Below are 72,089 nucleotides of genomic sequence, written 5' to 3'. Positions count from 1 at the left end.
AATGAATCAAGGAGCTAGGAATCAAACCAGAGACTCTGTGTCTAATAGAAGATAAAGTTGGCCCTAATCTTCATCAGGTGGGGGCAGGCCCCAAATTCATCAATAAGACATCTGTAGCACAAGAATTAAAACCAAGAATCAACAAATGGGACGAATTCAAACTAAAAAGTTTTTTTCTCAGTAAGAGAAATAATATATGAGGTGAATAGGGAGCCTACATCCTGGGAACAAATTTTTACCCCTCACACACATCAGATAGAGCTTTAATCTCTAGAGTATATAAAGAACTCAAAAAGTTAAACAACAAAAACAAAAAAAAAAAAAACAAATAACCCAGTCAACAAATGGGCCAAGGACCTGAACAGACATTTCTCAGAAGAGGATATACAATCAATCAACAAATACATGAAAAAAATGCTCACCATCTCTAGCAATCAGAGAAATGCAAATTAAAACTACTCTAAGATACCATCTCAATCCAATAAGAATGGAAGCCATTATGAAGTCAGACAACAATAAGTGCTGGCAAGGATGCGGGGGAAAAGGTACACTTGTACATTGCTGGTGGGACTGCATTGGTGCAGCCAATTTGGAAAGCAGTATGGAGACTCCTTGGAAAGCTAGGAATGGAACCATCATTTGACCCAGATATTCCCCTTCTTGGACTGTACCCAAAAGACCTAAAAAGAGCATACTACAGGGACACAGCCACATTAATGTTTATAGCAGCACAATTCACAATAGCTAGACTGTGGAACCAACCTAGATGCCCTTCAATAGATGAATGGATTAAAAATGTGGCATTTATACACAATGGAATATTACTCAGCACTAAAAAATAACAAAATCATGGCATTTGCAGGGAAATGGATGGCATTAGAGCAGATTATGCTAAGTGAAGTTAGCCAATCCCTAAAAAACAAATGCCAAATGTCTTATCTAATATAAGGGGGGGTGTCTCAAAATAGGATAGGGAGGAAGGGCATGAGAAGAAGATTACCACTAAATAGGGAAGAGAGGTGGGAGGGAAAAGAAGGGAGAATGGGAGTTGCATGGAAGATGGAAGGAGACCCTCATCATTATACAGAATACATGTATGATGTTATGAGGAGAAAAAGAAAAAAATGTGTCACATTAGATTGGATAGAGAGAAGTGATGGGAGAGGAGGGGAGGTGAAGGGGGGATAGGAAGAGCAGCAGAATACCATAGACATTATGATTGCTGTATGTATATAAGTGACTCTATGACCAATGTGATTCTGCAATCTGTACAATCAGAAAAATGAGAAATTATACCCCAATTGATTCAAATGTATGAATTGCCAAGATCATTGTAATGTCATGTGAAGCTAATAAAAAAAAGTACTGGCATTTGGAAGGAAGGTGAAAAAATACTTACTCTACAAGTAATAATATATGTTGGGAAGGATGTGGAGAGAAAAGTACACTCATACATTTTTGGGGAGACTGAAAATTGGTTCAACCACTCTGGAAAGCAATATGGAGATTCCTCAGAAAACTTGGAATGGAACCACCATTTGACTGTTATCCCACTTTTCAGCATATACCCAAAGGAATTAAAATCAGCATACCACAGTGACCTGGTCACATTAATGTTTATAGCAGCTCAATTCACAATACCAAAGATATGGAACAAACCTAGGTGCCCTTCAATGGGATGAAAGGATAAAGAAACTGTGGTATATATACACAAGGGAATATTACTCAGCCTTAAAGAGCAATGAAAATGTGGCATTTGCCTGTAAATGGATGAAACTGGAGGCTATCATGCTAAGTGAAATAATCCAAACCCAAAAACCAAAAGGCCAAACATTCTCCCTGATATGTGGCTAACACATAATGAGGGTGTGGGGGTTAGAAGTTCACTGGATTAGACAAAGAGGAATAAAGGGGAGGAGCATGGCAATAGGAAGACAGTATAATGAATTGTACATAACTTTCTTATATTTCAGATATGAATACATGAGCAGTATAGCAGCACATCATATACAACCACAATAATGGGAAGTTATATTCCATGAGTGTATAATATGTCAAAATATACTCTATTGTAATGTATATCTAAAAAGAACAAATAAAAAATACATTGTCATCAACAACAAAAATAGTGAGAGGGGCTGGGGTTGTGGCTCAATGGCAGAGTGCTTGCCTTGCGCATTTGAGACACTGAGTTCAATCCTCAGCACCATATAAAAATAAGTAAGCAAAATAAAAATATTGTGTCCATGTAAAAAAAACTTGCATGGTACTAGCACAAAAACAGGCATGTATAATGGAATAGACTATATGACACAGAGACATACACTGATAATTATTTGATTCTTGATAAAAGGGCCACAATAACAGTTTGGAGAAAAGACAGCATTTTAAACATATCATGCTGGAAAATCTGGATAGCTAAACATAGAAGAATGAAACATTATTCCTGCCTCTTAGTCTGCACTAAAGTCAACACCAAGTTAATCAATGACTTAAAAATAAGACTAGAAACTCTGCAACTGATAAAAGAAAAAAAGTTTCAAAGCTCCAACACATAGGTGCAGGCATCAACTTCCTCTAAAGACTCCTAAAGCTCAGGAAATAAACACCAGGAGTAATAAATGAGATAGCATGAAATTTAAAAGTTTCTTCACAGAAAAGGGGGAAAAAAGCATGAAGAGAGAATCTACACAATGGGAGAAAAATCTTTTCCAGTCAGATGTTTCACAAGGGATTAATATCCAAAATATAAAAAGAACTAAAAATAAAATGCCACCAGAAAACCATATAATCCATCAATATATGGACAAACTAAACAGACATTTTGCAAAAGAAGAAATACAAATAAGTGATCAAAAAATAAATGAAACTATGTTCAACATTGTTAGCAATCAGTGAAATGCAAATCAAAAGTACACTGAAATTTCATCTCACTCCACTTAGAATGATAATCATTAAGATTACAAGAACTAATACTGATGAGGATACATAGACACAAAAGGAAACTTATTCAATATTGATGGAACTTTAAATTAATATAAGCATTATAAAAGTCAATATGGAAGTTCTTTGTAAGGAAAATAAAAGGAGACACAGAGACAAGATGCAGAGGCAGGAAAGGAAGGTGGCAGGGTGGCAGAAGGGCCAAGCTGCCAAGTATTATTTATGTCAATTGGATACTTTAGGTCATTGGCATCATTAGTACATATTGCTCATTGTATTAATAGGCAGCTTATAGAGTTAGCAACATTATGCAGCTTATTGCTCTGTGACATACTAAGTTGCAATTTGCAATGTTAAGAGGCTTGTGTATCTATCAAGAAAGTCCACTGTATAAAGTTCCTGTTATGTGGACAAATTTAAGTTGTGAAACATTGTGGTTTTCTAACAAGAGAGACCCTGTATTCCCAGAAGATGTGTGCCTGAGATTAAAGTTCAGGCTGATAGGACTCTAACATGGAACTTCATCATGAAGGACTTTGCTACAGCAGTCAGGCATCCTGTGTCTTTGCACAGAAGTTTTTCCAGCAGCCAGGGATTCTGTGTCTTCCACAGAAACTTCCTAGCATCCAGGCATTCTGGGTCTTTGCAAAAACCTTCCTAGCCACCAGGCATGCCACAGTCATGAAGCTATCAGAGACCTCAATCCCAAACACAGAACCCCTACACTTCCTCAAAATATTAGAAATGAAACCACTGTGTAAGCCAGCTATACTACTTGATATTTATCCAGAAAAACTAAAGTTAGAATATTATAGTGATATTTGAATACTTATGTTTTAGTAGCACAATTCAAAAAACCAAATACCATAGCTTGGGATTGAGGCACAGTCCACCTCAACACTGATACAATGCCTACATATGATTTTCATTTCAGATAAAGGTGGGCCTTTAAAATTAATTTTAGTAGATGTCCACTTACCAAGCAAACTACTAATGGATATGATAGTCAAGGCCAAAAATTCTGCCATAAAGAATAGAGAGCAGTAAATGTGAAGTGTGGAAATAAAGGTCTCAGTGATGTCCAGATGGAGAAAACACCTTTTAGTCATCAATTTCTGCCTATTTCTAAGAAACAAGCAAACACAGTAATTTTTGTAATATTCAACCTGTTCTTCCTTCTGTCTCTCTTACTCTTTATTATCAATAAAGCTGCCAGAGTAATGCTTAAAAAATTACATCATAAACTTTGCAGCAGAAATCTTTTGGCTTTCCAGTCTGCTTAGAATACAACTTGGACTCTTTATGCCCTACAATATCTTAGTATTCATGCATCTGGCCTCTCCATTCAATTGTCTCATCATCTCCTCTTTCCCTCTCCTCTGATCACACTTTCCCTTTCTGCTTCCATCATGAAGCTGGTCCTTTCCTTGGAGAATTTCCATCTGCTGTTTCCTTTGCCCCTTGGAGAATGTCCATCTGCTGTTTCCATTGCCCCTTGTTGTTTTAACCTATAAAGTTAGTAGCACTTAGGAAATCAATGTTGAATTTAGTGGTGGGAATGCTGTTATAAAAAATTCCTAAAAAATGTGAAGATGTAATTGGAGTCCAGTAAGAAATAGAGGATATAAGAGTTTTGAGGTTTAGAGTAGAAAAATTCTAGATTCTCTGGGAGAAAAACAAAGATATTAAATTTGGTCTTGATGAAGGCTAAAATAGATGTAAAGAGAACAAAGAAAGCTTCCGTCACCATAACCAGAATGTTGGTATCTAGAAATATGAATAGTAAAGCTTCTGCTTGGTGAGATTTCTTCTTTATTTGGTCAGTCATGCAGTGATCCTACTGGTAAAATTATCAAAAACCTTCTTAGGTCTCTAAGTGTCAAGGAGTGACATATCATTAGACATTATCCATAGACACGGTTTGGATAATGCCATTTCTATTTCTGTATTCTGATGAATGTCTAATGGATCCATTAATCACACATTAATGCTGAAATACTACAAGGTAATCATTTTTATAAAGTGTTAGAAAATTTGGCCAAGTTGAGTTCTACTGTTGGGGTCAAAGTAGAATTTGTAAGGGATGGACTTGGATATTTAGCAGATGAAATTCCCATGCTATGAGAAATTTGTTTTGTTTTTGCTACTTAAGGCAAAATGTGAGAAGAAAGAGGCAAATCAAGGATTGACCTTTTAGATCCAACATGGCGGCGGGCACTGAGAAATCAATTCTGTGACCTCTTCAAATATGCAGGCAAAGGGAGTCTTAAACTGATTGAATGTTGTTTGCTCAGGATCACTTGGCAATGCTGGGCTGAAGTGGACCTAAGGCGAGCAGTTTGCAACCCTCAGAGCCCACACTGAGCCTGGAGCAGGTGAATTCAGGCTCCCTGTATGCAGTTTCTGGCTGATTGTCTGCATCTAGCTGCTGTGACTCAGTCCTACAGACCCTCCTGCAGAATAGAGAAACAAGTCTTCTGTTCCTCCATGATCCTTTTGAGGTGATACAGCAGGCCCAGAATTGAGCTGGGACCTGGGAGAGTCAGACCAGACCCACCCTTCACATTGAACACCCAGCAAAGAGAACGAATGGCCACCCTTCGCATTGGACATCTTCATGGCGGAGAACTGAGGTCACCAGAATTCAGCGGAGAGGATACCTTCATCAAAACTGGCGCCTGAAGGTGTGTGACCCCGGGGCCTATCATCTCCACACAGCAGGGAAATATCAAGGGCCACCCCCCCAGCTCTCCCATGAGGGCGATTGTGAGACCAAGGGAGTCAGGAGTGGCACCTGACCCCCGGCTACTGCTCTCACCAGCGCTGACAACCAAGGTCTCTTCACCAGCTCCCAGGGGTGTGGCTACCTGAGGGCAGGCAGAACAAGCTGATGGTTCCCAGCTCTGTGGTCCACAACTTTAGGGTCTGGGGGAATGGCAAACAGAGATAGTGTGCCCATTTGTTCAAGAAAATAGGGCTCCTGGGAGTGGCAGACCTGGCGTGTAGCCAGTTTTGTGGTGAACATCACCAGAGAGTGTGGCCTGGCTGGAGGAAAAGCAGGGAAGTGACTGGAGACCAGGAAAGGCCCTGGGCGCCCAGGATTAGAGCGCCACCCAGTGGGGGAGGAGGAGCCACCTCACAGGGATTGGTTCCTGCATATTGAGGGGAGAAGCGTGGCCCAGTGGGCATAGCTCCACCTACAGGAAGAGAAGTTAATTGAACTCTAAGACTGCATTTTTAAATTTTTAAAAAATTTTATTTTATTTTATTTTTTATATTTTTTATTTTTTGTCTTTCATTTCTTTTCAATTTCCCTATTCCCCTTTTCTTGAATTCTACCTATTTACTCTCATTCTCTTTAGTGACTTCTTCCCTCCCTTCTAATACCTTTCCTCCCAAGCATTATGATGCTGTTTATGTGTAATTTACTAAATGTGTTTAGGTAAATGTTCTGAGGCATTATATAGTGCTACCAATTCCATAGCTACCCCCAAATACTCTCGACCATTCTCCTGTTAATATCCCTCGTCAGTAGAGCAATCTTCCAAGGTTGCCAAGATACATACCATCATGTTGCTCGACCTAAACATAAGTCCCTCTATACCATCACATCACTCGACCTAAACATAAGTCCCAAGACCAAACTGCAGATCCCTATATGCCATCAGAATTCATACGCATTTTATGAAATGAATTAATCTGCTTTAAAGTACAATAAAATTCATCATCTCTAGTCATAGTCTCCCATCACAAAGGAGAGACCCTGGAGATACACAAAACCAAAATAAATTTATAAGAGTAAACAGTAACTCAGCAGTCAAACAGAACCAGAAGTAACATGAGCAGCATGAAAAAGCAAGGAAGAAAAGGAGTACAAACAATGCAGGACAGCCTAAATCTACAGGAGAACCCAGAGGCATCAGAAAAATGGTTGAAAAAAGAACTCAAGTAATACCTTATAGAGATGGAATGGAATCTTAAGAGGACATGAGACAGCAAATTCAAACAATGAAAGAACACATTGAAAATGAATTACATAAACAGATTCAAGAAGCAAATAAGCAACTTTACCAGGAGATAGAGATTATTAAAAAATCAAATAATCCTAGAAATGAAGGAAACTATAAACCAAATTAAAAACTTAAAAGAGAGTATCACTAGCAGAGTGGAGCCAGTAGAAGTCAGAACATCAGACAATGAAGACAAAATATATCATCTTGAAAAAAAGTCTAGCCAACTCAGAAATACTGGTAAGAAACCATGAGAAAAACATCTAAGAGATATGAGATAACATAAAAAAAAACAAACTTAAGACTCATGGTGATAGAAGAAGGTATAGAGGTCCAAACCAAGGGAATGAGCAATCTGTTGAATGAAATAATTTTAGAAAACTTTCCAGATATAATAAAGGAAACAGATTACAAATTCTAGATGCATATAGGACCCCGAGCATAAAAAATCACAGTAGACCAACGCCAAGACACATTGTTATGAAGATATCCAATATACGGAACAAAGAGAAAATATTAAAAGCTACAAGAGAAAGGAGGCAGATTACATTCAGGGGTAAACCAATAAGGTTAATGGCTGATTTTTCATCACAGACGCAAAAAGCAAGAAGATCCTGGAACAACGTATTTCAAACAATGAAAGACAATGGATGCCAAACAAGAATTTTGTTTACAGCAAAAATAAGCTTCAGGTATGACAACTAAATAAAAATCTTTCATGATAAACAAAAGTTAAAAGAATTCGCAGCCAGAAAACCAGCATTGCAAAGCATCTTGAGCAAAACACTACACGAGGAAGAAATAAAAACAACAACCAAAACCAACAGTGGGAAGTACCTCAGTAAAGAGAGAGTGGGGGAAAAACAAAAGCTAATAATGGAGAAACAAACCAAATTAAAAAAAGGATAAGTAATCAAACATGACTGAAAGTGCTAACCATATATCAATAGTAACCCTAAACGTTAATGGCTTAAATTCACCAATAAAGTGACATAGGATGGTAAGCTGGATTTAAAAAACAGATCCAACAATATGCTGCCTTCAGGAGACACATCTGATTGAAAAAGACATACTACAGGCTGAAGGTAAAGGATGGGAAAAATCATACCACACACAAGGTCCTTGGAAGCAAGCAGGGGTGGCCATCCTCATATAGAATAAAATCGACTTAAACACTAAGTTAATCCAAAGGGATAAGGAAGGACATTATATGTGGTGAGCCGTTCCTGCGGACTGTGGTCGCCATTACATGATGGCGCTGGCTCCGCTGTGGTCTGTGAAGGACAACTCCATATCAGAGAGAGTTGGCATATTGTCAACTCCTTATCAGAGAAAGTTGGCATGTCGTTCTCTAGCACCCTGTGAGAAGGGTCCACGTGGCAGCTTTGCATTGGGGTTCGCGGTGCTTTATTAAGGCTGGGAGGGGCATCCAATTATTATTCCGGGGATTAGAAGAATTATTAGAAGAATGTCAAGGGCCTGAATAAACTGCTGAAAGAAGATTCCTGAGTCGCGTCTTCCTTGCGGGCAAGGGGGTCGTGACAAGTGGTGCCGAGACCCGGGAGAAAAAAGAAAAAAAAAGAAAGAAAAAAAGAAAAACCCAGGAACCAGAACTTTCAGCAGTCAGGGAGGCGTGCCGGTAAGTCCCAGGTAAGGTGGGACCCGCTGTTAAAAAGCGGAGGCTCCTCTATACATAAAGAGGGAGCGTTAAAAGGTACCTGCTCCTCTGTAAATAAAGAGAGGGCGTTACATCTCATAGCAATTGCACTCTGTATTTTCGTTTTGTTTTCTGTGTATTTTCGTTTTGTTTTTGTGTACTTTCACTTTCAATTTCTGTGTTTTCTTGTGTTGCGTCATGGGTGCCGTGACTTCAAGTCCACTTCTTCTGGCCCTAGATGGCCTTTTACGTTCCAAGGGACTGGAGGTGAAACGCAGTACCTTAGAGAGATTTTTACAGAGGGTAGATACAGCTGCACCGTGGTTTGCATTTTCAGGCAGCCTCACTACACCCAGCTGGGATAAATTAGGCAAAGACCTTGATTTTGCTCGTGAGCAAGGCATGCTAGAGGGCGGGGTGATACCCCTCTGGAAGATGGTCCGTAGTTGCCTTACAGATGGCAGATGCCAGGAAGCGCTTGTTAAAGGGCAAGAAGTTTTAGAACAATTACATGAGGAAAAATCAGAAACAACAGAGAGCGAAGTGTCTCAGGAAGAGGGGAGTGTGCGGGGCGTGGAGAACGGGAGGAGACGACCATATCCAGATCTCAGTGTGCTGCGCACGCCCCCATGCGAAAGTGGGTCAGAGGCAGAAGACGCTGAGGAGGAGGAGTTAAAAACACTGTCCCGGCAGCTAGGGAGTCTAGCTAAAGGGAACAGAGATAAGCAAGGGTTCAAGACAAGACAACCTCCCGATCCGCCTCCGTATGGCGGGGGGGTTTCAGGACGAAGTTTCCACACCCAAACATGGAGGGCTGTTAACGTTGAGATGGGTCTTGCTTATCCAGTTTTTCAGGATGATAATAGGGGAAGATTTCATGAGCTTTTGGATTTCAAAATTGTAAAGACCCTGGCGGAGTCTGTGCGCACTTATGGGGTTGATGCCGCTTTTACACTAACTCAGGTAGAGAATCTGTCCAGATACTGCATGACTCCCTCTGATTGGGCTAGCCTCGTTCGGGCTTGCGTCTCCCCAGGCAAATATTTGGACTGGAGAGCATTTGTGGTAGAGGGCGTAGCAGAGCAGGCCGCCCAAAATCATGCAGCAGGACACCCCCATTCGGACAAAGAAATGCTTTCGCTGGGACTCAAATACCCATAACTTGGCTCACCGAGGAGCCTGTTTGGGTGCCTCAGTGGCCCCTTCCCTCGGCTAAATTGGCAGCAGCCCATGACCTAGTTAAAGAACAACTTGACTTGGGCCACATTCAGCATTCTACTTCTCCATGGAATACTCCCATATTTGTCATTAAGAAAAAATCAGGGAAGTGGCGCCTACTACATGATTTACGAGCAGTTAATGCTCAAATGCAACTTATGGGGCCCATTCAAAGAGGGCTGCCGCTGCTTTCCTCTGTTCCTCAGGGCTGGCATATCATTGCTATTGATATTAAAGACTGTTTCTTTTCTATTCCTTTGCATCCTAAAGACTCACAGCGTTTTGCCTTCACCCTTCCCTCGTGTAATCACGAGGAACCAGATCAAAGGTTTGAGTGGGTTGTTTTACCACAGGGAATGTCTAACAGTCCTACGATTTGTCAGATGTATGTAGGGAAGGCACTCGCACCTCTCAGACAAAAATATCCTTCCATCAAGATTATTCATTATATGGATGATGTATTATTGGCAGCCAAATTAGAGCAGTCAGTTAATGAGGCCTATAAAGACCTGGTGAAGTTGTTAGCTCAATATGATTACATATTGCACCTGAAAAGGTTCAAACAGGGGATTCTATTCAGTATTTGGGAGCGACGATTGGATATGACATATTAAAACCACAAAAAGTTACTATAAGAACTCAAGATCTCCAAACTCTAAATGATTTTCAAAAACTGTTAGGAGATATTAATTGGATAAGAGCTTATTTACATATTCCTAATATCGTGCTCCAGCCTTTGTATGCTATTCTTAAGGGTGATCCAGATCTTACTTCCCCTCGTACCCTCACTAAAGAGGCCAGAGCGGCCCTTATAAAAGTAGAAGAAGCTATACAACATGCTACTCTATGCAGGCTCCAGAGTGATAAACCTTTCCAATTATGTGTGCTTGCCACTATGCGGCAGCCTACTGGAGTACTGTGGCAAGATGGGCCTTTACTATGGATCCACCCACATGTATCCCCAGGAAAATCTTTAGAATACTATCCTGATGCTGTTGCAGCGTTAGCACTTAGAGGGATTCAACAGAGCATTCAATTTTTCGGACAAGCACCTTCTTCTCTTATCATACCCTATTCTAAAGTTCAAATTAATGTTTTGTGTGCTACTCTGGACAACTGGGCCATTCTATGTTGCTCGTTTCAAGGGGATATTGATAATCATTACCCTTCTCATCCATTACTCCATTTTGTTAAAAAACATCCTATCATTTTCCCTAAAGTAACTTCACCCACTCCAATTCCGGGGGCTGTTAACATTTTTACTGATGGCTCTAAGTCTGGAATGGGAGCTTATGTGATTAATGACTCTTCCCCTGTCCAGTATCAATTTGCTCCTGGAAATCCACAATGGGTAGAACTACAAATTGTCATTAAAGTTTTTAAACAGTGTTCTTTTCCTTTCAATCTCATTTCGAACTCCATCTATGTGGTGCAGGCGCTCAAAATTCTGGAGGCTGTAGGAGCTATTAGTGACACCCATAATGTATCTACTTACTTTAATCAGCTTCAACGGCTTATCCGTAGCCGTACTGCCCCTTTCTATCCAATGCACATTCAGGCTCACACCTCTCTTCCTGGCCCGTTATCACAGGGTAATGCCTGTGCTGACTCGGCAACTAAAAGCCAGTTGGTATGCTTGGCCTCCTCCTTAGAAGAAGCTAAATTGTTTCATCACAACTTTCATGTCAATGCTATGACACTGCGCAGACGTTTTTCCATCTCAAGAGCAGATGCTCGTCAGATAGTGTTACAATGTCCCCATTGTGTCACATTTCTTCATCCTCCTACTTATGGTGTAAACCCACGAGGATTGAAGCCATTGGTTGTCTGGCAAATGGACGTAACTCACGTGCCTGACTTTGGTAACCTCAAATATGTACATGTTTCTATTGGCACATACTCTGGAATTATTCATGCTTCTGCTTTATCGGGAGAAAAGGCGCGTAATGTCATTACTCATTGCTTAGAGGCATGGGCAACATGGGGTGCACCTGCATCCCTTAAGACTGATAATGGACCTGCTTATACGGGCAGACAGTTTACATCTTTTTGTTCTACTATGGGAGTACACCTTGCTCATGGGTTGCCTTACAATCCTCAAGGGCAAGGCATTGTTGAACGTGCCCACCGCACCTTTAAAGAAACCTTAGAAAAACAAAAAGGGGGAATAGGAGTTGACCACACTCCTAAAGAACGCCTGTCCTTAGCTCTTTTTACCATTAATTTTTTGAATTTGGATATTCATGGCCGCTCTGCGGCCGATAGACATGTGTCCCCTCAGCCCTCTGTGACTGGCTATGTTAAGTGGAAGGATGTTCTTACGGGCCAATGGAATGGCCCTGACCCCGTGCTGACATGGGCACGAGGATCTGTATGTGTTTTTCCCCAGGATCGCACAGAGCCGCTGTGGATCCCTGAACGCCTGACAAGAAGAGTCTCGAGATCTACTAACCAGCAGCAGGAGGTGCCACAACAGTCCCATGATGAGGAGCTTCATTCTGATGAGTGCTCTGGCTCTGATGCTGGTGCCAATGGTACAGATGGCACCAATGCAGTGGTGGGCAGTGGCACAGGCATGGCCAATGCCAATGCCAGTTCATAGTAATTCTAGTGTCCTCCCCACTCTTTTTTCTACCTCATGTGAGATGTCTGCTCCTTGTACCTCTCCTAGAGGGGACATGGAAAATATTTTTAATCAGTCTCAAGTTAATCTCACAGGAGTTTTTTGTTTCAGCCTTGGGAACACTAATTGTATTAGCCTTAAGACCAAAAATTTGACTAACTGGGAGGACCCATTGCTGTCCAGTCGAGTCTCAGGGAGTATTCTCAGTGCTGTATTGAGCCAAGTAGTTTCAGGGAAGCAATCAGGCTCAGGGACCCCCGCAACTAGCTCTGTTTTAAACATAACTACTTTAGCTATTATCTCCAAGGTACTAATCCCAATGCCTCCTTCTTCTAATAGTACTTGCAATGCCACTCATTTCAAGGCCTCTCCTTACTGTACCCCTAATTTTGGTTTTCCCCCAACATTTACGCCTTGTCAGGATCATTCTTGGGAGAAACATCAAGTTGCTAAAGGTTTCTCCTTTTCCCCCCCTCTGAAGAGATATGTTTATAACTTTAACAACAATGCCAACTCCTCTACAGGAACAGGTTGGTCCTGGTTTCAATGGCTCATTTCCAATGAGAAGGGGGCTTCAGCCAATATTTCTGCATTGGCTCAATTACTAGGAGCCAAAAGTTGGCTGGCATTGAGCAGCATGTTCAGAGATGCAGCTCTGTGGCTGTATTCTGACTGGCAGCTGTCTCCAGAAAACAACTCCAGTTGCAATGTACCAAGATGGAGGCAACTGGGGGATCCCGACATTACTAGACGGGGATGGTGGCCAGATTTCCAGCCCATGGGCTGTGGCTAGGTGTCTTGCCTGGGTGCTAATGCAGGTGGTCCTACTCCATCACCAAGAAGTCCTCTGTAGACAAGTAGCTGGGAGTCCACTCTGACACTGAGGCCTAGAGACACTGTGCAACATGACAGGTGTAATTCCTCCCTAATTAGTTTTTTGACAAGACTAAACTATAACAATAATTGAGTATGAATTTTTGTATTAAAAGCCTGCCAATGAGAATTAAATTATTTTTGAGACATTTTATTTATTTGAATTCAAAGTTAGTGCTACCTCTCAAATTCATGTTACATATTCATGTTTTAATAATGATCCATAATGAACTTGTGCATATTTAATCTTTGCAATTGTCTTTTCACATAGGGAAGTAATACTAAAATCTGATATTAATTCATGAGCATATCTATTGCATGAAGTCACTTAAAGAATTCTATTAGAGTTTTCTCTAGATATTAAGTTACACAGAAGTTCCTGTATTGCAAAGCAGCATATTATTTGCATAAGAAAACACACATTGATCAGTGGAAGTAAAAAGAACTCAGAAATAAATTAATGCATTGACTGTCAACTGATCATTGTCAAATGTGACAAGAACACACATTAGTAAAAAATGAAATAAAAGAAAGAAAGAAAGAAAGAAAAGAAAAAGAAAAATTTCTTCAATAAATGCTGCTGAATTAGATGTCCACATGTAGAAGAACAAAACCAGATCTCTCTCTCCTATCACACAAAAATATCAACTCAAAATGAATTACAGACATAAATGTAATACCAAGTTTCTAGAGAAAAACATACATGAAATACTTAAATATGGGGTTGGGGTTCTAGCTCAGTGAAAGTGCTTGCCTAGCATGTATGAGGCTCTGGGTTCGATCCTTAGCATCACATAAAAATAAACAAATAAAATAAAGGCATTATGTCCATCTACAACTATGAAAAATTTAAGAAAGAAATATTTAAATATGGTGGACAGGACAAGAAGTTTTTTGGATATGATCCTCAAAGCACAGGCAACAAAAGCAAAACTAGACAAACAGCATTGCATCAAACTGTAAAGTTTTAGCACAGCAAATGGAACAATCAAAAGCCTGAAGACAACTTACCAAATGGGAGAAAGTCTTCCCAAACTATTCACTGGACAAGGGGCTGATGTCTATACCACACTAGGAACTCAAACAACTCAAGAGCAAAGCAAACAAACAAATAACACAAGCCTAAATAAAAACTGGTAGTAGATTTTATTATGGTTTGGGTGTTGTCTGTCTCCCCAGAGGTTCTTCTTTTAGGAACTTGGCTGTAGTATTGGGAGGTGGTGGACACTTTATGGAGTGAGGTCTAGTAGGAGGTCATTAGCTTACTGGGGAACTGTCCTTGGAAGGGAATATTGGTCTCCTTGAGTGAATTCTCACAAGAGTCAAAATTCCTTTTGTTGAGAATTTGTGTGGTACTAAGGTTCTTGCCTTTTGCATGAACATTAGACAGTACAGGAATTATATAAAGCAGCTGACATCACTTTTTATTCAAAAAATATTATTTGTCATCTGAGTGACTTTGGTGTATTATAAGGTTCACCCCTCAGTGATATTTTGACTTATAATTTTAGGCTGAACTCATAAAGAAACATTATAGAGTTAAAAGCACAGTCTAATTTCCAAGCCATTATGTGTATGACAATAGAGGATGGTTCTTTGCATTCAGATAAACATTAATCCTGCCTCTGACTTCAAAATAATTGTAGTAAAATTTACTATGGTTAATATTTGCATTTTAAAATTCTTAATGAAGACAAAAATCACTATGAAAGAAGTAGACAATATTAACAGCCTCATATATCTACTAAAAAAATAAAGTTTGTAGGTAAAACAATCTTATTTCTACCTTTAGAAAAAGACAAATGAAATAAAATTAAAAACTACAGTGGCAGATAGATTCACTGGTGAATTCTATGAAAAACAAACCCAAACATCATGTCCAAGTTTGTGTTATTGTAGAATTACAAGGGTGCTTCAACATTTGAAAAGTCATCACTGTACTTTTTCATACTTGGAAAGTAAAAAGAAAGAAAACATATCATCTCAATAGATCTGGCAAATTATAGCATCTGTTTTATAAAATATTAATTTTACTTTTTCTAATTGGTGTGTATTTATGTTCATTATGGTGTACAGTATTGTAACTATATATATGTATATATATACACACATACACACACTGTATAACAATCAAATCAGGTAGTTAGCATTTTCATGGCATTGAATATTGTCATATTTATGTATTGGAACCTTCAAATTCTTGTTCTCTAGCTATATTGGAATATGTACCTAATTGCCATAGACTGCATAGACTGTAGTTCTCCTATCACAGGATAAGATAATACAGGATATTAGAGCTACTCCCCCACTATAGTTCATAACTTAGGTGTTCCCCCACAGCTCATGTGTTGAAGGTTTGCACTCTAGAAGATGGAGGGGTGGAGAGGTGGCTATTGGGATGGTGGCTTTGGGAAGTAGAACCTAGTTGAAAGCTATTAGGTCACTGGGACTGTGCACCTAAAGAAGATTGGGATCCCAACTCATTTCTATCATTTTCTGCTTCCCAGTCACCAAGAGATGAGCAGCTTTGCTCTACCAAGCACTCCCTGCCACGGTGAACTGCCTTGCTGACAAAGCAACAGGAACAAGCAACCATGGTAAAATTGTGAGCCAAAATAGATATTTTACCCGCTTACATTTATTTTGTCAGATATGTTTTCACAGTGACAGAAAGATGAACAACTTCCTCCTTCCTAAACTTTAGTGACTTCTATACTCTCTACTGCTATGTGATTAACTATTTTTGGTTTTTGGTTTCCACAAATGAGTGAAAACATTCACAAGTTGTCTTTCTTATTCCAGTAATTGCCTGACTTATTTCACATAACATCATTTTCTCTACTTGCTGCAAATGACCAGAGTTCATTCTTTTTATAGCTGAATAATATTCCATTCTGTATATATACATCTTTTTCTCAAGTTTTTTTCCTTTTTATTTCCTTCTTTATTAAGAGTCATTACGCGATTTGGGGTTTTGATTGGTATATTATGGAAAACCTGAGGAAAAAAACAAAATGGAACTTCCCACCAATGCCAGTACCTATCTTTTTAGGGTTATAACTAAGGAAGTTATTATTTTTTATCTGCTTTTCTTTAGAACATAAATCAAAGCCATTAACTTGAATTTGAGGTGTATACATAATACATACACAATAATATGTGAAGTACTTTATATATAAATAGTTTCTACATTTTCAAGTACTGGAAACAATATATGTCCTAAGTTTTATTTTGACTGAATGGAACAAGAAGAGATCAATCTTCAACTACAGAGGGTTATACTGATAAGAAAACTCTTAATGTAAAAAATATATTCCTTTCAATTTTTATTTGCTGCAGGCTACACCATATCCTGAATAAATTCATTATGGGGAAACTGTCAATCACAGCTTTACTATCTTACTTTGAAAGAAAATAAGAGAAAATAAATTGGAAAGTAAGACTTTATCTTTGTTTTCATATAAGTGATGTTGATTTTTCTTCCTATCAAAAAATTTAAATCAACTTATAATAAATATATCCACCAAAAAATTCAGATCAGTTTATGATAAATACATCTGAACCATTAGATAAATATATTTAATTTTGTTTATTGGTGGGGATTGAACCCAAGGCCTTGTGCATGTGGGGAAAGAACTCTACCAACTGAGCTATATCCTCAGCCTAGATAAATGCATCTAAGCCTTTCATCTATATATATTTATCAACTTCTAATAAGAGTCCCCATTGACATGATGATTCTTGAATGGATGATATCACATACAAAGATGATAAGTTCTCTAGTGTCCTATTTCCAAAAACTTTTTTGTGTGGTGCTGGGTATTGAGTCCAGATCCTTGTGCATGCAAGGTAAGCACTCTACCAGCTAAGTTATATACCCAGTTCTTTTCATAGACTCTTTATCAATAAAAGAGTGGGCTTTACCAAAGGGCTGCAAAAGTTAATGGTTTAGATATATTTATCATAAACTGATCTAAAACTTTTCAAAAGCAAGAAAATTTAACCTCACTTATTTCAAAAAGTGAGAGATTTCTGCTAAAGCCATGAATTCTTTACCATCTTGATTGTTAACAAAATTAATAATCCTAGTTATTTTTAGGTTCTGATGCACTGAACATTTTTATGGAGTTCTTCTCTAGTTATAGAAGTCCTCTTTATGTCCACAACAGCTATTACAAACTCTATGTTAGCGTAATAAGTTCTCCAGGGAAAATGAATTGATCATCTGGTCATCAATATCCAACATTGGTAATGTGTATTTTTCACCATCCTCTCTTCTACATTACCTTTTATGGTACTATTTACAACTTAACTCACAGAAAATTTGTAAAGAATGTTGGTTTTCCCTGCAATAGCCAACTCAACAATGATAACTGTGCTCCTGGCAATTAAATTATTTCCATGTCGGAGTGAATAGAATTCCCATTCTTGGGCAGTGGACTCCTCTCCAGCCACCCTAGTTGCCTGTCTTCCTTTGGCCCAGGCTGAGGTTGGGGAGAGACACCTCTGGTTTTCTGCTTCAGTGCTGGGTGCCACCTGTTTCTAAGGAAGCAAAAGCCTAGGCCACCTTGCTTCTGGCTAGAACCCATCTGTGGCATCCATCTGACTCAGGGACATCACTGCTACATGGTTAGCAGTGAGCCTCATAGACCACCACACTCCCCCAGATCCCCTCATTTAAAATTCCATTCAAATGATTATCTTTGACATCTTGCTAAGTCCATAACTTGTCTATTGTGAATAGTGTTGTAGTAAACATAAGCATGCAGATATCTCATTGATAGAATGATATCCTTAGCTTTGGATATATATTCCTAGTGGTGAGATTACTGGATCATGGGATAATTTTACTTTTAGTTTTTTGAGCACTCACCATGCCATTTTTCACAATGGCTATACCATTTAATATTCCCATCAACAGTGTATGAAATTTAACCTTTCTCTGGATTTTGGCTAGCATTTGTAATTTTTGTCTTTTTGATAATATCCACTTTTAACTGGGATGAGATGATATCTTATTGTAGTTTTGATTTGCAGTTCCTTAATGACTAGTGTTCGCCATTTGAAAAACATCTATTCAGACCATTTGCCTATTTTGAAATCAGTTTTTTTGTTGTTATTGAGTGGTTATCACCCAATCATCACTGTTGGGTGTGTGGGAGACTCCCCACCAAAGTTAAGTTTCAGACTTGTGTAATCCCTTACCCCTCCCCTCTTCTCTGAAGGGTGCAAAGCCAAAGAGCAGTCAAATTGAAACATTTTCTCATCCAATCCCCATGAGACACAGTGTCTGCTAGCAGTTCCGGGGTCACCTTGCCAATCAGCACCCACCATGTCACCTATGCAACCCCTCTTAAGCCAAGGCTTGCAAGCTCACACTCCCTGGCCTCTTTCTCTTCTTTCTGTCCTCTCTTTACTCTCTTTCTCTGACTCTGCTCTCTTACTCTCTGCCTTCCTCCACTCCTTTCTCTGCTCTCTGCCTCTCCTTTTTCTTCCCCTTCAGACAGACCCCCCAATAAATCTCTTGGTTGACTCTCCGTCTCAGGTGAGTCACTCACCTTTCAATCACCACTTTTTTGATGAATAGTTTATAAATATTTTCTCCCATTCTGTAGGTTGCCTTGACTCTGTTGACTGATTCCTTTCCTGTGCAGAAACTTCTTGGTTTGATATTATCTTGTCTAGTTTTGCTTTCACTGTTGATGCATTGGGAGGATCTATCCAAAAATTGGGTTTTTTTTCAGTTTCAATGTTTTCAAGGGTTTTCCTTAAGACTTCTTTTAGTAGTTTCACAGTTTCAGCACTTACATTTAGATCCTTGATCCACTTTGAGTTGATTTTTGTGTGTAATGAGAAGTAGGGTGTAGTTTCATTCTTCTATATGTGTATATCCAGTTTTTCCAGCATGATTTGTTAAAGTGATGATCGTTTCTTCAAGGTATGTTCTTGGTGCCCTTGTAAAACATCAGATGTCTATAAATTTGGAAATTAATTTTTGGATTTTCTGTTCTGTTTCAATGCTGTGTGTGTCTGTTTTTATACCAGTACCATATTCTTTTGATCACTATGGCTTTGCAATTTGTATTGAGATAATGTGTTATATGAATTTTTATTTACTGTAGCAGAATAAATAATAGGATTAATAATTTTTGTTATTTTGGCAAGTGAAAGTTGGTATTTCATTTTAGTGCATATTTATTTGATCACAAATTTAGAAATATTTTCTTATACTTATTTTTATGTGGCTTTTTCCCTCTGAGAATTATTTGCTCTTGCTTTTGCCCACTTTTGCATTGAAGTATAGTTTTATTCCTAATTATATGTTAAACACATATACATATGTATATGTTGAATTCATCAATCATATCAATAGTGATTTAGTGTCTGATAATATTTATAATATTATAAAGTGATTCATATTAGTGGTTTAAATTGTGAAGCCAGAAAGAATCCAGGGGAAAAACAATAAAATATTATCACAAATAGAGTCATTGCAAATATTTTTGTAAATTTATTCCCAGATAGCTAATAAATACTATTTATTACAGAATATTTCAATTGATAAGTGTTTTTTTTGGTGCCAAAAATTTCATACATTAAGTGTTGATTTATACACGGTATGTTTTTTTGGAATTATTATGATTTGTGGTGACATTTACTATTACTTTTTGGATTCCTGTAATTTGATAAAATGTAGCACATGTTTCATGATATTTGAGCCAGCCTCTTTGTTATCCTTTTCCTTTTCTTGCTTTCAAATTTTATCTATTCAAAGTGACATACAAAATTATAAGTATTTATTTTGTACAACATGATGTTTTGCAGTACATGTGCATTGTGTAATGATTAAATGTAGCTTATTAACCCATGTTACCTCATTTCTTTGTGGCAATAGCACTCTGCCATCCTTTCAGCATTTTTCAAGAATACAATATGCTGTCATTAACTATAGTCAATATGTTGCACAATAGATCTTTTTTACTTACTTCTCCTACCTAATTGTAATTTTACATCTTTTGGACATCTTCCATTCACTCCCCCTACCCAAGTGCTCTAGTCTCTAGAAATCACCATCCTACTGTATTTTGAGATCAACATTTTCAGGTTTCATATATGAGTGAGTTATGTGGTATTTGTCATTCTCTGTTTGTACTTCCTATATCCCTTAACATAATCTCGTCCCTGTTCATTTGTGTTATTGCAAATGGCAGAATGTTCTTCATTTATATGGTTGAGTAGTGTTCCATTTCATGTAATATAATACACTTTATTAAAATAGTCATACTTTGAAGGACAATGAGGTGTGCTACAATTAACATGGAAGTGCAGGTATCTCTTTGGCATACAAACTCTATCTCTTTTGGATGTATACAAAGTAATTGCTGGATCATGAAAACAAGGCTTCTTTTTCTAGTAATAATTTAAAGATGAACTTCAAACTATTTGCAATACCTTCCTTCAAACCAACAATTGTTTGATGAGATTACAAAAAATCAAAAATTATTTTGAGAAAATTTGTATATTGAGTGATTTTAGGTGGCATTTGTCCATTATATTTTTGACTAGTTTTATTGGCATAAAGAAGAATCTTGACTTTTTACTTCTTATTTTATTCTTCTTTGGATCAACTCTTGGGAAGTTGTTAAAACTGTGTTACTTTTGTGGAAGTATCTTCCTGCTTTACTTTTCTTGAATATTTTGTGCTGGGAAGAATAAAAAAAGAAGCAAAGATGTAGAATAAGTGCACATATCCTCCATGCTAGATGATGAGCTTTGTAACAAGTTCTACTTGATATTGTTCCATCGCAATACTTCCTAGACACCATTGTGCTGGGAAAGGCCTTGATATCTGGGAATGCCTGGGAAGACAGTGTTGAGTATTGATACTCTTACCTTGTCAATTTATACATTTGGTTAATGACATTTTTGAGGAAAAAAGTCAAAGTGAAATTAAGAATTTCTGAGGAAAACATTTTTTCATTTTTCCTCATTTCAAATTCTGTCATCCCACTTTTTCAATTTCTCTATCCTTAAAATTTTCACTATACATGGCTTTAAATTGGATTAAATCTTAGAGGATCTACTTCCTTTAGATATATTATCATGTTTATAAGTAACATTGTTCTGTTTTAGTCCTATAATCCTTTCTGACTTAAGCAATAATCAGTATATGAGGCATGCTCACTTTCTCCCCATAATATATTGAGCACTCATTGGACTAATGCCTGATAATACCACAAGTATGAGAATTAAGTATTTGAGTCTTCACATATTTATGAGAAAACATAATCAGCGTGCTTTCCTTAAGGGCAGAGAGTGTGTGCCCTTCACAGTAGGACTAATTTTGACCTTTTCATTATTAAAGGACTGGTGTAAGATGGTCTGTGTGATCTAGTCTCAAGAGGAGTGATACAGCTTTGTGGGTAGAGGAGAGCTGCTACTGAATTAAAGACATGGTTCAAGCAGAAATAGCTCAGATCTGAGTCTATGTGTAGGACAGATGGCTGCAAATGGTCATTTACTTCTTCATCACAGAGATATAGAACATGGTCACTTCCTACTCAGGTGATGACCAGGGAATTTACTTACTTATTTTCCACATCCTGGATGGTGTTAGCAAGAGGCTGATTCCTGGTTTCTGGAAGGGGCAAGATAACAAGGCCAGCAAGGAGGGTGATGACTCCATAGATGATCCAGGGCAGACGGAGAGAATACCCCAGTAAGGTCATCAGGAGAGGAGCCACTATTGCCCCTATTCTGTGGAATCCTGAAATGATGCCCATCAGTATTGACCTTAGGATGAAAATAACAAAACAAAGAAAATCTTGTACAAATCTGTATATATGTTGTCACTTGTCAACTCCATTTCATTTGGGAAGACAAAACAGCAGAGTTATTGAACATATGGGCTTTGAAAACCAGCTCTTAATTGTGATATTGACCACTATTGATTTCTAATTAATCAGTTTCACCATAATTAAAACAAGAATATTCATAGCACCAGTCCTGTAGAGTGGCTCTTCAGATTAAGTGAAAAACTGCAGTAAAAGACTTGGCACATTGTGAGGCATAAAGTCTGTTTGAAATAATTATGGATTATTGGTTGCTTTTAAAATTTGTATTACAATTCCTGTCTTGGACACATAAGCAGCCTCATTTTTATTCCTGCATTAAGTGTAAATTAGTTCAGAAAGTCCTGTTTGGAAAGCAGACGTTTAGCTCTTGTACCTGAATACAGTGGGGAGGAGCTCAATTTGGTGAATAACATAACCAGTGATGGCAGCAGAAACAGATCCAATTCCCAAAGTTGCTAAAGACACACGCAGAGTCTGCATTTCTGGAGAGAAGAGACCAGGGAGAATAAAAAATCTTGGCTGAAGAAATCTGCTATCTCTAACTAATTGTGAGGTGATTCTGCTGTAGTTTTTGCAGGTGAGAAACAAATGACAGACAAAATGCAACTCCTCAGAGATGATGGAGAGGTTGATAAGCATCTGAACACTGGGCTGAAACACTAAACAAAAGGGTCTAAATCTCTTGCCTCAATTTTCTCTGCACATTTGAGTATTGCTTATAATGGTGGAAATAGAGAAATCAGGAAAGATTTATTTTATTAATTCTGTCAATATTTTTCAGGGCATTTTCTGAAGGGCCTAGAACTATGTGTGAACAAAAACTGAGGATTTTATGACCCGTGTCTTGAACAGCTTAGAACTAAGAGTATGGGAACAATGCATGATTTGGGGCAGGTCCTCCTCCACACAGTGACAAAGGGATTGGACATTCTAAAAAGAGGCAAGTTCTAGGCAATAATTCAGGATTTTAAAGGCCTGATATTAGAAAGTCTGTTCAGAAGTGAATAATGTTATCCTGGGTATTAATCACATACTTTTGAATTACAGAATTAACAGAGGTTAAACAGATTATTTTTAATTCACTAAAATAATCAAAATAGGACTTTAAAAGAACACAGATTGTTCTCCTGTATGGCAGGAAACTTCTTTTGGGGAGAAGAATGGAGGCTTCCAGTCTGAAATCTTACAAAATATTTTCCTGCTCTGGGAATATGGTAGAACATGGTGACCACAAAAATCCCACAATCATTAATGAGATGATTTGGGTAAGTTAGTAAAATAGGTTGGGTTAGATTCTTAATCTGTTTCTAGTGTTTTTACTAGTGTATTATTGCTATATATAATAATGGGGTTCATTGTGATACATTCATAAGTGCATATGACATAATTTGTTCCATTTCAACCCCTAGTACTTCCCCTTCACTCTCTTCCTCCATCTTCCTGATCCTCTATTCTACTGATCTTCCTTTCATTTATTTATTGTTTTTAATTGGTGTATTATAATTACATGTAAAAGTAGAAGTCATTATTCATTTCTTCTCTAAGGACAAATTACAAAACAGATTAGAAGACATATTAAGATTAAATGATTCCCTTACTCCTGCTGTGGTCTTGCTTTCTGTCTGAAGACAAAGGATTTTTATTTCACTGAATACAAGAAACCTCTGCTAATAATATATCGAGTTAGGGAGGCCTTAAAAATCAGGAAGAGTCTCAGGAAGAGTATCACATGCCCACTTGGAGATGCAGTTGCAAGGCCTACATCCTCCAGGATTGTTATGAAAATTGTCATTAGCCAGAGGCATGTTGTTAGCTCCTCTTCCAAAGACACTGTTTTGTACCATTGGAACTGCTGTTCAGGTTCATCTTGGATGTGGTCAGGGCAGCTTTGTGTCTGAAACATACCTTAAGGACATAGGCACAGTTGGAGCCTAAGTCCCTCCAAGAGCTTGCCATAATCCATTTCAAATCTTCATATTAACTACAAAGAATCCTTGGCTTTTAATGATATTCTTGTGCATCAGGCAAGTAAGATGATGTAATTCCTAAGGAATGAGGGAAACACTTTCTTTCCCCAAACCTTTGTCTCTCTCACCTTGGGGCAAAAATGTGTTGACCAGAATGAAAACTCCTGCCAGGAATGAGAACAATATCTGGTTTGTCCGACGACCCATGTAATTCAGAGTCCAAAGGGAAACAAAGCTGGCTGTGAGCATGATGGCTCCAAAGAGAACCTGGAACAGGAAGATATTGCTCCCCAGATGCTGCAGGTTGAGGATGAGGCCATAAAAGGATACAGCATTTGAAAATCTGAAGTGAAAGGAGAAGAGACATCTAATAACATTTAGAGCCTAAGGAACATTCCCTAAGATTTTGAAGGAGACTCCTACATGATAATTATATTGGCTCAAGACGGTAAATATTCAATGATAATTATAGAATGGAATAATAGAACAATTGTTTTTAAGGCAGTGATCTTAAATTACCATAAATTACCATGGGATCTTTATTGCTATAATTTTTACTGAGGCCACAAAAGAATATATAGCAGATACACACATATTCCAGTAAAAGTTAATTTTTGAACTGCTTAATTCTAGGCAGAAAAAGGTAATTTGAAATCTGAGCTAATCATTCAATTTAAGAGGATAAAGGAATGATCATAGATAGGGGTAGACATTGGAAATTAGGTAAATTGTTTCTTTGCAACAGTGAGTCTCTCTTGTTTGATCCCTGGTATGGAGTCCTTTTTCACCTTAATCCTAGTAAGTAAGGGTGCAGGGCACTAAGGAGAAGAGTTTTCCATGTGTTTCCTGATTTTTAAGAGTACAATGACCTATTCTGGTGCAGTGGTGCCCACCTGGCAATCCCAGTGACTCAGGAGACTAAGGCAGGAGCACTGCAAGTTCAAGGCCACCTTGGGCAACTTAGTGAGAGAATTACATTTATTGATTTGTATATGCTGAAACTAATTTGTATCTCAGGATTAATTCAACATGATCACAGTGTACAATACCCTTAGTGTGTTTTCAAATTAATTTTTTCTAATATTTTTAGTAAGGATTTTTGTGTCTATATTCATCAGAGATGTTGGTCTGTATTTTTTTTCCTCATGGTTTTGGCATCAGGATAATACTGATACTGGTTTCAAGGAATTAATTTGGAAGTGTTCCCTCACTTTCTATTTTATGATATAATTTGATGATGACTGACATTAGTTGTCTTTGTTGAAAGCTTCCTTTATGTCTTCAATCTCATTCCCTGATATTGTTCTGTTCAGGTTTTCTATATTGTCTTTTCTCAGTATGAGTAAGTCATAGATGTCTAGAAATTGTCATTATCTTCTAGATTGAAAAATTTATTGGAATATAAGCTTTTAAAGTAGTCCCTAATGATCCACTTGATTTCAAAAATTTTTGTGGTGATATGGCCTTTCTCATCTCTAGTTTTATTGATTTGGTCTCTAAACTCTTTCTTTTGGATAGTTTGCCTAAGGGTTTATCAATCTTTGAACTTTTTAAGGAATGAAGTATTTGTTACATTGATCCTTCCCCCCACTCAACCCCATACTATTTCATTTATTTGTCTCTAAACATTTTTTCTCATTTTGGAGTTAGTTTTTTTTTTCCTGATTTTATGGCACATTGAGATATAACATTAGATAATTTATTTGGGACTTGTTTCTCTTTTTTTAATGCAGGCATCTACTTCTATAAAATTCCTCTTAGCAACAACTCTACATAATGTCCCAGAATTTTTAATGTTGTATTACTATTCTCGTTTGATTCTAGAAATTTATAAACTTTCTCTTATCATTTAATCTAAGACCCTTTTCTTTTCAAAAGAGAATTATTTATTCCCCATGTGCTTATGTAATTTCATGTTTATTTCTAATTGAATTCCATTATGATCTGATAAAAGGGATTATATTGATTATTTTGTATTTTCAAACACCTGTAACTTAAAATATGGTCCATTTTGGAGAATGTTCAGTGAGCTATTGAGAGAAGGTGAATTTGCTTGTTATTGGATAAAATAGCCTATGATTTTCTGGGTGTATTCAATTTATGGTATTTTTTAGATCAGAAGGGTTGTGTTTGTTGTTTTTGTTGCTGTAAGCAAAATACCTGACTAGAAAAATTTAGAGAAATAAAAGTTTACTTAGTCTCACAGTTTCAGAGGTTCAGTCCATGGTCAGCTGTCTCCATTGCTCTGGGCCCAAGATAAGGCAGAAAGAACATTATGACAGAATATTGTTCACATTGTGGTAATCAGGAAACACAGAGAGACAAAGAGGGGCCAGGGAAACCAGATATAGTTTCCAAGGTCACACCCTCAGAGATTTACTTCCTCCAGCCACATCCCATCTACCTAATAGTAACACCCAGTTAGTCCATTCAAATTATTACCCATATGAGGGGGTGGCACATGCCTATAATCACAGCTGCATGGGAGGCTGAGGCAAGAGGATCATGATTTCAAAGCCTGCAAAAGCAAAAGCAATGTACTAAGCAACTCAGTGAGACACTGCTTCTGAATAAAATACAAACTAGGGCTGAGGATATGGCTCAATGGTCAAGTGCTCCTGAGTTCAATCCCCAGTACCCCCAAAATAAAAATTTATTAGTCCATCAAATGAATAAATCCTATGATAAGGTTACAGCTCTCATAATTAAATCATTTCACCTCAGAACATTAACACAAGAGTTTTGGCAGGGCACTTCATCCCCAAGCTATAACATGTCTGTTGATTTTATATCTTATGAGAAGCATATGTTGAAATCACCAGTATTATTGCATTCAGGTCTATCTTAGACTTAATGTCAAGAAGAATTTATTTCACAGTAATTAGGTGCACTGACATTTACTTTTAGCCATAAATATTGCTATGATTATCTCTTCTTATTGGATTGTTCCCTTTACAAGTGTGTACTAACCTTCTTTGTCTCATCTGATTAACTTTTGCTTGAAATCTCTTTGTTACACATGAGTATAGTGACAACTACTTTTTTAACTTCATTAGCATAGAATATAATTTTCTTTCTTCCTCTATCAGCTTATGGCTACCTTTGTTTATGAATCTTGCAAACAGCATATTACCTGCGTCTTGTTTTTAAATACATTCTGTTAGTCTACATCTAGCTGAAGTTGAGCTCTTTTTATTCAGAGTTCTTATGAAGAGATCATAATTATTTTCTGCCATTTTGATTTGTTTCATGTATTTAAATTTAAAAATTAGTAACTGCTCCTCTAGTGAGTGTAATCAATTGCAGAGCTTTGTAGTTTGTTTGCAAGTTCTTTTGTGTGTAGTATTTCTTTTTTTAAAAAATTCTAAGTTGTTATATATGACAAAAATGCATTATAATTCATATTTCACATATAAAGCACAATTTTTTGTATCTCCGATTGTATACAAAATATATTTACAGCATTCCTGTCTTTATACACATACTTAGGGTAATGATGTTCATCTCATTTCACCATCTTTTTATACTGCCATATGCCTTCCCTTATTTATATCCCTTCCCCTTTTGCCCTATCTGGAATTTGTCTAATCCACCCATGTTTTCCCTCCCAACCCCACAATTAATCAGTCTCCTTATATCAGAGAAAACATTCAGCATTTTTTTAGATTTGTTTACTTCACCTAGCATTATATTCTCCAGCTCCATCCATTTTCCTGCAAATGCCATGATTTTATTCTCTTTTATTATTGAGTAATATTCCATTATCTATATATACCACATTTTCTTTATCCATTCATTTATTGAAGGGCATCTAGATTGGTTCCACAATTTAGTTATTGTGAATTGTGCTGCTATGAACATTGATGTCTATTTCCTGTAGTATGTAGTTTTTAAGTCCTTTGGGTATAGACCAAGGAGTGGGATGGCTGGGTCAAATGGTGGTTCCATTCCCAATTTTCCAAGGAGTCTCCATACTGCTTTTCATATTGGTTGCACCTATTTGCAGTCCCACCAGCAATGTATGAGTGTGCTTTTTCCCCCACATCCTCACCAACACTTTTTGTTGTTTGTCTTCTTAATAGCTGCCATTCTGACTGCAGTGAGATGAAATCTCAAGTAGTTTTAATTTGCATTTCTCTAATTGCTTCAGATGTTGAACATTTTTTTGTATATTTGTTGATTGATTGTATATCATCTTTTGAGAGGTGTCTGTTCAGTTCCTTGGCCCATTTATTCATTGAGCTATTTGTTGTTTTTTGTTGTTGTTGTTGTTGTTTGTTTTGTTTGGTGTTTAGCTTTTTGAGTTCCTTATATACTCTAGAGATTAGCACTCTATCCATTGTAAGAGTGGTAAAAATTTGCTCCCAAGATGTTTCTTTTGCTCAGAAGAAGCTTTTGAATCCATCCCATTTATTAATTTTTAAATTTTAATTCTTGCATTATAGGAGTATTATTAAGGAAGTTGGGGCCTAATCTGACATGATAGAGATTTGGGCCTACTTTATCTTTTAATAGGCACAATGTCTCTGATTTAATTCTTAGATCCTTGATCCACTTTGAGTTGAGTTTTGTGAATGGTGAGAGAGAGGGCTTTAATTTCATTTTGTTGCATATGGATTTCCAGTTTTCCCAGCACCATTTGTTGAAGATACTATCTTTTCTCCAATATGTTTTGGCAACTTTGTATAATATAACAGTAATTATGTGGGATAGTCTCTGTGTCCTCTATTCTGTACCACTGGTCTACCATTGTATTTTGGTGCCAATAACATGCTATTTTTGTTACTATTGCTCTATAGTATAGTTTAAGATCTTGTATATTGATACCATCTGCCTCACTCTTCCTGCTAAGGATTGCTTTAGTGATTCTGGGTTTCTTATTTTTTCCAGATGAATTTCATGACCACTTTTTTATTTCTATGAGAAATTTCATTGGGGTTTTGATTGGAATTCCATTAAATCTGTATAGTGCTTTTGGTAATATGGTCATTTTGATAATATTAATTTTGCCTATCCAAGAACAATGGAGATTTTTCCATCTTCTAAAGATTTCTTTACATATGTAAATCAATGGAAGTGTAACTGATGTGATACAGCAATCTGTATACAGGGTAAAAATTGGAGTTCATAACCCACTTGAATCAAACTGTGAAATATGATATATTAAGAACTGTGTAATGTTTTGAACTACCAACAATAAAAAAAATAAAGGAGATACATCAAAGGCAGGGAATAAAAAGATTTCTTTAATTTCTTTCTTTAGCCTTCTATTGTTTTGTTGTAGTGGTCTTTAACCTCTTTTGTTAGGTTAATTCCCAAGTATTTTATTTTGGGAGGAGGCTATCACAAATAGGGTAGTTTTCCTCATTTCCCTTTCAGAGTATTTGTCAGTGATGTACAGAAATCCCTTTGATTTATGGGTGTTGACTTTGTATCCTGCTACTTTGATGAACTCATGTACTAGTTCTAGAATTTTTCTGTTTAAATTTTTGGTCTTCTAGATATAGAATCATATCATCAGCAATTAGCACTAATTTGAGTTCTTATTTTTACTATCATATTCATTTAATTTCTTTCTTCTCTTTAATTGCTCTGGCCAGTTTTTCAAGAACTATGTTAAAAAGAAGTGGTGAAAGAGGGCATTCCTTTCTTGTTTCAGTTTTTAGATGGAGTGTTTTCAGTTTTTCTCCATTTAGAATGTTGTTGGCCTAGGGTCTAGCATAGATAGCTTTTACAATGTTGAGATATGTTCCTGTTATCCCTAGTTTTTATAGTGCTTTGAATATGAATGGGTTCTGTATTTTGTCAAATGCTTTTTCTGCATCTATTGAGATGATCATATGATTCTTATCTTCAAGTCTATTAATGTGATGAATTACATTTATTGATTTCCATATGTTGAACCAACCTTGCATCCCTAGGATGAACCTCACTTGATAATGGGGCACTATCATTTTGATATGTTTTTGTATTTGATTTGCTAGAATTTTATTGAGAATTTTTACATCTATGTTTATTAGAGATATTGGCCTGAAGTTTTTTTTTCCTTGTTGTGTCTTTGTCTGGTTTTGGTATCTGGGTGATATTAGCCTCATATAATGAGTTTGGAAATTCTCCCTCTTTTTATATTTCACAATATAATTTGAAGAGTATAGGTATTATTTCTTCTTTATAGGTCCTGTAGAATTCAGCTGTGTATCCATCTGGTCTGGGCTTTTCTTAATTGGTAGGCTTCTGTTGGTGTCTTCTATTTCACTGCTTAAAAATGACCTGTTTAAATTGTTTATATTATCCTGATTCAATTTAGGCAAATCATATGACCCTAGAAATTTGTCAATGCCTGTAATATTCTCTATTTTATTGGAGCACACGTTTTCAAAATTATTTCTAATTGTATAGTGTATTTCTGTGGTGTCTGTTTTAATATTTCTTTTTTCATGAGTATGTTAGTGATTTGAGTCTTCTGTCTCCTTCTCTTTGTTAGCATGGCTAAGGGGTTTTTTTCAATTTTTTCTTTTGTTTCAATTTTATTGATTTTAGCTCTGATTTTAATTACTTCTGTCTTCTACTGCTTTCAATGTTGAATTGTTCTTCTTTTTCTAGGGCTTTAAAATGTAATGTTAGGTCATTCATTTGTTGACTTTTTCTTCCTTTAAGGAATAAATTCCATGCAATGAAATTTTCTTTTAGTACTTCCTTCATAGTGTCCCAGAGATTTCAATATGTTGTATGAATGTTCTCATTTACTTCTAAGAAATTTTTAGTCTCCTCCTTGATGTCTTTTGCAACCCATTGTTCATTCAGTAGAATATTATTTAGTCTCCAAGTGTTGGGGTAGTTTTTATTCTTAATTTTACCATTGATTTCTAATTTTATTCCAATGTGGTGTGATAGAATGCAGGGTAGTGTCTACTTTTTGTATTTGTTAAGAGTTTCTTTGTGGCATAATATATGGTCTATTTTAGAGAAGGATCCATGTGCTGCTTAGAAGAAAGTGCATTCACTCAGTGAAAAATAAAATATTATATATATATATATATATATATGTATAAATTATGTCTATGTAATTGAATGTATTATTGAGTTCTATAGTTTCTTTGTTCACCTTTTTTGGAAAGAGGTATGTTAATATCATACAGAATTATTGTATTGTGGTCAGCTTGACAATTGAGCTTGAGAGGAGGTTGTTTGATGAACAATAATGGAGCATATATATTTATAATTGTTATGTCTTGTTTGTGTATGGTTCCCTTGAGCAGTATGATGTGTCTTTCTTATCCTTTTTGATTAAATTTAGCTTAAGTCTACTTTATTTGAAGCGAGATTGGAAAACCCTGCTTGTTTCTGCAGTCCACATGTATGTTATGATTTTTCCCATCCTTTTAACTTCAGTGTATGTTTTTACTATGAGATGAGTCTCTTGGGGACAGGATATTGTTGGGTTCTTTTTTCTTTTTTTATTTTTTGGATCCAATCAGCTAGTCTATGTATTTTGATTGGTTAGTTTAGGCCACTAAAATTCAGGGTTATTATTGAGACATGATTTGTATTCCCAGCCATTTTTGTTTAAATTAGTTCTTTAATTTGACTTGGTTTCTCCTTTGATTAGTTTTCCTTTTAGTGTAATACCTCCCTCTGTTTATTTTCATTGCTGTTTTTTTATTTCCTCTTCATAGAATATATTGCCAAGGATGTACTATAGTACAGGTTTTCTAGCTGTAAATTATTTTAACTTTTATCATGGAAGGTTTTTATTTCATCATCAAATCTAAAGCTTAAATTTTCTGAATACAAGATTCTTGGTTTGCATACATTTTCTTTCAAGGCTTGATATATATTGTTCCAGGATCTTCTAGCTTTCAGGGTCTGGGTTGAAAAATCTGCAGATATCCTAATTAGTTTTTCCCCTATATGTAATCTGATATCTTTCTCTTATGGTTTTTATTATTCTCTCCTTATGCTGTATGTTAAAGCATTTTCACTATAATGTGCCTTGGTGTAGATCTGTTATGATTTTGTACATTTGGCATTCTGTAAGCCACTTGAATTTGGTTTTTCACTTTGTTTTTTATGCTTGGAAAATTTTCTGCAATTATTTCATTGAGTAGATTGTCCATTCCTTTGGTTTAAAACTCTATGCCTCCCTCTTTATCCATAACTCTTAAATTTGGTCTTTTTTGCTATATCATGTTTCTTGAATGTTCTGCTCATAGTTTCTTACCATTTTTACTGTGTGGTCTACATTCTTTTCAAGATTACTTATTTTTCTTCATTGTCTGAGGTCCTGTCTTCCAAGTGGTCTAATCTGATGGTGATGCTTTCAATTGAACTTTTAATTTTGGTTTATTATTTCTTTCATTTCAAGGATTTCTGTTTGGTTTTTATTTAGAACCTCTATCTCCCTATTGAAGCGATCATTTTGCTTCCTGTATTTGCTTATGTAGTTTTTTGTCAAAATGATATTTTGCTTACTGTATTTGCTCTCTTATATCATCCTTTAATTCACAGAATATTATAATTATGTACATCCTGAACTCTTATCTGTAATTTCTTCTGCTGTATTGGCCATGGATTCTAATAAATCTTGATTTGTTTGAGGCATTTTCTTCCTTTGTCTTTTCATGTTGCTTGTGTGTCTTCGCTTCTAGCATTGTGGATCTAAGGCATTACCATTTTACCTTATAATCTTATAGTGCCCCTGTAGGATTTTAATACCTCTCCTTTGATGGGTAGTACAACATTAACAGATACTAAGATAAACAACATACCAAATAAAAACAAATAGCTGCTAATAGATGTTTACAGTTTGGTCATAATTTACAGAAATGGTGAATTCAATTATTATTTATGATATAATCAGTAGATCTGTAAAAGGGTTTACAGATTCTGATGGTGGACAAAGAACTGGAGGTGAGGTGTAAGATGATATGCTGAGGAAGCAGAAAGTGAGGATATAGAGTTATTATATCTTAGGAAGTGTGAAAGAGAAATCTAAGTAAGAAGTTAGTAGCAGATGAGTAGAGGGAAAATAATTTTTGGTAGACAAGTAAATGGGAAGACAGTAGAAACAAACACACATATATATTAAGAAATATAAGAAAATGTTAAAATAGTAAAAATTGGAGAAAAAGAAAAAGAATATACAACATAACTGTAATATCCTACTATTCAGTCATCTCATTTTTCATATCCTTTTTTTAATATTTATTTTTTAGTTTTTGGCGGACACAGCATCTTTGTTTGTATGTGATGCTGAGGATTGAACCCGGGCCGCACATATGCCAGGCGAGTGCCCTACCACTTGAGCCACATCCCCAGCCCTTCATTTTTCATATCCTAATTCATGCAAAGAACTTGGTTTCACATATGTGGAAGATATGAGAACAGGAGAATAGAGAGAGAAGAACAAAAAAAAATTGAAGGAAGGAATACAGATTGTGTTGGTTGGAGATCAGTATCTTTCCTGTTTCTCTTCTCATCCAATAGGTGGGTTCCTCTGTTGCTAGCTGGTATCTCCACCTTCAGGATGGTTAAGGTAACCAGGGGAGGTTGAGTTGGTCCTGGGTGGAGGGCACCTGGAAGTGGGGTGTGACACCCACTTGACCCCAAGGGGAGACTGCACCAGAAGGATCTCTTGTGGGGCCTGCTCCTGTGATATGAGGACCTGGTCTTATTTCCTTATCTCACCTGAAGGCCTCCCAGTTTCTAGTGTCTTTGTCTCTAAACTTATCACACTCACCCTCTCCATTACTGCTTCCTAATACAGGACATTTCTTTCTGGGGCTTTGGGCATCCTGTGCACCTGCCCTGCTAAGAGCTGTTTTGTGTTGGGCAGTCACTATGCCAGGTAAGCATCTGCTGGGGAGCAGGAGGAGTTAGAAACTGGGAACCTGGCTAGCTGGAGTTGCCCCCACTAAAGAGTCTCATGAAGGTGACCCCAAATTGAGGCATTTGCTTTTCGCCATGGGGTGTCGGGTTGGGGGGGGGAGAATGGGAATGGTTTTGGACAATGAGTTTAGAGACTGGATATGTGGCATGCAGTGTGTGTCTGTGGCTTTCTTCAGAGCCTAGGTTACGTTCCCTTGTGCAGGCAGGCTATGGTGCACAGGGGACTATCTCTGTTGCTGCAGAATCCCAAGATGGAAGTAACTTGGAGGTTCACACATATGATGGTTTCAGATCCAGTGTTTGGGTAGCTGTCAGGTGTCCTGTGTGGGAACTGCATCTGGGACATCTGCTCATGTGGGTGCTGATGCCTTTGGTCACTCTCAGGCACCTGGTAGTCCTTCATCTTTTCTCATTACTCAATGTCTATGGGCCTTCAATTTCTCTCATACTGTCATAGAGATATTGTATTTTGTTATTGTAGTTTCATTTTTTTTCTTAAATACTGTCTGAATGATAACACTATCTCCAAGGTTTGAGTATCTACTACCTGCTCTAATACATCAAAAGTATTTAATTTCAGCTGTATTTTTATTTGACTCACTGTGCCTTTTGTTTTCAAGATTTCTTTTCAGTTTTTTCTCAATATCTCTGTCTTATTTTGTTGAATTTCTCTTTCATATTCTGTAATGTCTTCCTTAGTTTATTCAGTTTTCCTGACTTTTCTTGGTATTCAATCCTCTTTTAAAATAGTTATTATTTTGAATTATTTATCCAGCATTTTATATACTGCAATATCTTTTGCTTGTGAGTTATTAACCTTTGGAGATTTTATTTTACCACAATTTTTCATATTTCCAGTTTTGAGGTTAGTGCATTTGTTGGGATGGATTTCTCTTCCAATTTTATGTCAAGAACTTTGTAGGGTACAATCTTTTCTTGTTGAAGTGTTTTTGGTTATCAGGTTGTTGTAAATTGTTGAATATATTTCCAGGTGTGTTTAGTAGTATAGCTTTCCTGATACTTGTTTTGCAATGTATTTTAGTATCTCCCCTCCTCCCCAGTGGAGGTAACCCAACACAGTAGCTGCCCAACACAGGTGTGCAGTGTGATCAGGGAGCCACCCATGGGAATCCCAGGATGAGATTTCCTCAATTGGGAACTGATAAGGGAGAGGAAGATGGGGCTAAAGTTTGGAGTCTAACAGAGAGATCAGGAACTGGGAAATCTCCAGGAAAGATAGGGAGATAGGACCGAGCACTAAAGTCATATGAGCAGTCCCAAAAGGAGACCCATGAGTTGCAGTCTCCATGCAGGGATTGGTGGGTGCCACTCCCCATTTCCAGGTGCCCTGAATAAGGACCAGGATTCCAACCCAGGTTACCTCTACTGACCCGAGAGCAGAGACACCAGCTTACAACAAACAACCCCACCTATTGGATGAGAAGAGAAATAAAAAACATATAGATTTCTAAAGCTAGCAACAAACCTGGTTTCCTCCTTAAAACTGTTGGTTTTTTGTTTTGTTTTGTTTTGTTTTGTTTTGTTTTGTTTTGTTTTGTTTTACCCCTCTATCCTCTGGCACTCACATCTCCAACATACATGAAACCAAGAATTTCGCATGAAATAGAATTTGAGGATTGAGTCTGAATAATATAATATAAAGGTGTTGTATATTCCCTTTTTTTCTTTTCCTTTTTCTTCTTTCATTTTTCTTTTCTCCTCCAAATTTTACTATTTTAACGTCTGTATTTCTAAATACATATGTGTGTTTGTTTTATGTACTCCACTGTCTTCCCAGTACTGGTCGACCCTAAATTACTTCCTGTCTATTCTCTTGCTACTAACACTCTTCATTATATTTTCTCTTTTGCACTTCCTAAGATATATTATCTCTATATCCTCACATCCTACCTCCTCAGCATATCATCCTACACCCTACCCCTAGTTCATTGTCCACTGTCAGAAACTGGAAACCTTTTTACAAAACTACTGATTATATTTTAGATAATAATTGAATCCAACAATTCTGGACATTGAGATTAAACTGTAGATATCTTAATAAAAACAAATTGTTCATAAGTGGCATATTGTTGATATTGGGATCTGTTAACACTGCCCTTCCTCACAAAGGAGAGATCTTGGAACCCTACAAGAGCACTCCAGACCCACAGAGATGGAAAGGAAGACACACAAGCAACATGAAAAGACAAGGGAAGAAAGTGCCCCCCAAAAATGAAGACACCACATCATTACAATCATTGGAAGCCACAGAAGAAGAAATTACAGAGAAGGAGTTTAGGATATGCATGGTTAAAATGTTCTGTGAACTCAAGGAAGAGAGCAATACAGGCAGTGAAAGATCACGTTGACAAATACAGGAAGCAACATGGAGAGAGAGAGGTCCAAAAAGAAAAAAAAAAGAACAGAAATACTTGAAATGAAAGAAACAATAAACCAAATTAAAAGCTCAAATGAAAGCATCACCAGCAGAGTAGACCACTTGGAAGATAGGACATTAGACAATGAGGATAAAATATATAAAGTTGAAAAGAACATAGACCACACAGTGATAATTGTAAGAAACCATGAACAGAAAATTCAAGAAATATGGGAATAGCATAAAAAGACCAAATTTAAGAGTTATTAGTATACAGGAAGGCAAACAGGTACAATCTATTCAGTGAAATAATATTAGAAAACATTCCAAACATTAAGAATAAACTGGAAGTCCAAATTCAAAAAGCCTACAAGATGCTGAATACAAAATCAAAACAGATCCACACTAAGTCACATTATAATGAAAATACCCAACATACAGAATAAGAAAATAATTTAAAAAGCCACAAGAGAAAGGAATCAGAATCAGATTACCTATAGAGGAAAACCAATTAGGATAATGGCAGATTTTTCAACACAGAGCTTGAAAGCTATAAGATCCTGGGAAAAAACATATATCAAGCTTAGTATATTCTAATAGTGTTGTATTGCATTGGAGCTTGAGAATTCCACTTTCTTTGAGATCTCAAAACACGGAGGTCCTTTTGGTAAGTCAGGAAATTGTGTTATATATAGAAGGGCATAGGAGTATACCCTCTGTGATTGCTTTTCTAGACTTGATAATTCTGTGTATATTAAAGGGGTATGGGAGCAATCTATTTTGAAACGATTCATAGATGTGGTATTCACAGTCTTTGTATTATTTCTCTTTGCTGTTTCTATAAGGAAATATGTTCATGAGTGAGCATTGAGTCCCTCTAGCCATTTCTGGTTGTCAATTTGGGGGTTCTCTCCTATTCTTTGTGATGTTGTGTTGCTAAAGTTTGAGTTAGGTAATATATGGAGGAAAATGTGCTCTCTCCTAAATGGGTAGAGTGTGTGGCTCAGAAGCATAATATCTACCCAATAAAGTTAAAGTGTTATACCAGATCTCTAGCATCTCACAGAAAAAGAAAAATAAATAACAGCAACAATAGTAGCAAACAATACATAGCATTAAAATAAATACCAGATGCCAACTGATATTTTCAGCACTAATAGCCACAAAACAGAAATAGTGGGGTCAAAAGTTAGCAACAGCAAAAATTACAATCAGCCACTAATGGAAATACCAGGTGTAAACTATGACTTCCAAAATAATAATAACTGTAACAATATGAATGGTGTGGGCATAAATTACATAAAATAGTGTTAAAATATGGGAAAATTTTGGTTCATTAAGAGAAAAAATGGAAAAAGTGAAAAGAAAGATTGGAATATTATAAAGGACAGAAATAAAGCAGAATAGAGGGATAAAGTGAAGCCCAAAAGAAAGAGGCAAATATTTTTAAAAAATGAAATAAAGTGGAGAGAAAGAGGGATGGGGGTACATAGTGAGAAAGAGAGAGGAGAGGGAGAACAGAAAATTTTTAGTATTAGAAGGAGAATATAGGAGAGAAAGTCACATAGAAAAAAGAAAAGAAAAGAAAGAGAAAAAACCTCACTAACCCTAAAAAACCAAAATAATAAAAAAGAATCTGATAAAATATGAAAAAGATAATGTATATACATACATACATTCACACATACTTATGTATACATACAAACCAAACTGAAAATACAACTGGAAGAACAAAAAGTTTGTTAACAATGAATGAAAGAATTATCTTCATTGTGGTGGTTGAAACTGAACAAGGATGCATATTTACTACAAATGCCAGACTACTCTTCCTTCCATTTCTTCCTGGGGTATGTGCATCTTATAGCAAAGATTTGGGGATTATTAACCCTTTCTCCTTTTTCTTAATTGAAATATCTGGAATCAAATATGGAGTGGTCTGACTCAAAGCTCATTGAAATGACTCTTTTGTTTTCAGTTCATCACTACAAGGTAGTATGTATGAGAAATACCATCTGTTGGAATGTTGTCTAGAAAGTCTAGGTCAATGTATGCTTAGGGCAGAGATGAGGCAAAGATCTAAATGGAAAGTTCCCACAGTTGGGATCTATCCATTATTTGTCATATTCTGGAGATACTAATAAAAGAAACCAATAAGACCAGGTAGATGGCAATCTATTCTGGTTGTCCCAATTCCAGACACTTCTTGATAATTTCACTCAGAGGGTAACCAAGTTCCCTGGGTGGAGGGGGCACAGCAGGTCACAGCACACTTCACCACACAGGACTATGGCCTTCCAAGGCTCAATCCTTGAATGTAATCATGCCTGCCTATTTGGCTTCCTAAATATCTTCAGCTGATTAAATGAGTTGCCAGACTCCATTGGAAAGTAAGTCGCACTCCTCTCTGTATCCCTGAACTGAATTCCCCTAGGTGAAATCTTCTGTGTAGCTATTTCAACAGCATGTATTCTAGACCTTATGATAGATTCCATTCAGGATTCTGTGTCAATATTTTCTAATGGTTCCTGTAGCAAAGGTTTTCCCCACATCTAGTATGACTTCCATGAGTTGGCTTCACACTTTTCCCAACTTGAGAAACACAGAGCACTTTTCAATCACCAACTCCAAGTGTAGACTCAGAGTAAGCTAATTTCAGGCTTTCTTTCTATTCTATGGGTACCTCCATGCCATTTTTTCTGATTTTTTAAAATCTTTTTGTGACACCCCTCCCCTGTGTCGTGTAGACACCACTGTCATGGCACTGATGTACTCTTTCATATTCTATTTGAAATATCAGTACTTCTGGGCCTCTCCAAATCTCTGACTGTCCAGTATTGAATTTTAGTGAATTCCCTCAATATCTACCTCACTGAGACACAGTATTTCCATTGATTCAATTCAAAGCCACAGAAAAACTGGAAGGTGCAACCTTTCTCTACTCTACCATATTTGTCCCTCATGGCCAATATTTTTTGAAAAGAGGAATGCAATTACATCTTAAACATTTTGAAGTTACTAAACACCACACGGAACTTACCTGAAAAAGCACAAGCAGCAGGTTCTCATAATCACTTTGGGTGCATGGAACAATTGAAAAATTGATGGTTTGACCTGGACTGCATCCAACTCCTTCTGTATGGTGGATTTCACAAACTTAAACAACAAAAACAATAAGCATTTATAATATGTCAATAATGGGCTGATATAGTGGTAAGTACTAGAGGATGAGATAAATATGCTCATTATCTTTGAAACCTCTGACTCATTGGGGATATGGATGCTAAATGATCTACCTCATGTAGGGAGAGCTACAATGGGATTAGGGAAAATGAAAACTATCTATGAATAAAGCCAGTTTAAAGACTTAGTTTATGAGAGGTGAAAAGGATTAACCAAAAGATTTTCACTGTAAATTGAAAACAATGAAGTTACTTGTTTAATGATTTGGACTTTCTTCACTATTCACTGGAAATGAGACTTTTCCCTCATTGTTAGAATTAAAGTTTATCTCTGTAAATCAATGATTTTTATAAAGCTAGGTCCACTTTATGATTTGGTTCCAATTATACATTTTCTAGGTATTGTAGGCATGCTGCTTCCACTCATGATTGGAGTGTAGAGAGTTACAAGAGTGTAAAAAGTAGGGTATCTGTCAAAAGGAGTATGATTTGCACCCAGGCCAGATGTTATAGCAGATTAAATTTGGTGAAATTCCAAGTGAAATATAATAGCTGCAAAAACATTTGGTTTCAGAGTTAGAAATTTTAGGCCTGACACTACTGTTACTTTATATACTAAATGTTCTATTCTGATGTTCTATGGTACAGCAGATATCTATTGAAAATGATAACATATTGTGTATTTCCAGAAATGCTAGAATAAAGAATTTTGAATGTTCTCAGTACAAAGAATAAATATTTGAGATGATAGATATCCTTACTCCAAGTTGAACATTACACAATGTATCCTTGAATCAGAATGTAACATAATATCACCAAGTGTGTAAATTTATTACACATCAGTTAAAAAGTGAATGTAACCCATCACTTCTTACTGGAGTTATTAAAGATTACTCAATGTCACAATATAAGTATCAGCACAAGAGAAGGCACTTAATAATTTTCAAAATAGTAATACATTATTTCTGATAATAAAAATACAGTGAGCTGTGCATGGTGGTACATGCCTGTAATCCCAGCAGCTCAAGAGCCAGTGGTCAGAGAGTTGCAAGTTCAATGCCAGCCTCAGCAACTTGGTGAGACACTAAGCAACTTACCTAGACCCTGTCTCAAAATAAAATATAAAAAGGGCCTGGGATGTGGCTCAGTGGTTAAGTTCCCTGACTTCAATCCCTGGTGCAGAACAAATCAACTCCCCCAAAGCAGGCCAAAACAAACAAAAACAATCAAGTGAACAAAACAAAACAAAAAAAACACCCTCCCCGCAACAACAACAACAAAAAACTATAGTGACTTAGCACAGGATACCACAGACGATTTTTCCCTGAGCACCAGTAAATAAATATTTTAGGCCATACAGGCAATGATTTTTATTTCAATGGCTTGATTATGATGCTGTAGCACAAAACAGTCATTCATAATGAAAGATGAAGTGGGTTTGGCTATGTTCCAATATTTTATTTACAATAATCTCTGGTTAGTGGATGCTGTTATATCCTACTCACGTGTCTTATTCACTTCTCCAGTTTCTGGGAGTGTTGATGGTTGCTTCTTGTGGCCCCCACTGGGAATTTCCCTTAAAGAAAATCTTCTCACCCAATGCCATACCCTTGTCCTTATCCAATAACTAAAGAATTCAAGCATATTAAAATCATGCTTCCTTGCTTCAAGGCAGAGGAATTCTCATGGGCAATCCTAGTTCTAGTATTTCTTTCAAGATCTCCTGGGTTCTCTATTACAACTGCATTATACTCTGACTTTTATTTCTGCCTAATTCCATTTTTTCTCCTCACAGATAATGTCCTGAAAAAACACCTCAATAAACATTCTGCACACAAATTTCTGATTTCCCAGTTTCTGGGAAAGCAGATGTATAATACTTGTAATTGTCTGGTAGTAGTCAAATAAATTGATGCTATGATGAGAATCTAGAACTAGATCATCCAATGAATATCCCATAGTGGTGTTAGCTGGTACATGCAGTTGTAATTCAGGTATTAAAATTTTCACTGGTGGTAAACTGGGATGGGTTGTTTATGATCACAGGATTTCAAAAGTTTTTAACAAAGGAATAATTGTTAGGACTTTAGAATTCAGTAGCTCTTGTAAAGTGCCATGAATGCATTTAAGAAAGACAATGGAAGACTAGTAGTGATTGACTACCAATCTAAAGTAGGATGTGAAAACCAGAAGATTTATATAAAGAGAGTGTATAAGGAGACCTTCATCTTCCACAAGTAGAGGACAGAAAAATCTGAAGACCAAGACCCAGGACTAACTCTTAAAAATAATGTCAATAAAATTTGAAGATATGAACCTTGTATTGTTTCTGTGTGAAAGGACCTGGCCTTAATTGAGAAATAGAACTTATTTGGGGATGGTTATACCTGAGTTGAGGCATTTGATCCTTTTGAATCTCTTCATTCCTTAGTACTACTTGGCATGAAAAAATATTGACCCCTCCTCCCTGCTAAAATCTAGTACTACTGCCTGGTTTAAAGATAGTGCAGAGGTTTATGCTTGCAAGAAAATACATAATTTCCCTGCCATGATTTATTACTATATTCCTCCTACCAGATGACTAAAAGAAAATATAATCTGTTTGGGAGATGTTTTGTCTACTGAGAGGAAAAGTGCCTGTATGCTCAAAGTGCTCAAGTAGCAAGCTAAAATCATCAGCTTGAGAGCACACATGGGGAATAATTTTTTAATTTCAAAATTTTATTGGTGAAAATAGAAATCATACAGAATAATGGGTTTTATTATGGCTTATTCCTACATGCACATAACATAATTTGGTTAATTTCATTTCCAAGTAACACCCCATTAAACTCTATTTCCTCCCCCTTATAATTTTCTTTACTCTTAAGTCTTATTCAATTTTCATGAGAATCTCCTTTTTTCCTTTTTCTATCCAACTTCCACATATGAGAGAAAACATATGACCTTGAATTTATAAGTCTGGATTATTTCACTTAACATAATGATCTCACATTGTATCTATTTTTTTGGCAAATGATAAAATTTTATTCTTCTTTATGGTGAATACAACTCTGTTGTGTATAAATATAGCATTGTCTTTATCCCTTCATCTATTGATGAATACCTGCTCCATAAGTTGGCTCTTGTGATTTCTTCTGTCATAGACATTTCTGTGAATGTATATCTAGTGTAGGCTGATATTAAGTCTTTTGGATAAATACTGAATTACTCACTCTTATACCTGGCAATATGGTGGTTCTATTTCTAGTTTAAAGGAATCTCTATTCTGATTTCCATAGTGAGTGTAGTAATTTACATTTTTGCCGAGTTCAAAAATTAGAGTTCCAATCCCCCAGCATCTTCTCCAGCATTAATTGTAATTTTTCTTATTACAACTCTATTGTATAATATTAAATCAGATATTGTGATATATCAGTGATATTTTATTGGTTCAAAATTGTTTGGCTATTGTGGGTCTTCTGTTTTTCCATAAGAATTCTAGGACCCTTTTTTTTCTTTTTTCTTTTTTTAGACCAGTGAAGAGTTGATATATTGATGGGTATTGCATTGAATGTGCAGATCATGTTGGGTCATATGGTGACTTTTTCAATATAACTCTACCTATGAAGAAAATATTCTAAGTTTAAGGTGGTCAGCTAGATATTAGACAGAAACACTGCACCTCATAGAAAAAAAATGTAGGCACAACACTCCATATTTGCTTAGGAACAGACTTCATTAACAAAATTCCTAAAGTACAAGAAGTGAAATAAAAACTCAAAAGACTGGATGGTATAAAACTAAAAGCTTCTTTCCAGCAGAGAAAATAATCAAGAGTGTGAAGAGAGAGCTTTGAGAATGGGAGAAAATTTTTACAACCCACACTTCAGATAGGGCATTAATTTCCAGGATATAAAAAGAACTCAAAAGGCTTAATACCAACACCATAACCACCACCACTACCATAATTACCTTCACCCAAAGCCAGTCAATAAATGGGACAAGAAACTAAAAAGACACATGTTAAAAAAAATAATAATGGTCAACAAATATATGAAAAAAGATTCAATATCTGTAGAAATTAGAGAAATGCATATTAAAACTACAATGGAATTTTATCTCATTTCAGTCAGAATAGTAATTATCAAGAATATAAGGAACAATAATTGTTAATGAGGATGTGGGGAAAAGGAAACACTCATACATTGCTGGTGGGGCTGCAAAATAGTGCAACCACTCTGGAAGGTGGTATGAAGATTTCTCAAAAATTGGAATGGAAACACCAGTAATTCCACTCCTCAGTATATATCCAAAAGATTTAAAATCAGCATACTGTAGTGATGCAGCCATATCAATGTTTACAGCAGAACAATTCACAATAGCACACCTATGGAGCCAAACTAGATGCCTATCAACAGATGAATGGATAAAGAAACTGTGGCATATATACTATACCCAATGCAATATACATCAGCCATAAAATGAATGACTTTATGATATTTGCCACAAAATGGGTGGATATGCAGACTATCATGCTAAGAGAGATAAGTCAATCCCAAAAGACCAAAGGTCAGAATTTTCTCTGTTACATGAATGTTAACACAAAATAAGATGGGAGTGGGGGAAAATAGAAGTTCAGTGGAATAGACAAAGTAGAATGAAGGGATGGGAAGGGGATAGAAATAGAAAAGACAGTGGAATTAATCTGACATTATTTCATATGTACACATATGAATAGAACACAATGAACCTCACAATTGGGTACATCCACAAGACTGAGATCCTAATTAGAATAAGATATAAACCATGCTTGTACAAATATACCAAAGTAAATTCTACTGTCTTGCATAACTAAAACAGAATCAATAAAAGAAAAAGAAAAATGATCAAGATGGCCAGAGTATAAACTTGAATAAAGAGGGAGTTTTTTTTCATATGGAAATAATTGTTCACAGCTTTGAATGACAGCCTAAACAGAATGATAACTACCAATGAGATAGAAGCAGTAATGAAAAGTCTTCAAACAAAGAATATCCCAGTGTCAGATGGATTCTTATCTGAATTCTACCAGAATTTTAAAGAAGAAATAATGCTAATCGTCCTCAAATTATTCCACAAAATAGAAAGGGATGTAACACTTCCAAATTTATTCTATAAAGCCACTATCATCCTCATACTACAACCAGATAAAGACACATCAAGGAAAGAAAACTGCAGGCCAATTACCCTGATGAACTAAAATGAAAAAATTCTTAATAAAATATTAGCTAATCATATTCAATCATATATTGAGAAGATTACACACCAGGACCAAATTGATTTTTATGCCAATCTTGCAAGGATGTCTTAACATTCACGAATCAATATGTGTAATTTCCCACATAAATAAATTAAGAACAAAATCACATAGTCATGTCAATAGATGCAGAGAAAGAATTTAGCAAAATTCAGTACATATTCTTGACAAAAAAAGGAAGGAAGTAAGGATAGATGGAACTACCTCAATATTGTAAATAGTATATGCCAAAAACCCAAAGCCAATATCAGAGTGAATAAGGGAAAATTGAAAGCATTTCCTTTAAATTCTGGAACAAGACAAGGATTTATATCCTCACAACTTCTATTCAATATATATTAGAAATTGTAATTAGAGCAATTAGATCAGAGAAGAAAATAAAAGGAATAAAAATAGAAAAAGTAGATGTAAAATTATCATTGTTTCCAGGCGATACAATCCTATATTTAGAAGATCTAAAACTTTTATCAGAAGACTGCTGATAAAAATAAACAAATTCAGCACAGTAGCAGGTTACAAAGTCAACATACACAATAAATAGCTTTGTTGTACACCAATAATAAATCTTCTGAGAAAGAAATCAGGAAAATAATTCAATTCACAATAGACTCAAAACAAAAAAGCAAACAACAAGCAAATAAACAAAACACATGAAAGAAACCAAAACCAAAATAACACAATTCTAGGAATAAATCTAGCCAAAGATATGAAAGATCTGTACAATGAAAACTATACAAGATTGAAGAATAAAATTGAAAAAGACACAAGAAGATGGAAATATTTCCATGTTTATGGGGAGGCACAGTTAATTTATTCTTTAAATATCTATAATACAAAAAGCACTATATAAATTCAATGCAATCTGCATCAAAATGACAATGACACTCTTTACAGAAGTGGAAAAAACAGTCTTAAAATTCATTTTGGAATAATAAAAGATCAAGAATAGCCAAAGTTATTCTAAGCCAAAAAAGCAATGCTGGAGGCATCACAAAGCCTGTCTTCAAATTATACTACAAAGCTAAAGTGACAAAGATTGTACTTCCATAAAAACTGACACTAGACCAATAGTACAGAACATAGAGATGACCCATTACATATACAGTCATCTAATCCTTGACAAGATTACCAAAAACATACATTGGAGAAAAGATACCCTTTTTAACCAATGGTGCTGGGAAAACTGATTAACCAAGTGTAGAAGCATGAAACTAAACCTTTATCTCTCATCCTGCATAAAATTCAACCAAAAATTTATCAAAAACATTTGGAATTATACCAGAAATTATGCAAATTCTAGAAAATAACAGGGTCAACACTTCAACATAGTCAATGACTCTCTCAATAGGACAGTCAAGAGTCAGAAACTAATGCCCAGAATTAATAAATGGGATGGCCTAAAATTTAAAAGAATCTGCACAGCAAAGAAACCAACAATTAAAATGTGAAGTGAGTGGAAGAGAATCTTTGTCAGCTACCCTTCTGACACAGGATTAATTTCCAAAATGCATAAAGAGCTAAACACATACACACACACACACACACCTAAATGATAAGTAGGCAAATGAACTGAAGAGACACTTCTCAAAATATTCAAATGGACAACAAGTAAATAAAAAATCATTAACATTTTTTTAAAAATTATGTAAATGCAAATGAAAGCTACACTGAGATGTCCTCTCACTCTTTTTACAATAGCAACTATCAAGAATATAAACAATAACATATGGTAGAAAGGGAACACTGTTAGATAAAGGAAAACTGTTACACTATTGCTGGAACTAAAAATTAGTACAACCATTATGGAAATCTGTATGGAGGTTCCTCAACAGACTAGGAATGGAACCATCACTTGCCCCAGCTATACCATTCCTTGATATTTATCCTAAAAAATTACTCATTATACTACAGTGGTACATGCATCCCCATATTTAAGTCAGCACAATTCACAATAACCAAAAAATGAGACCAGCCTAGGTGTCCATCAACAGATGAATGGTTAAAAAAATATTGTCTATATGCACAATGGAGTATTAATCCATCATAAAGAATGAAATTGTGTCATTTTCGAGAAAATGGATGAAACTAGAGACAATTATGTTAGGTGAAATAAGTCAAACTCAGAGGTTAATAGTTGTATGATTTCCCTCATATGTAGAAACTAGAGAGGAAGAAGGAAAACAAAGGTGGGGTGTACCTCCTAAAAAATCAAAGGGAGGTCAGTAGATTAGAAGGGAGGGAGTAGGAGGCTAGGAAAAGAGGAAATACTGGGGAATGATATTGACTAAATTGTATTGTTATATTTTGTGCCCATATGAGCCTCACCATTATGTACAACTATAATGCACCAATAACTACATGGAAAAAAGAAAGGTAGCCCTCATTGATCCCCACCTCTTGGTTTTCATGGTTCTGTAAGCCCCTATTCTTGACTATGGATTGCAGATAGTGAATTGTTACCAGTAAACAGAATACACCAAAAGTAATGGATTACTACTTCCAAAGGTAGATAACAAAAAAATTGTTATTTCTACCTTGCTTGATCCCCTATCCAGCTCTACATTTAAATTAAATGCTATTATTTTGGTGAGACCAATATGACAGGGAATGAAGTCCTTATTCCAAGAGTCTGAGAGCAACTTAATCCTTTCCCAAACCATGTTACTGGTCTTGAAAGTGAAATTTTCCTCCAGGGAGACTTTAGGTGATATTACACCCCCAATAAATATCTTGACCACAAACTGTAAGAGGCTGTTAACCACAGGACCCAGCTAATCACTGCCCATGTTGCTGTTTTAAGACACTATATTGTTAGGGTCAAATTACTCCATAACAACAGAGAACTCATTACATGTTGGTACTAGGAGTGAAATGTCACTGTAAAAAAAAAAAAAAAAGGTTAAATTTTTTGAATGGATGTAGAATTTGGCAGTGGGTAGAAATATTCTGATTTCTTGCTAATAATAAAAATAGGGAGAACAAAGTACATTGAAGTAAAACTAAATAAAAGGAACTAGGATTTTTCAGCCTTTCCATTTGACAATTGAGACTAACATTGAGGAATAGCTTTGGAATATTTTCAGGAAAACATGACTGGAAATAAGTCCTAATTTACAGATAAAGTCCAGCATGTGAAAGAACAATATTTCTTAGTAATTAATTATAACTTTAGTTGACATTTATAAAATACAATGTATGTTTTGTTTACATGGACAAATTAGGTAATTAGCATATACATCACCTCCTGTACAATGTTTCTCAAGATCTTAGAGGGAACAGATCTCAAACAAACAATAGAACTTCTGAGATACTTAAGTGTATTTTCTCTCAGCCACTTCAGGCACACAAAGATGTCAAGGGTTTATGTCAAAGATATTTGTTGGAATGTTACAATTTTTTGTAAACTCTAATGAAGTTCATAGGAGCTCCACAATGTTTTTGAGAAATATTTGTCACAAAAAACATTTCCAACTTGACTGAAGGGAACAGAAATAGTATCAAGTGAGAAAGGCTCCCAAAAATAATACCACAGATAAGCTGCTTAAAACACCTTTTAAATGAAAATATATTTATACATTTTATGAGAGGGAAGAAATTCAGAAGTTGTAGCCCAGGGACACGCAGTTATGAGAGTCAAATTGCTTCAATTTTCCAAGCGTTGAAACCTACTCAGAATTTCTAAACTTTGCCTTTCTTCATTTAATAATTGACTCTGTGTCTCAATCTCCTTTTTGAACAGGAATGTCTACAGTAGTTATTCTACACTTGTATCATCTGTATATGTTGGATATGTCTCAGACATGTGTTTTGTCCCTTTAGTTTCATGGATTTACAAATACAGGTTCTATGATTAGAGAACAACACATAAGTAGTCTCATCCACACTTGGACCTCATTTAAGTATTTAGATTCTGTAGATCAGTGTTAGAGTGCTCTCCTATCAAGTGTTCAAATAATGGCAATTAAAAAATATTCTGAACTTCAAGAACATGCTATAAAAATAAGACTTTGGGGGAAATTGAGAATGTATCAATTTATTTAGTGGGTCAGAAAGATAGAATAATTTTGTAGCCAGAGAATCTATCCTTTTTTATCTGTTTTCCTTTATTAACAATTTCTTCTTTAGGGCATTTACTCTTTCAGAGTTAATGTGGGAAAGTCTATCATTTGTCCTTCCACCAAGCAGTTTGTGTGATGCCTGAAATGCTTTTTAGCTTTCTTTTTATCAATCATCCCCAAATACTTTTTGGTGATTAAAGCTAAGATTCTCTGTGTTATCTCAAAAATTCTTTTCATATGACTTGTCATAACACTCTTTTTGTAATTGTCTCTTAATTTTTGTCCCAAATTAAAATGTAAGTTCCTTAAAGGCAGAGATTCTGATTTATTTGCTTATTAATATATATTAAAATGCTGGCAAACAGTAGATGCATAAGAATTTTAAATGGATTAATGAGAGTATTTTTTGAATAAGCCACATTAGAATCTGGCTCCCATGAGGAGGGAACTTCAGAGAGAAAAAAAAAAGAAAAAAAGATTTGTCCAAAGATTTTTCACAGAGGTAAAATTTTATTACTCTCTAGTGAGAATAATGTTAATGTCAAAAGAAGTAAGAGAGGACTTTTATATATTGTGGAAGGCCATCTTCCCATGTGATTTGAGCTACCTCCATGGCTGGGTGAGAGGCACTTAGACACAGGTGTGTCAGAGCTTTCCCCACCCTTCTCTAGGTCCAAGGGCTTGTCAGTGCAGAGACGTGTCTGGCCACTGCCCCGAAAACCCAATCATCACCCATGACCTTGGGGTGCTGCCCCCCTTAACCTTCATTGGATGGGATTTTCCCTGGAATTTTTTATTCCCAAATAAAAGCCCACTCCCTGGTATGCTCTCTCTCTCTCTCTTGCTAGCCTCTTCAGTAAACCTCACTACTGCATTAGGTGGCTGGAGGCTGGAGCTAGGAAGAGCCATGCTGGAGCCAGTTTTAAAGGTAATTAGAGTCTTGTCTCTTTAATTAAAAACTCCCTAGCATTTTCTCATGAATAGAACCTTCTTTAATGAAGCCAGTGCTGGACACTTAGCAAAGTGGCACCTAACGTGAGGCACGAGTTAAATCCACTAGGTTGAGTTAGAAAGCGCACTATAGAAATGCAGAATTTGTGACAATTTTTAGGGTCCTGAAAGTACCAGGCAGGTTTTGGAGCAAAGAGACAGAGACGTTAAAAAATCTTTAATGATGGGAAATTTAACTTCTACCAATAAAGACATGTATTTGACTATTTTAGAGACAATAATTAATCAGAAGGGAAAGCAGGTCAAAAAGACCCAGTTGCTACAATTCTTAAAGATTGTAGGTGAATTTTACCCTTGGTTTTGTGACCAAGATTCACCAAATTTACATACATGGGGAAAAAATAGGAAGGAAATTACATACAATTTGCCTTTCTAATGAATTACCTGGAAACATTGACAATATTCAAAAGATTTGGACTGCATTAGAGATCTGTCTTTTTGATTACATGGGCCATAGTCTATGGCCTGCTGAAGATCTATTGAAAGGTATTCAGAGAGCCATTAAGTCTATTCAAATGGAAAAAATTGCCTGAGGCTTAGGAAACCTCTTTTATCCTCTAAGCCGGTTAAAAACTAAAACAAATTATATGCAAACAAAAAAACCTCAGAACAAGACCACTTGCCTGAGCCAAACCAGAGTAATCCGGAGGAAGACCACAGAGAGGAGTGTCATAGAGAGGAGGCCTCCAAGGGGATAGAAGGGCCTTCTCCTGGAGAGGAGGACCCAGAGGAGATTCATAGGGAGACAGGGAGTTCTCTTCCATGAGATTTACAAGCTCAGAGTCAACATGGCAACAGGGAAGGGTCCATGGAGGAATCACAGTCTGAGGGAGAGGAGTCAGACAATGAAGTCCAAAATTTTCCAGGGAATTTCAACAGAATTTGCTTAACGGCACTTGACCTGGCCATTCGAATTCAGCTGCTCTCTGTTAAAAGGACGAAGTTTAATAGGTATTCTGAACTGGTGATGACTTTCCTAACTCCATTCCAGTGGGAAATTAGAAAGGCACAGGAAGCTGGGGAAGACACTAGTGACTTCCAACTCTTCCCGGTTTTTGAACAGGTTAATGACCAAGACTAGTGTGTTTGCATCCATGCGGTAATTCTATCTAAAACTATTAAGAAATTAAAGAATGCTTATGATGTTTACGGTCCTAATCTGCCACTTGTACAGAGCTTGCTTAAGACAGCCACTCCCTCTGGGTGACTGGGGTGCCAATAAACTTTATTCTAATTTTGTCTCGTGGATCTATCAGACCGCAAACCGGTCTATTAAAGACCACGTGGCAGGCCAAGATTGTGCTGATCAGCTACAATCTGGCCTTCACTTCCGCCTAGTAGGGAGTCAAAAAACTTCCATCCCCAGGCCTGAAAAACGGGAACCAGAAGAAAGGTTGCACAATTTAACATCATCACAGCCAACTATGGGGAGCCGCCATTTCTACCAGAGAAGATCTCAAAGACAGTTTCTTTACAACCATCAATGATAATTGAATTAAATCCTGAATTAGGGCCACAACCAATCCCTACTGGGATTTTTGGGCCATTCCCTAGAGAAAGTATGGGGTTAATTTTGGGACCTAACGATTTAAAAGAGGCAATCGAGGTGGTACCTGGAGTGGTAGATTCTTGTTTTGAGGGAGAATTAAATATTACTATAAGGCAAATTATGCCCTCTGGCTTACTCCCAAAAAATACTATTGCTCAATTAATTTTGTAACCCTGTAATTCGGATGGACACCCACAAGTAAATTCAGTTTCCAAACCACCAGACAGAGTGTACTGGTCTCAACTAGTGAGGCAGGAGTGCTGCCTACTGGAACTTAAAATTAATTGTAAAAGGTTCATAGGTATAGTGGACACAGGAGCAGATATATCAGTCTTGTCCAGTCACTTCTGCCCTAAGAATTGGCCCTTACATATAGCACCAGCTAACTTAGAAGGAGTTGGAAAAATCTCACAGCCAGCTCAAAGTGCTAATTATCTCCATTGGGAGAATCCTGATAGGAACAGTGGAGTTTATAAACCTTATGTGTTAGAGTCCTTAACAGTAAACCTATGGGGAAGAGACATATTAAGCAAAATAGGATTATTATTAGTAACTCCAAATTCTGTGAGATCATTTGAGGAAATTCATCAAGGGCTTCTTCTTGGAGATAATGAGGAAAATTATCAGGTAGAGTATCTGCTTAAAAACTAGTCTCCTTGACAGAGATTAGTAAATACTCCAAATCAAAATTGTTACTAGGGTCCCTGATTGTCTCCTGGTCCAAAAAACAGCAGAAAAGATCACCTGGCTCACAGAAGAGCCTATATGGATTTCTCAGTGGCTCATCTCAGGGGAAAAACTTAAGATAATTCATATGTCAGCTGAGGAACAACTTCAGGCTGGTCATATAGAATCAATGCTTAGTCCTTGGAACACCCCCATTTTTGTTAATAAGAAAAAGTCAAGTATTTGGAGGTTACTACAGGAATAAGGGCAAAAAACTTGCAATTCAGCATATGGGATCATTGCAGCCCAGACTAACTTCTCCTACAGCAATTCCTTTAAATTATAGCTTAAATTCTAATAGATCTAAAAGATTGTTTTTTATCAATAAGGTTACATCATGAGGATTGTGAAAAATTTGCTTTCAGCAATTAATTTTAAAGAACCTGTTAAAAGATATTGCTGGAAGATTTTGCCTCAAGGGATGCGTGATAGTCCAACTTTATGTCAAAAATTTGTGGGTCGAGTGATAGCTCCTATAAGAAATAATTTTCCTGATGCATATATAATTCATTTTATGGATGATATTTTATTGGATCATGCTAATCCAGAAGTACTTTCAGAAATTTTGACTCAGTTAGAGGCTTCACTTACAGCAATGGGTTTGTGCATTGCTCCTCAAAACATTCAAAAGATGCCTCCCTTTCAATATTTGGGTCAAATAATTCAACATGGTAAAAGCTATATATGCTAAACCTCAGGCTAGCATCATCCTAAATGGAGAAAAACTGGAGGCATTCCCTCTAAAAATCTGGAACAAGAAAGGGAGGCCCTCTATCACCACTTCTATTCAATTTAGTCCTTGAAATACTAGCCAGAGCAATTAGACAGACAAAAGAAATTAAAGGCATAAAAACAGGAAAAGAAGAACTTAAATTATCGCTATTTGTGGATGACATGATAATATATTTAACAGACCCAAAAGGGTCTACGAAGAAACTGCTAGAGTTAATAAATGAATTCAGCAAAGTGGCAGGATATAAAATCAACACGCATAAATCAAAGGCATTCCTGTATATCAGCAACAAAACTTCTGAAAAGCAAATGAGGAAAGCAATTCCATTCATAATATCCTCAAAGAAAATAGGATACTTGGGAAACAACCTAACAAAAGAGGTGAAAGATTTATACAATGAAAACTACAGAACCCTAAAGAGAGAGATAGAAAAAGATCTTATAAGATGGAAAAATGTACCCTGTTCATGGATAGGCAGAACTAACATCATCAAAATGGCGATATCACCCAAAGTTCTCTACAGGTTTAAAGGGATGCCAATCAAAATCCCAATGGCTTTTCTTGTAGAAATAGATAAAGCAATCATGAAATTCATATGGAAAAACAAAAGACCCAGAATAGCAAAAGCAATTCTAAGCAGGAAGTGTGAATCTGGAGGTATAGAGATACCAGAGCTCAAACTGTACTACAAAGCAATAGTAACAAAAACAGCATGGTACTGGTACCAAAACAGGAAGGTGGACTAATGGTACAGAATAGAGGACTCAGAAATCAATTCACAAAAATACAACTTTCTTATATTTGATAAAGGGGCTAAAAGCATGCAAAGGAGGAAGGATAGCATCTTCAACAAATGGTGCTGGGAAAATTGGAAATCCATATGCAACAAAATGAAACTGAAACCCTTTCTCTCGCCATGCACAAAAATTAACTCAAAATGGATCAAGGACCTATATATCAAATCAGAGACACTGCATCTGATAGAAGGAAAAGTTGGCTACGATCTACATACTGTGAGATCAGGCTCCAAATTCCTTAATAGGACACCCATAGCACAAGAGTTAATAACAAGAATGAATAAATGGGACTTACTTAAACTAAAAAGTTTTTTTCTCCGCAAGAGAAACAATAAGAGAGGTAAATAGAGAGCCTACATCCTGGGAACAAATTTTTACCCCTCACACTTCAGATGGAGCCCTAATATCCGGAATATACAAAGAACTCAAAAAATTAAACAATAAGATAACAAATAACCCAATCAACAAATGGGCCAAGGACCTGAACAGACATTTCACAGAGGAGGACATACAATCAATCAACAAGTACATGAAAAAATGCTCACCATCTCTAGCAGTCAGAGAAATGCAAATCGAAACCACCCTAAGATACCATCTCACTACAGTAAGATTGGCAGCCATTATGAAGTCAAATAACAATAAGTGTTGGCGAGGATGTGGGGAAAAGGGTACACTTGTACACTGCTGGTGGGACTGCAAATTGGTGAGGCCAATTTGGAAAGTAGTATGGAGATTCCTTGGAAAGCTGGGAATGGATCCACCGTTTGACCCAGCTATCGCCCTTCTCAGACTATTGCCTGAGGATCTTAAAAGAGCATACTATAGGGATACTGCCACATCAATGATCATAGCAGAACAATTCACAATAGCTAGACTGTGGAACCAACTTAGATGCCCTTCAATAGATGAATGGATTAAAAAAAATGTGGCATGTATACACAATGGAGTATCATGCAACACTAAAAAATGACAAAATCATGAAATTTGCAGGGAAATGGATGGCATTAGAACAGATTATGCTAATCAAAGCTAGACAATCCTTAAAAAACAAATGCCAAATGTCTTCTTTGACATAAAGAGAGCAACTAAGAACAGAACAGGGAGGAAGAGCATGAGGAAAAGATTAATATTAAACATAGATGGGTTGGGGGAGAGAAAGGGAGAGAGAAGGGAAAGCATATGGAAATGGTAGGAGGCCCTCAATGTTACACAAAATTACATATAAGAGGTTGTGAGGGGAAGGGGGGAGGGAAACAAGGGAGAGAATTGAACAACAGAAGATGAGGTAGAGGGAAGATGGGAGGGGAGAGGAGGGGGGATAGTAGGGGATAGGAAAGGCAGCAGAACACAACAGTCACTAATATGGCATTATGTAAAAATTGTGAATGTGTAACTGATGTGATTCTGCAATTTGTATTTGGGGTAAAAATGGGAGTTCATAACTCACTTGAATTAAATGTATGAAAGATGATATGTCATGAGCTTTGTAATGTTTTGAACAACCTATAAAAAATAAAATAAAATAAAATAAATATTTGTTGAATTGCCAAGTAAATGGATGGAATTAAAATAATAATTTTAATGCTATCTTTTGCATGCTCAATTACTCTTTGTCTTACTGGCTTTATGATTTTACTTAAAAGGGATCATGATTTACTTAAATAGTGAACAATGAAGTAGTGTACAATTAGTGTATTTCCATCAATGAATTGCAATATCTATGTCCAAATAATTGATATATTTTTTCATTGTCTTCTCTCTACAATGAATCCATGGAGAACCAGGACAAGATGTAAGAGCTCATTCATCATTCTCATTCAGACCCTTTAGTCACCCCCAGAGACCCAGGAACATAGCCTAGTGTGATTATGAGCTCATGTCATTTTATCCCAGTCCCCCTTCCAGATCACCTCTATGGTCAGGGTCTCTTCAGCATTCTTTTTTCCATTTATGTGTGCAACTCTTCTAAGTTCCTTTACACCCTTTTCTAGCTGATTTGTGACAATCAGCCACCGGAAGGACTCCACCAGCTTCCTGATTAAAGAAGACAAGAAAGGTACAGTAAATATTCAACTACTTAATTTTCACACAACCTTGAGATTCATTTGCCTTTCCATTTATACATACTTTATTATTGTGGCTGTGTAATTTCTAACCAAATCTTCCTTTTCCACTGGACTTGTTTTTCACTAAGATGAGGGACATATGTGGCCATTAATGTGTGAAAATAATTATAGAGATCAGTAAACAAGGATCAAAAGGTATAAATCATCCATTTGCATTTTGATTTTTTCATATATAATTTTTATCTATAATTCGCACATCATAATGTTTTTGTAGGACCCAAGTCAGTGAACATCATACTTAATGGTGAAAGACTAAAAGATATTTCTCAGAGATCAGAAATAAGGCAAGCCACTTATTTTCAACATAGAACTTAGAGTTATAGGTTTCTAATTAGGCAATAAAAAGAAATAAAAGACAACTATATTTTAAAAAGGAGACAGTAAAACTATCTGTTTGCAGATGGTATGGTCTTCCATGTAAAAAAATCCTGAAGATTCCAGAAAAAAAAAAGATATGTTAGCTAATGAATAGAAAATGCAGCCAAAGAGCACAATACAAACTCAACATAGAAGGTCAGTGGTGTTTATATACACTAATAATGAAGAACATGAAGAGATAATTACAAAATAATTCCATTTATAATGTCAACAATCAGAATAAATTCTTAAAAGTTAACCAAGGACTTACAAAATAAAAACTGCAAAAAAATGCTGAAGGAAAAAAGAAACAAAAATTTAAAATCAATAGATACATATCTCATGTTCAAGCCATGAGCTGTGAGGCTGGCCTTCTATGGATTAAGGCCTATGAAACTGAGCACTCAAATAAACTTTTCCTCTTCTACAATTGTTCTGGTTGGTCTTTAAATCACATCGGGGAAAAAAATTGAATAAAATAATATTCATCATTGGTAGGACTGCAAATTGGTAAAAATCACTTTGGAAAGCAGTATGGAGATTTCTCAAAAGATTAGAAATGGAACCACCACATGACTCAGCATTTCCAGACTTAGGAAATTTATGCCAAAACCCCCAAATCAGTATACTCTAGTGATACATAAATTTCAATATTTGTAAGAGTGCAATTCACAATAGCCAAGTTATAAAACCATTGTTAGTGTCAATCAACAGATGAACAGATAAAGAAAATATGGTATATACACACATAGACTTTTATCAGCCATAAAGAAGAATGAAATTATGTTATTTGCTGGTAAATAAATGGAACTGAAAAGCATAATGCTAAGTGAAATAAGCCAGACTCAGAAAGTCAAAGATTGAATATTTTCTTTCATATGTGGAATGTAGAGAGAAAGAAAATGGATAAAATAAAAGGAGCTCATGAGACTAGAAGGGGGAACAGTATCGCAGAGAAAGGCAGAAAAGGATGAGGGAGGAAAGGATGCCAAGGAGAGGTGCTGGGCATTGAAATTAACCAAACTGTGCTATGTGCATGTATAAACAAATCACAATGAGCTCCATGTTTATATATGATCATTGTGCACCAATTAAGAAAATAAACATGTAGAAGAGAAACCATAAGGAAGGCAATCAGAGGGAGTGAGAGGGCAGGCAAAAGGGAGGTAAGGGAAAATGAGATATAGGAAATTATATTATATGCATTTATGAGTATGTCACAATGATCCTCACTATTATGTATTATTATACTGCCCTCATAAAAGTATAATAAAATGTTTGATTTTTTAAATATTTATTTTTTAGTTTTAGGTGGACACAATATCTTTATTTTATCTTTATGTGGTACTGAGAATTGAACCCAGTGCCTCACACATGCTAGTAGAGCATGTTACCACTTGAGCCACATCCACAGCCGTGACTTTTTTCTATTACAATTATTTCATGACAATTTTCTGCCTATTATACAAAAATGGTGACATATAGTGCCAACCTCCACTTAAATGGCCATCCTATTTCCTTGGATGGCACAAAGGGTGTTAATGGGGACCAGATTTGGGACCATACAGATACCCAGTGACATAGCTCTTCTGTTATCACCTTGTCCTCTCTTGTAAAGAATGTGGAGACTCTTCATACCTGGAGGGGAAGAGGAGGACAAGCAAGGGTACAGACATAGCCAGTTGCAGTATGTACCACTTTCGAATGGCAAAAGCCAGTCCTCCAAGGAACATTTGCCCAATATTGTAGGAAGACATCATCAGGACTATTCCCACAGACTTCCTTTGGGATGTTGTCCATTCTGACACTGGAAGAAAATATGTACATAATTGTCATTCCAGGCAAAGGGTAATTTCACAGTCAATTCAGGCATGAGAAAATGAAAGTCTCAAATTATTGACTTACTAAGACAAAAAGAATTTATCATAATAGTCGCGACACTCAACCCAGCCCAGAAGCGTAATATGCAGTAAATGAGGAAGGTGGGGGCGAAGGCTGCTGCAGTGTCAACGATGCCCAGCTGGAGTAAGCACCACAGGTAGACCACCTTCCGCCCAAACCTAAGAAAGATCAGAACAGGTTAGCTTATTTCAGAACAAAAATAATATGTGGAAAACAAGATAAAATAACTTGAGAATTAGGGTAAAATGTTTAACAAGTAGGACATTGTACTGTGGTCTAGCGGAACCATAATACTAGTCAACAATGAAAATCACAGATGTAAGCATCCCTGCTGGCTAATCTGTGAGCGATGCCAGAATGTGCGGCAAAGCACATGGTAGAGAACTTTGATGCCATGTGAAACCATATCAAGAAAATTAATAAAAAGATTAGACAAAAAGATACATCTGATATAGACTTGAAAACCACCATACTCAAAACATCACATATTTCATATCATGTAGAAAGAGAAATAGTAAACACATGAGACATTTCTCTGTCATGATGGATGGGAATGGAGATTAATGGGAATTCATGAACATGAATGGGAATACACAAGGAAAAGAGTCTTTGCCCAAATCAATAAAGACATTGTAGATGAGAAGAATGACAAGACAGTATCCTCGAGTAAAAGGAAGAAAAGTATAGATGGATACTGAATTGTACATAATAAATAAATTTGTATGTATTTGAAATCTGAAGAAGAAAGATGTCATGTCAGGACTGGAAAACTTGCCTGATCACGTGAGACCTGTTCAGTTACAGTAATGTAGAATGGTGCACATGGTGAGTTATTGCTTTAGGCAGGTTTAAACTACTTTGTATCACTGTGCTGTATTGACATTTTTCCTATCCTCACTCCTCTAACTAAATAAATATTTGTGTGATAGAAAATTTCAAGATATTCATAGCCTTGAACTCTTCTATGACCCAAATGTACGTGTACAAATAGATACCTGAATCTACATGTATATGTCCATTATGGTTTAGATGTGAACAAATGTGAGCTGTTCCCAAAAAGTTGATGTGCATGAGACAATCCAAGGAAGTGCAGAGGTGAAATTATTGGGTTATGAGAATATTAACTAATTGGTGCATAAATCCAGTTGAATGGATTAACTGGGTGGTAACTATAGTTGAGTAGCATGTGGTTAGAAAAGATAGGTGGTATGCCTTCGTAGATTATATTTTGTCTTCGTAGATTATATTTTGCCATGTTCCTAGCTAATACTTTCCTCCACCATATTCTTCCACCATGATACTTCAAGGAATGGAGTCAGCCACCTATGGACTGAGAACTCTGAAACTGTGAGCCCTAAGAGCTTCTAAATTTGTTATTGTTGATATTTTAGTCACAGCACCAAAAAAGCTGACTGAAACAATGCCAAATAGCCTCCACTCAGCAAGTCCAAAAAAGATGTCTTGAATTTCTCCACCAACATTTCTCCACTTCTTCTCTAGTTCTCTTCCATCTTCTATAGTGGCATTAAGTCTAGAGTCTAGTCATATTTTTGGGTTAGAAGCTTATATCCTCTTTAATTCTTCCATTTATCTCACTAGAAGCTCTATAATAATGGAAAATAATCTTAATCTCCAGGATTCCTCTACTTCTAAAACATTCCCCAAATCCATCTCCATCATTCCATCTCCATGATATCTACTTACTTCAGACTCCTATCATCTTTCTTCCGGGAAACTTCAATCTGCTGAAAATGGTCCTTGTTACCACTCAGTGGAGAAATAAGGCATTTAAAAGGAAGAGTAATAAAATTCCCATTTGTGGGGATAAGTGCATGGAGTACTGCATACATGCCATACATTAAGGGCATCTGAGTGGCAGGCCACTCCACTCATGCTAGGCATGTGAGTGGCAGACTGCTTACCCTGTAGGCACAGCCCTGGGTGTGAGGCCATGGGTGTGAGGCCTGTGCTTGCTCCATGGCTCACTCCTCAATTGGCTGCTTCAAGGACAGTTATCAGAAATTGCATTGGTGGCTGCCTGTAATCTGCTTAGCTATTGCCCTAGTATAAATACGTGGTAACTGTGCAATAAAATCAGACCTGCTTCCTGCTTGGTCTCCAGAGATCTTGTTTAGTGACTCCACAGCCACACACTCCTCTACCCAGTTTTGTGGACCTCCTTGCTGGACAAGAGAGAGCCCACACACCCATTAAATTTAAAGGCTGGGAATTGCAACAAGAATAACTTGGGTAGAAGTGCCACTAAATAGGGAATCAGGGAAGAGACGTTTCAGAAGGTAAGATTTGAATCTGAGAACCTAGAAGTTGGGCTGACAAGTGCACAGGGAAAAGTATTATAGGCAGAAGGAATATAAAATGTAAATGCCATGTGGTAGAATCCAGCTAGATGTTCTGAAGACTAGCAGAATGGAGAAGCGGGTAGACAAGGTGAGGAAGGGAGGCTGGGGCCATATCATAGAATGGCAATACTTGATTCAAAAAACTCAGGGTTTTATTCTATGTGTGACAGAAACTCACTGGATATTACCTGGGTAAGAAAAGCAGAAAATTTTCAAGCTTGAGAAGGCACAGGTCAACATAGTGTGTGGATGAAATATGGATTATTAATGCAAGTCAAATGCTAGCTTCAAATGTGAGCTAAACATACTCTAAAGTGTTCTAAAACTGGGTGGTTATTTGTCAGGAATACAGAGGTCCCTTCATTTGATAGGGGGGTTGAACTCCATAACTTCTGGTACTAGAAGCAGGGAGAGGTGGGTGGGTAGAAAGTAGTTGAATAATTGACACCAAAACACAAGTGGATGGCACTAATGAATTCTAATGTTCTACAGCAAAGCTGGGTGACTATAGTTCACAATAACCAATAGTATATTCTATGAATCACTAGAAGAGAGGAGCTTGAAAGCTGTATACCAAAATATTGATAAGGAGACATAAATAAACGTTCATTACCCGGATTTTATCAGTATATATGGTATACACATAATGAAATATCACATAGATATTATGTGTTTATAGACATTTTTTTAAATGTTTAAGGTGATGGAAATATTAACCATATTGTTGTGATAATTACACACTGTTTGTATGTATTTAATGTATATAAATACACCAAATTAATGTACTCCCTAAATTTGTGAAGTAAAATAATTAATAAAGTAAGTCTCTTTACTGACTTCTATCATTTACTACTTTAGATCTGAAAGGGCCAATTTACAAATCTCTGTCATCAGTACTGAAGTTAATCCTTTTACAACTAATCTCCTAGCTGCTACTATTGCCTTCTATCAAATTATACTCCAAATCCAATAGTCACATCCCTACCATTGTTACATCACTTATTAAGCATTTCATTGAGGTTTACATTAAACATAAAAGTGTAGATAACAAATGTTTTCAAGTTTAATTATTTTCACAAAACCACTCTATCTATTTAACCAGTCCTAAATCAATAGAACATCAGTCTCATGAAGAAGTTGTTGTTCTCAGACATTCTCCTGGACACCATTCTCACCAAAAATATCTAATATCATGAACTTTAATACCATATATTATTCTGTATGCTTTGATCTTCATGGAACTTGAAATCATGTATTATATAGTCCTGGGTTATGTAATATTGCCCCTGTTATTGCATGTGGCAGTAGTTTGTTCTTTCTTGTGGCTCAATAGAAATTTATATGAATATAATACATTTTTTATTCTACTGTTTATGGATAGTAACCTGAATCTATGCTCAAAGAAAACTTACTTATTCATATTTTTCATTTAACAGTATTGTTTATTCATTATCCAGTATAAATTGGTAGTACAGAAACTTGAAAATCAGGGGAAAATGAACACTTGATCTAGAAAGCCATACAGGCACCAATTATCTGTGTATGCTCAAAGTCACAATTTTAAACTGAGAATACTAGGTGGATTTCAGAATCAGCACTCCCATCAGTGTTCTTGTGGGACACATGTGTGGATGACAGCCATGGTTGACAGCCTTCTGTAGCTCTGCCAGGGTGCTAGAAGCCACAAACTTCTCACCTCCAAGTTTCATCCTCCTAACTTCTTAATAATTACCTTTTCTGGTTACAAATGTTACCTATTAAAGTCATTTCACAAGGACCAGCATCCAGGTTAAAGGTCCAGTGACTTACCATCCCCTCAGGGACACAGTGCTACTCAATCCTCAGATTCAGATTTTATAATGATGATTACCTCTGTATGTGTGCCTACACTGCATGTGTGAAATGATGGCCAGTATAAAAGTATCTATGCTCATTTATCTTACAGGGTCTAGGTGGTTCAGAATATTGCCAAGACCAGGAACATACTTTTTTTTTTTTTTTTTTTTTTTTTTCAGGAACATACTTTTAATCATGGAAGTGCCTTCTCCCTGAACTCTCCTTTCTTTCCCTTTGTTGAACTAACTGTTACTCATACACCTCACATTCTGGATTTGCTCTGCAAATTGCTCCCTGAAACTAGTATGATTGACATAACCTTTTCTGTCCTCCTTAATGCAGAACAATGAATTTTTCTCAAGTCTTAACTTCCAGTGTATGTATTAAGTGCTAATACTTAGTTTCCTAGAATCAGAAAGTGAGTCCAGTAAACAGTTCAGTGCAAAGCACAGAGACCTTGTCAAGATTTCTTCAATAAAGAAATAAGTATGTACTGAATACTTAATTTTACCAACAGTCTAAAAGAAAGTGAGGTGACACTCACCTGTCTGAAAGAAGGCTATATATCAGACTTCCCAACAGTGACCCAGTCATAAACAGAGTTTGAACCACTGATTTTAATGACTGGGATTCACAAACCAGGTCCCACTGGAAGAGAATTTAAAAAGCACATTGGAGTTTTAGAAGGTTTTGAGCCTTTAAAAATCTTTGCAGGCAGTGAAAACAGAGTGTAAACTCCCACATATGATCTCTGTTTTGTGGATCCTGCCCCAATCCCCAGCTTCACCTACAGTCACTCTCCCCTGGTCGCCCGTCCTCCACTTATTTCAGCCCTTCAAGTGCACTTGCCTCTCTCTTGCCTTATAACCTTCCAATGTTCTGCACCTTTTTTCTTCATGTCTTTATTCATATTTAGCTTCAGGCTGCCAACTCTCTTTATTCCATTATACACATTCTTTACCTACTACAATTAAAACATATAAAAACAGAGTTACAAAAATTTTTAAACCCTAACTTTTTTTCTCATCATGTAAATGACTTAGGGTCCTGCCTTTGACTTTTCTTAGCAGTCCATACTTCAACTACTACAATATCTCTCATCCTTGGCCACACATTGAATCACTTAAAGAACATCAAAAAATTAGTGTTTGCATCCTATGCCCAGATTTGCTCTCAGGGTCAGTTTTTCAGCAAGTATTGAGAACCACTGACTTAGTATAACATTTGTATACTTTTAAAATTATAGATCTTTCTCACTAGATTAAATGATAATTATAGGTATATGTTTTGTTTGTTCAGTTTATTAACTCCAATACTGTACATTCTCAACAGCATCATAGAGTAAGTAGATAAGCAATTGCTACCTGCAGAAGGACTAAATGTATAAAGCAAGTCCCTTCTTGGTATTACCTCCAAACTCTTTAATCATACAAATAGTATATTGAGATGAGGCACCTTACCTCAGTTATGATGGTGGAGGGGAAGTAGCTTCTGTCATACACCCAGCCATCCACACAGGGCTCCGTGTCTGCCTCAACTGTGTTGATGAGAGTTTCGTTTATTTGAAGGAGCTGCCACTGAGGATGGATGAAGCGACGGCATTTCTCTGGTTTCAGGTTTGAGTCCAGGGGAATGGAGATCCTCAGGAGGGCATCTTGGCTGAAAGTCCTGGTTTCATTACCAGAGACAGTGTCATTGTCCAGAATCTGGACCCAGCAGCGATGATCAGGAGTTGCTGCAGTGAAATTCTCCAGTACAATATGTGGGTATGTTAGGATGTTGGTGATACAAAAGAGAACTAACTGAAAGATTTGGAATCTCCCCAGGCTTCCAGCTTGATCCAGGAGCTCTTCAAAGGACATTGAGGCTGAACAGGGGCTCACCTGAAGGAATCCCTTTATGAAGGCAAATTCAGAAAGAGAAAATGCTTTCTTTTCCAAGGCCTATAATATGTTGATCCTCATTCAACTTTCTCCTTGATGGGCTATGACTCACTGCTGCAGAATAATGTATTTAGACAGGCAGAAAATTTCAATAAAGTTACAGAAATATTTGGAAATATTTGGAAAAAAGACTTCTACTTGCTGACAACTGAACCTGCTTAAAAGATTACTCTGTGAATGATTCTGATCTTTGAGCTTTACGAAAAGTTAACAGTGGACTTTCAGCGGATGTAATCTCCAAATGACCCATACCTTTCAATGATCTGTCCTTTTTAGAAAAGGAATGTTGGAACCTCAAAAGTAAAAAGCTTTCTGATATTACTGTGTAAAGAACAGAGCATGGCTTTTCTTAGTTAGGACTGAATTTTCTTTCACTAGAAGTTATTGATAAATATTCTTGGTTAAAATAAAGGAAAATGAGATATTGAATGTAAATGCTGACTGTTGGTAACTGAAATTTTGTTTCAGTTTAAATAGTGACAGTGATTTTAAAGTTTTGAAATATGGAAACAAGTATAAGGGACAGGGAGGAAGGAAACAGAACTTTTATGCCATCGTTTATTTAATCAGATTTATTAATTTATTCAAATAGCATTTTTGGCCTTTTATATCAATATATTTATGTGCTTAATTACAAATTTGGAAACAGTATATGAGTTTGCTGTTATAAGGTCTTATGTTCCAGTTAGTGAGAGAGAGACACATAAACAATTTCACAGAAAATATTTAATTATTCCTTGGTAGAATGGGACAGGAGAGTCATCCCTCAAGAAGTAAAACTTTGAACTTGTGAAGGAGAATTTCTGAGACAATGAATGATTAAAAGGACAGTTTCTGAACAAGAAAGTACATAAATATAAGTACCTAATTATATAAAAAGGTTTGACATAACTGTACCTGCAGGATATTCCAAAGGTGAAGAACATGCAGGTTAATAATGGTAGGAGTTGAACTGGCTGAACAAAACCAAAACAAGCAACCAAACAAAATATCTGGAATTAATTATGCAAACTAGAGGTTTTTATTCTTTTACCATAAATCCATCACCTGTGAAACATCTTAAAATGCAGATTTCTGTCCAGAATGCACAAATTCTTTCAGGAAATTACTTTTTGAGAATTTAAATGAAATTTTTTTAAGTCATATATAAAAACATTAACAATGTACATATTTTGTGAACCCTTTTATGTTTTGACACATGTATACATTGCATGGTATTTAAATCAGGCCAAACATCTGTTTTCTTAAACATTTACCATTTCTTTTATTAAAAATATTCTTAGTTGTGATGGACACAATTCTTTTTGTTTATGTAGGTTTTTTTAATGTGATGCTGGGGATCAGCCCCAGTGCCTCAAACATGCAAGGCATATGCTCTACCACTAAGCCAGAGCTCCAGCCCTTATCATTTCTTTCATGGTGAAAAGTATTAAAATTATTATTAATAGAACTCTTAAAAATGTACAGCACATTATTGTGAGCTATAATCTCCCCACTGTACAATAGCACACCAAAATTTTATACTCCCATCAAACTGTCATTTTTGTACACATCGATCAAACTTTTGCCATCTCTCCACTACATTCTCCCTACCTTTTGGAAAAATCATTGTACTCTCAATTTTTAAGATTCTTTATAGGTATGATATGCAATACTTGTCTTTCTGGGCCTGTTTTATTTCACTTAACATATAGACCTCCAGATCCATCCATGTTGTTGCAAATGATAGGATTTCATTTCTGTTTTCATTCCACTAATTTCTAGGCTCTTGCATTTTAAAAAATTCAAATATTTTTTATCAGTGACTTATACTTATATATTGTAGTGGAGTTTATTGTGACATATTCATACATGCGTGAAATGTAATTCACTCCATTTCAATCCCCATTACTCCACATTCCATTGCCTCCCCTCTCCCCACCTTGCACCCCTCGTCCTTCTGATTTTTCTTTATGAATATATATATGTATACATATGAATATATATTTTATTTATACATTCATTCATCTATGAAGACCTAGCTTATTTCCACTTTTTAGCTATTGTGAATAGGGCTGCAGTGAACATGAGCACGCAGGTATCTTTTGGCACACTGATTTCATGTTCTTTGGGTATATTCTCAGTAGTAGAATTGCTGGATCATATGGCTTCTCTTTTCAATTTAAAAGAATGTTTTTATTAGTGCATTATACTTTCATATAATAGTGGAATTCATTTTCACAAAACCATAGATGCATAGAAAATAATTTGCTCCTTTTCAATCCCTACTATCACCTCTTTTCTTAAAAAAAATCTCCTCTGAGACTCAGGGTAGGCTCATATCATGAGCTCCTGTAAAAAATCAAAAGCAATGAACATGCATCCAAAATATAAATGTACAGGGAGTTCAGGAAGTCTAAATCCAGCTAGGCAAACAAGTCCTGTAGTTCCACATCTGGCATCTGGGGCACATGGCATAGTGTTCTGTCCAAAGGGCTTGTTTAACTCCAATCTGTGGCCTTGTTGACTGTAGCCCATGTGGCCTTTCTGTTGGTTTGATTCACCTCAGTTGCTTCAGCCTTTCTCATTGGATATTCCATGGTACTGGAATTTCTTATTCTTGAGGGTCTCCACTGCAGCTTTTGCTTCTTCCTCACATCTGTATGCATTGCCCTCCTTGCTTTCAGGAACTATGATGCTGCTGCACTTTTCTGGACTTGCATACCTTAATTTGAAATCTCAATAAAGCCTTCCCTGACCTCCAGACTCCACCATGTAACATTCCTGCAGAACCAGGTGGTTGACAGCAAGGTCTGCGAGCATCTTGAACATCAGCAAATCCTCCAGGGACCCTGGCTGCAGCAGCTTCTGAGTGCCTGGGTATATTACTCTGTTAAAAAAAAAAACTCCTAGGTCCCCTCCTGCAAGAAGGGGTCCCCACTGGACTCTTCTCAAGAGAAGTTTTACTTCGACTTTCTTGAGTCTGAGATGGATATGATCTTGCCATTTTCTGTGATGCTCTATAGCCATCTTTCTTATTGTCTCTAGGAAAAAGTTTTAGCATTTTAATGTAGTAATGTTTTTCACAACAGCAACTTCCATAGACCCAGTTTTACTCTCATCTTCCAAGTCAAAGTTTTTCAAATCTTTCTGCTCTGCTTTCTTTTCTTGATTATCACAATAATTGTGGTTAAAAGCCACCAGCAACTTGTATACCACCATCCAAATTCTATGCTGCCTAGATACTTATTTCACCATATTAAAGAGTCCATGCCTTTTAAATCAGCCTCACAGATATGGGCAAAATGCAGACAACTTCTCAGACAGAACATAACACAAATGGTCTGTACTGCAAATTCCAATACAGCTCTTTTTTTCTGAAACCTCTTGAGCCCTGTCTTTACATCCATGGTTCTATTGGCATTCTGGTATCCTGAGCTCCCACCAGAATCAGCGATTAAGCTCTGCTTACAACAATCTAAAACATTTGCAGCCTGCACTACTAAACAGCTCAAATTCCTCCCCCAGATTCCAAGAATCCCCAAAAGCTTCCAAACAACATGGTCACAGCAAAGGCCCCACTTCTCAGTACCACTTTCTGTTTTAGTTAGCTTTTTTGCTGCTGTGACTAAAAGGTCTGACAAGAACAATTTTAGAAGAGAAAAAGCTTGTCTGGGGCTCACAGTTTCAGAAGTTTCAATCCAAAGATAGCAGGCTCAATTCCTTAGAGCTCAATGTGAGGCACAACATCATGGTGGAAGAGTGTAGTGGAGAGAAGCTCCACACATGATAATCAAGAAGCATATGCCAGATACAAAAGTGTCCCACCTCTTCCAGCCACAACCCACCCACCTTCAGTTTCCATTTAGTTAATCCCACCAGGAGATTAAGTCACCTATTGGATTAAGACTCTCATAATTCAATCATTCCTCCTCTGAACATTCTTGCATTGAGTCATACATGAGATTATGGGGGACACATTATATCTAGACCATAAAAGTAGGTCTTCATGTCTGGTATTTTTATGGAAATATTCCTTCATGATTGAAAACTCAGAGCAAATTAGGTATAGATTGAACTTACCCCAATATCATAAAGTCCAGGTGTACAAGTCAACCACTCATATCAGACTGAATCGGAAAACGTTGAAAGCTTTTCCTCTAAGACTTGGAGTAAAAAAAAAAAAAAGTTCCAATTCCCACACTTTTATTTAACTAGTATTCAAATTTATATTCAAAGAAATTATGAGGATATAAGTTGGGAAGAATACTCAAAATGTGCCATTTTTGAGGACATAAACAAATATATAGCAAAACCAAGAGACTACACTAAAAAAAATTCTTAGAACTGATAAACCATATCTGTGTGTTATGTTTTTTGTTTATTTGGTGGTTGTTTGGTTTTGGTACTGGTCATGGAACCCAGGGGCACTTAACCACTAAGTTACATACACAGCCTCGTGTTTCACAGATTTTTATTTTGAGACAGTGTTTCACTAAGTTGATTAGGGCTTTTCTAAGTTGCTAAGGCTGGCTTTGAACTTAAAATCCTCCTGACTCCGACTCTCAAGTTGCTGGTGATAAACCAGTTCTGTATAGTTACAAGATACATGAGGATATATATGGAGAGCTGTGACAGAATAGAGAACAGTGACTGAGATTGGGGGACTCCGATGACCTCATGACTGGTGCCTGAAAATGTTTCTGTGCATTCTGTGTAAGAGCATAGGTTTCCCAGTTCCTATGGTAACACCCTGCCTAAGGAGGCTCTGTGAAAGAGTCTTATCAGCTTTGACCTTGATCTCAGGCATATAGCTCCCTGGGAATAAAGGAATTCCCATGCTAGACAGCCACAATGTTTCACCAGCTTTGCTACTCCTAAGCCTGCCCATTTAATAGTAAATTGCAACAATGAATTTCTTGAGCACTTCACTAAGCTCTTAACATTGCACATTGCAACTCTGTATTGCAACTGTGGAAAAACTGTATAGGTTTCTAGTTCTTTAACTTTCCTGAATAAAAAAGAATAATACTTGCATAGTCTCTAACCTGATAATGAGACACATATAAATAAAGATTGCTGGTGTAACTCTTGAGATCTTCTTCTCCATCAGATAACAGCACTCCACCTGACCCCAGCTTTATCTTCAAAATTTGCATTTGTGAGTCTTTATTTTACTAATCCTCCCTTTGACCTTCACTATAACCATGAGTTTGGTCCTGCTGGTCACAGCACATATAATCAATAGTATTTCTATATGACAGTAGCAAACTATCTGAAAAGGAAATTTAAAAGTTAACCTAATAATAGCTATAAAATATGAAATACTTAGGAACAAATTTGACAAACGATTTGGAAAATCTCTGCAGTGAAAACTATTCAAAAATGAATAAATGAAATGAGCCAAATGTGGTGGTACACACCTGGCTTTCTCAGCTACTCAGAAGTCTGAGGCACACAGATTGCAAGCTCAAGGCCAGTCTTAGCACTTGAGCAAGACTCTGTTTCAAATATAAAAGGGTTGGGAATGTATCTCACTTATATGGTACTTATACTTATCTAGCATGCACAATAAATCAATCCCCTTTGCTAGGTGAAAAAAAAAAAGGAAAGAGAGAGAAAACGGAGGAGGTGGGGAGGAGGAGGAGGCAGAGAAATTAAAGAGGACACATACAAACACACAAATGGAAAGAAGTTCTGTGTAGTATAGTTTAAGGTCTCGTATTGTGATGCCTCCTGCTTCACTCTTCTTGCTAAGAATTGCTTTGGCTATTCTGAGTTTCTTATTTTTCCAAATAAATTTTATAATTTTTTCTGTTTCTATAAGAAATGACACTGGGATTTTAACTGGAATCACACTGACTCTGTGTAGTGCTTTGAATAATATGGCCATTTTGACAATATTAATTTTGCTGAGGATGTGGGGAAAAAGGCACACTCATAGTTTGCTGGTGGGACTTCAAATTGGTGCAGCCAAGATGGAAAGCAGTATGGAAATTCCTTGGAAAATTTGGAATGAAACCACCATTGACCCAGCTATATCTCTCCTCGGTCTATACCCAAAGGACTTAAAACAGCATACTACAAGGATATAGCCACATCAATGTTTATAGCAGCACAATTCACAATAGCTAAACTGTGGAACCAACCTAAATGCCCTTCAGTAGATGAATGGATTAAAAAACTGTAGCATGCATACACAATGGAATATTACTCAGCAATAAAATGTAGCATGCATACACAATGGAATATTACTCAGCAATAAAATCAAGGCATTTTCAGGTAAATGGATGCAGTTGGAGAAGATAATACTAAGTGAAGTTAGCCAATCCCCCCCCCCAAAAAAAAAAAAAACAAATGGTGAATGTTTTCTCTGATAAAAGGTGACTGACTCATAGTGGGGTAGGGAGAGGGAGCATGGGAGGAATAGATGAACTCTAGATAGGGCAGAGGGGTGGGAGGGGAAGGAAGGGGTAGGGGGTTAGCAATGATGGTGGAATGTGATTGACATCATTATCCAAAGTACATGTATGAAGACATGAATTGCTGTGAACATAATTTATATAAAAACAGAGATGGATTTGAGACTTAGGTCCAGGGATCTCATATACCATGCTCCCTCGGAGAAATATTTTATGAGAATGAAGTGGAGAAAGAAAATGAAAGCAGAATAGGGAGAAACTAGACTAAAGGTCAACCAAAGGAGAAAATAAGTCAATTTAAAAAATAGAAATAAAAATTGTGTTCTATATGTGCTGTAAGAATAGTGATGCATTCTGCTGTCATGTAGTTAAAAATAAAAGAAATTAAAAATAAATAAATAAGAAGTAAAAAAAACTAATAAAATCAATCAGAAGAGACAAAGAAGGGACCAAGCCAGTATAAAGATATATCAATAATAAATATTTATATCCCAGACATCAGTACATATAGGTAGACAAAACAAGATGCAGATGTCTCCTTGACACACTGATTTTATTTCCTTTGAACATATACCCTGATTATAGCAATTCTATTTTTTAAGAAACTCTATGCTATTTCCCATAATGATTTTACTAATTTTTACTTCCACTCTACCACGCGGCCTGCGCAATGGCTTCATTAATGAGGTTCTAGGCATAAAGTTAGCTAGATGAGATCGAAATAAACACACAGAATCAGTTACCTTATTTCTATTGCTAGGTCCGAGACGGCTCCCCTCTCTGGTTCCCACCTCTAACCGCCCAGCAGGGCAGCAAGGATTACTCAGGGCTAGCAGGAGAGAGAGAGTTTGAACACGACTGGGAGTAGCCTTTTATTGGGGAACAAGAGATTCAGGGGAGAATTCCATCCAATGAAGGTTGAGGGGGGGCTGCACTCCAAGGTCAGGGTCAGTGATTGGGTCCCCGGGGTCAGTGGTCAGGCACACCCCCACAGGGATGGGCTCTCTCATCAGGAAAGGGCCGGGAAAGTTCGACCCTGCCAAAGTGCCTCAGACCTTTAACGGGAGCCGCCCAATCACGTGTCAGAATGGCTTCCCACATTCCACAGTGTGCAAGGCTTCCCTGTTGTTCACCTTCTCATCCACACTTGTAATCCTTTGATTTTTTTAAAACACCATTCTAAGTGGGGACAGGTAAATATATCATTGCAATTATGTTTTCTCTGATGCCAGGGATTGAACACAGGGTTGCTCTGTCACTAATCTACATCCCTAGTATCTCAAACTGGGCTCAGGTTCACAATTCTCCTGCCTCAGCCTCCCAAATAGCTGGACTTACAAGCACATGCCACCATGCTATGCTTAATTGTTGGATTGATGTACATTTACTGTGCTTTTCATAATATTGAGTATTTTATTGTTG

The 72,089-nt window shown here is 36.5% G+C and overlaps 1 protein-coding gene across 5 annotated transcripts; it reads right to left on the bottom strand.

Annotated features, from left to right (window-relative positions):
• Nucleotides 1-19,822: 19,822 nt before the first annotated feature.
• Nucleotides 19,823-64,464, bottom strand: LOC101978269 (steroid transmembrane transporter SLC22A24). Of its 5 annotated transcripts, XM_005341448.4 has the most exons (10): nt 63,784-64,463; nt 62,868-62,971; nt 58,131-58,285; nt 57,864-58,032; nt 55,653-55,776; nt 39,449-39,564; nt 24,275-24,489; nt 22,553-22,661; nt 21,914-22,117; nt 19,823-21,027 (listed from the first exon to the last, which is right to left on the bottom strand). In XM_005341448.4, the coding sequence occupies exons 1-10, from the start codon at nt 64,183-64,185 to the stop codon at nt 20,967-20,969; spliced, it is 1,659 nt and encodes a 552-aa protein (XP_005341505.2). In that variant the 5' UTR covers nt 64,186-64,463; the 3' UTR covers nt 19,823-20,966. The 5 variants fall into 5 exon arrangements, with proteins under 5 accessions (XP_005341505.2, XP_077901914.1, XP_077901915.1 ...); XM_078045788.1 differs by lacking the exons at nt 22,553-22,661; nt 24,275-24,489 and having other exon boundaries at nt 63,784-64,464; XM_078045789.1 differs by lacking the exons at nt 19,823-21,027; nt 22,553-22,661 and having other exon boundaries at nt 63,784-64,464.
• Between the last annotated feature and the right edge of the window lie 7,625 nt (nt 64,465-72,089).

Source organism: Ictidomys tridecemlineatus, chromosome 4, assembly GCF_052094955.1.
Source record: "Ictidomys tridecemlineatus isolate mIctTri1 chromosome 4, mIctTri1.hap1, whole genome shotgun sequence".
Lineage (NCBI taxonomy): Eukaryota > Metazoa > Chordata > Mammalia > Rodentia > Sciuridae > Ictidomys > Ictidomys tridecemlineatus.
This window is presented reverse-complemented; position numbering and strand designations above follow the sequence as displayed.

Coding starts and splice junctions, on each gene's coding strand:
- LOC101978269 (XM_005341448.4), bottom strand. CDS start 64,185: ATGTCCTTTGAAGAGCTCCTGGATCAAGCTGGAAGCCTGGGGAGATTC. Junction 58,033..58,130: donor GATAAATTCTTTTTGTCTTA/GTAAGTCAATAA, acceptor ATTTTCTTCCAG/TGTCAGAATGGACAACATCC. Junction 24,490..39,448: donor TGCTGCTTGTGCTTTTTCAG/GTAAGTTCCGTG, acceptor CTTTCACTTCAG/ATTTTCAAATGCTGTATCCT.